The following is a 72,089-nucleotide window of genomic DNA, read 5'->3' as shown; positions in this document are numbered from 1 at the left end:
GTGGAATATAATTTGTATTATCTTCTTGCGCGCTATGGACCGTTGCACAATCACTATTAATGGTTTCTCCGAGTAGGTTTTCGTTAATCTTTACTCTTGATAGCGCATCGGCTACATGGTTCTCCTTTCCGGGTAAATATTTTATTTTGAAGTCAAATTCGTTTAATTTGATCTTCCATCGTTGTAGCTTCATATTTGGTTCCTTGAGGTTATTCAACCAAATCAAGGGTTTGTGATCACTTAATATCTCAAACGTTCTACCAAACAGGTATGATCTGAAATACTTAGTTGCCCAAACTATAGCTAGTAATTCCTTTTCTATTGCTGAATAATTGATTTCGTGTTCGTTTAAGGTTCTACTTGCATAGCAGATTGGTTTGTGGTCTTGCGACAACACTGCTCCTAATGCAATGTTACTTGCATCGGTTGTTACCGTGAACATTCTGTTGAAATCTGGGAATGCGAGGATGGGGTCTGAGGAGTTAAGAACTTTCAATTTTTCGAAGGCCTCGACGTATTTTTCCTCTGTTGGGTCTATGACTGCTCTGCTATATTAGCGAAGTTGGGAATGAATTTCCTATAGAATCCACATAAACATATGAATGATTTTATTTTTGTGGTTGTATTGGGAATTGGGAAGTTTATTATGGCAGATATTTTCTTTGGATTAGGAACTATGCCGTTAGTTGTTACTACATGGCCTAGGAATTCAGTTTCTTTCTTCAGGAATTCACACTTATCCATTTGTAGCTTTAAGTTGGCGTCTCTCAACTTTCCAAATACTCTCTTTAGTGACAACAGGTGCTCTTCCAATGAAGTGGATGGATGATGTCGTCTAAGTATACGAGGCAATCTTTGAAGATTAACTCTTCTAGCAGATTGTTCATACATCTTTGGAAGGTAGCGGGGGCAGTGGTTAGCCCAAAGGGCATACGAGTGAACTCGTAATGTCCATGCTTCGTGGAGAAAGCTGTTTTTGGGATTGAGCTAGGTTCCATAGGAATTTGATGGAATCCCTTAGCTAAATCGATTGTTGTGAAATATTGGCACCTACCTAGTTTATTTAGTATTTCGTCCATTCTGGGTGTAGGAAATTTATCCTTGATTGTCACCTCGTTTAGACTTCTATAATCTACTACCATACGATATTTCTGCTTTCCTGAAGCATCTATTTTCTTTGGTATCATAGCGATGGGTGCCCTCCCTGTCTAATCATATCTTTGATTTGTTGAGTCACTTCTTGATCGTGTATTTGAGCATATTTATATGGTCGACGATATACAGGATCTTCGTGATGGGTTTTAATTTCGTGCTTTATAGTACTAGTGAAGGTCAAAATGTCACCTTCTTTATACTGCACGTCCTTAAATTCATAGAGAACTTTCTTTAGTTTCTCCTTTTCTTCGTTTTTTAAATGTTCCAACCTTAGCTGGTTGCATTCCCTTAATTCATTCTCTAATGCGGAAGCGAAGTATTGCTCTCCTTCAGGAGATGGGTCAAGGCACTTAGGTGTAGTTAAATCTTCCTTTGAAGATGGCTTAACACCTTTGTGTGCGGTCTTGCCGACGGCAATTGCTTCTCCACTTTGGATGATTGGGTATGATCTTTCTCCTAACGTTACCGTTTCATTTCGGTAATCGATGACGGCTTTGCTGGCCATCAAATTTTCTCTGCCTAAGAGTATGTCATAATTTTCAGAAAAATTATGAATATAAAATTTTTGTTTTGTCGGACAGTTTTTGGTTGCATTACGTGTAATGCTCTGAGTCAGACGGATGGGTCCATTGAAGGTATGGACGGTGAGGTTGTCGCTATCGACTTTGGAATCTGTATAGTTTTCTTTTATTATATTTATTGACGATCCCGAGTCCGCGATACCTCTTAATTTTTTATTATTTACGATTATTTCTATATATGGTCTTCCTCGATTTCTTCCAAGGCACTCTGCTGAAAATTTACATCCATTTCCATTTGTCCGCTTTGGCTTTCCCTAGATCGTTTGACTGGCTGATTTGGTGCACTGCTACCTGCCTGAGTCTGATTGATTTGATAGTTAGTGGGATTCTGTACTCTGCCCTGGTTTAAGGAATTTCGAAATTCGTTAAATAATCCTTTATTATTTACGGCATTATTTCCTGAATTATTTCGATTCGATCCATGATTATTTCTGGAAGTACTTGGGTTTTGATTGTTATAATCGTTACTACTATAGCGAGGGTAATAAGTTCCAACATTCCTACGATTGTTATTTCCGTTTCTTGAGTGTTCGTGATTCTTGTTATCAGTTACGAAATTTTCGTAGATTCCTAACTCTTGAGCTGATTTTTCTAGATTAGCCATAGTAGAAATGTCTTTCTTTGCTAAAATGATGAACAGTTTATTGGGTAGAGCATCTTCTATGGTATGTCTGGTGGCATTTGCCAGAGCGTTTTTAAAGATTATCTTATTTTCTGGGCTAGTCTCCAGATTTAGTTTACTTACTATAACATTTGACTTAATTTCTAGTTCCTCTACGAACTTACGAATATTCCCATTGAATTTGGTGTCGTGTAATTGTTGTAGCAGCGTTTCGTATGGAGTGTGGTTGTTGAATTTGCTGATTAGGGCTGCTTTTAGAACGGTCCATGTGTTGGGTTGAAGGCTTTGTGATAAAAGTTGTGTTCGTCCGCAAAGTTGACCCTCAGTGGCTCCGTACATGATGCTTTGTTGCCGGATGTCTTCTGTTGGGTACAATTCGGAGATGTACTCAATCCTGCTTATGAACGAGCTTAGGCGTTCTTGGCATCCGTCGTATGGTGGAATTTGCCTGATTGACTTCAAGGCTTGGTTCAGGTGGATTTCTGTTAGCGGCATGTTGATTTCTTTTTATTTATTTATTTTTTTTTAATATTAATTGAGTTTCAATCGTGTGTAGATTCTTTGGCGGATCTCTTTAGTATTAGCGTTACTTTTTCTCTGATCACTGTAGGTTATTACGCACTGTAACTGTCACTACGCCAATTGATCGTCTTAAAAAAGGGATTCACTTTTAACTGAGATCCTACCGACTGCGCCAGTTACATATGCGACACTTCAGTTTAAGTTTTAAAAAAGGTTTTATTCTTTCACTTAAACTTAGCGTACATTGGTTAGTTATTTCCCCGACGATGACTGAGGTCTGATGTCTTGAACGGAATTAACTTTGGTTGAATTCTCCGACGGTGTCGCGATTGACGTTTGTCTTGAACAGAACTGAGTTGGCTTCTTAGATGTGGACTATTTATATTATGATGCTCCGTTTGGGATTCGGATTTGGATTCGTAGGCGTTGGCTTCGACTTCGGCTTCGGAGATGGAGTACGTGACTCGATCGATATGTGGGAAAGGCGGCTTTTGATGAAAGGCTTCCGCTGCGTATGAGCGGTGTTGCATTACTTGGGGGTGGCTGAGAAAAGGGCCTCTGATTGGTCGGCTAGGATGGTGTGATTCTTGAGAATCGATTCTGATGCGGCTGGATTCTAGTGCGGCTGGATTCTAGTGCGGCATCTATTGTTTTATGTTCAACTTCCAGTTTAGGGTGTTTGTTTACATTGCCTGCAATCGGCTACGCGTGGTCCATTTCGAGCGTGAGATTGTTTATGAGGGTTCGAAGCTGAGGGTGTCGTATTGTTTATAGTATTGTGGGTGCAGGGTAATAGACATAGACAAGGGTATGCGGAGCATGGACTATAGATATGTCACTATATATAAACGAGGGGGAACGTTGTGAGTTGCTGCGGACACCGCAACTCTACAGTGTAGTGGCCAGTTGTGACTCTAAAACTCCAGAGAACAGCTTGGGAAGTACGGCCCTCGCGTTTAACATTAACTCTGCTCTTTACAAAAACAAGATAAGAGATCAATTACAAGAGAGCAGTAGTTAAAGCTTCCATTGAAGAGCTTAATGTCTTATTTAGAGAAGCAGCGTGGATTTGTGGGAGTTATGTTTTAAAGCTTTACTAGAAATCATACGATTACTCCGTTAGTCGTGGAAGCTATGTATGTGTAAGCTTTGCTTAGCATCGTACGATTACTCCGTTATCTAGGGAAGCAAGGTGTATGCTTTGTCTAAAATCGTACGATTACCCCGTTGGTTGTGGAAGGTAAAGTTCCGATCGTAAGGGCTAATGCAAGTAATAGAACTTCTGGCTAGATCATTGCTATAGTGAAGCTGTGCGAATTCGGATGTGTCTTTTTATACAAATATATATATACAAGTGAATTTGAAAACGTTGTGCAATCAAACACGTGCCAAGTAAATTGAAGTTCTGGTGGACTACATTATTCCTTTTGGATTAAGAAAAATAAAAGGTATTTGGACCTTACAATAGTGAAACAGCTTTAACAGTCTCGTATCATAGGGCTGGAAATCTTACTACGTTCGACACCTCCAAGAACGAGGTCGTCAAAGGCCATCGATTTCTTAGTAGATCTGGGAAAGACCTCGGATTTCCTAGGAACCAGAATCTACATAAACCAACGATAACTACAACCAAATAAACCAGAAAGAGCCGTTCAAAGATATACTAGAGTGAAACCCGAAGTTATGTGGGTGCATACTTGAGGTGAAGTACATTTTTGGAGTAAGACGAGAAGAATAGTTTTCTTGCGAATTCGGAGAAACTAATATGCCGCACTCGTCACCCTTCTCGCTTATGAATTAAGCGCGCGGCTAAGGCTTTCGCATGTAGTTCTTCGCAATGTGTGGAGTGGCTCTCAAACTGTGAAAATAAAACATTATTCTGCGGCGATCCACACTGCCGTTTAATAGTCGTCGTGTGAAAATATACCAAAGTATTAGTTTTGAGTCTCGTCATGAGATTTTCCATTTATTAAAGATTAGGCTACGCACTAACTATTTTTGTATTGTCTAGATTTAAAAAGAAAAAAAAAACCAATAATGTATATAATTACCCATAATTAGAAATTAGCGCAAATGAAAACCACATTTTTTTAAGATCCGCCGTTTAGTGGCAAATCGTCGTCGTACGGGTATGGAAATGGAAAGGAAATCGGTGTTTCATCCGAATTAGAAGTGAAGACCTGTATATTCATAATTTTTCTCCCTTCCTCAGAATATGTTCCTACGTCGCCCCTTGAGCTCAACGGACACGCCGGATAATTCGTATAAAGTATGAGTGAGTTACGAACTTCCTTAAACGGAATTCTCGAGTATTTTCGAAATATATATCTGTCTGATAAAACTTCTATTCCGGTATATAAAACAACCATATCCGTGCCATAATTTAAAGCGGATCGGCTACTAACTTTACTTTCACGTTTGCCTTCTAGTTATATAATTATCATATTTTTCTCTTCTTTCCAATTTAATTTCTTTTACGCCATATTCTCTACACATAAGTCCTATATACATATACACATATAACTAGGTATAACTTGCTACTATTTCCTCCTTCTTTATTTAATTACTTTATGCTAAGTTTATACTTATCTGGAAAACCATGAAGTCCAAACCCTTAAATTTTGAATTATTAAATAATAATTAGTAGATAATAATGGAACATTAAACCTTTCGTGTTTGTCCTGAGTAGAGCCTGAGGAAGTCCGATGATCAAATAGAGATGCGCTCGATTAGGGTTATGCTGTCGATTAAACGGCATACAAAGGTAGGGAGGGTAGAGAAGGGGTCAAAGTCATCTGAGTTCCCCAAGAGCGACGGAATATAGCCTGACTATTTGTCGGTAGTCGGTTAAACAGTTAGTTAAAATTCACATTCTTTTCTTTTTGATTTCTTTTGTAGAGTTCCTTTTGAACATTAAATCAAGTGTACCTAAAACATCTTTGCGAATGTGTTCGTATAGCAGATAGGAGAGTAGGAAAGATCCCACGACATTCCGGCGAGCTAGTTAGAGCATAGCTAGAGGTACACGTTCCGAAATCCTGCTATACTATTGGTGTCTGACCGTCAAAAAAAGTATGTGCAACCTCCATCCGTATATACAATCTCACACCTCTACGAATATGAATTTCTGGCACATTACATAGATTGGCGCCCAACGTGGGGCCAGAGTACGAGTTACTACTGGTTAAAACCCCCAAAAACTTTGCTCGTTGCAATTTTAAATTCCACATTAAAATTAATACTTCCCGTCCAACTACTGTAACGGAGGATATTGATGGAATTTTGGGTTTAAGATTCTGAGTTTCGGAATACCTAACCAAATAGAATCCGCCAGGTAGCAAGGGATGGAAACTGATATTTTTTTTGTTACCAGAATTAATTTGCGAATATACGACAGCTATTCACAAAGGCGGATAGGTCGGCCAAATTATAATAGGATAACCCCAAAAGAGTTTATGAGGGAAGATATCGATGGCTTTCGGAAGTCTAATTTTCTAGATATAGATTTGGAAATTAGCCATTGCCAAGGTTACTGACCACATAAACATACCATAGACCAATTTAGATTTCATTGAGGTTATATTCCAGCGACAAGAGAAAGCGTATATCGGACGGACTCAAGCTCGAAAAGGACAAATATTGGGTATTTAGGAAAATTTTGTAGAATTTATTGAAGCTTTGGTCCTATAATTAGGGATTTCCACATTTAGTGATCAGAACTCGTATTACTGGGTTACCTTAACATGTCACCAGTACAACGTACCCCAGGGGGCAAGGCGTCTGTGGTATATGTCAAGAAGCCATAAGAAGAAGGCAACTAATATGTACTGCGTCTTGTGGGCACCGGTATCATGATACTTGCATGAAAGAATTCGTGAAAAATAACAGAAATTGCCCCGTATGTAGGGCGGAGTTGAATCCGGAGGAACTTTCGTTTGATGAGAATACTCTAGCAGCCGAATTACCACCCGACATGGGTTCGGGTATAGTGCCGTTAGAAGGGGGATCCAACCCGGAGTCAAACGCTTCAGAGAGAGGACTTCAAAAGTCAAGAGGGGCTAGGCCTAAACAGGGACGGGGAACTACATCGCGCAGAGGGATGCATACTAGGTTGCAGTCTCAACAATTTCGGAATAATTCTTTGGGCAGTATCAGCCATAGGTCGGGCGAAGGAGATATGCCGGAAAGAACCCTTGGGGTTATACAAGCCCTGATAAAAGGTGAGCAGAAAGATATGATGGTGGAGCTAAGTTCATTCGTTAAGAATTTGATCGAAGAAAATCTACGCGGACAATTAGGTAGGATGACTATAGCTTCAGATAGCACGCCTGTGCAAGCGACAAGGCAAAATCACGAGCCTAATATAACAGGAAACTCGTTGTCTTCAGAAAATGGAAGGGAAAGGGGATTACCACATCCAAATGTCTCTAACAGGGCAATAGCTCCTGGGAAGGCCGCTAATATCTTAGCCAGTTGGCGACTAAAGTTTGACGGATCCAAAGACGCTATGCACGTCGACGAATTCCTGTACAGGGTTCGTTCACTTACATCCTCCACTTTAAATAACGATTACGAATTACTCTGTGACAATATGCATCTGCTTTTCTCGTCTAAAGCCAGCGATTGGTTTTGGAACTTCCATAGAAAGAACCCACAGTTTTCTTGGCAAACTTTTTCTGCCTCATTTAGACAACGATTCGATGATGCTAAAGATGATTTCGACTTGTGGGAGTTGATTAGAAAACGCCGTCAGAGAGAGGGTGAATCGTTTGACGATTACCAGACGGCCGTCGAAGAATTAGTGTCCAGGCTCTCACACGAGGTTAGCGAAAATAAGTTAGTAGACATTTTAAAACGTAACGCAAAAACGGCCCTCAGATATGAAATCTTGCATCTCAAAATCAGCGATCGAACTGGCCTGAGAGAAGAAGTTCGCAAGCATGAAAACTTCTGTAAAGACAACCATAACCCTTTTCCACGAGGTAAATTCAGCAAACCGAATGTAGCAGAAATACTTACGGACAATGAAGATATGGAGGAAGAAGACGTTTCGCAGATTTATCGTAAGAAACTAGTATGCTGGAACTGCGACCAGGAAGGGCATCGTTTTGATGATTGTTTAGGAGAAAGGCGAATTTTCTGCTATGGGTGTGGTGCTAAAGATATTTATAAACCTCGATGCGTCAAATGTAACCCATCGACAAACTTGAAACGGGATGTACCGACCGGAGCCCAGTCAGTACATCCGACCAAGAACAGTAACTAAACGAAAGTAAACCAACTACCTTAAGAGGGCTTTCCGAAGGGGTAGTTGACGTAAAACCGGATATGATACTACACCAAATTTGTACAGGTATAGATGTAGCGACTCAAACGATGGAGAGCAAAGAGTTAGATTCAGAAAATGTGAATACGTGGTTTAAATTGATAGTTAAGCCCAAACGATCGACGGTCCGGAGACGAGCGTTCTGGAAAAAGGTCCAATCTGTTCGAAAACGTTTAGTCTCAGCAGTTATTCTGAGTTCAGATAACCGATTGTACACGGAGGTAATGATCGAAGGGCAAACTTATAAGGCTTTGCTGGATTCAGGAGCAACCATTAGTTGTTTGGGTGGGAGAGCAGCAACCTTTTTAGCACATCACCCACAGTCTCAGAAGTGTTTGGGAACCATACGCACTGCCAGCAACGAAGCTTGTACCGTAGTGTCCAAATTGGTGGTCCCGATTGAATTCCGTAAAATAGTTAAGAAAGTAGAGTTCTTTATCATACCAGATTTAAAGCAAGATGTTTATTTAGGAGTTGACTTTTGGAAAGACTTCGGTCTTCTATCCCAATTATTGACCCGAGAAGGAACTGTGAGCTGTTTGGAGAATAGAGACGACACGATTATGAAGGAAACGCCTAAAATGCATTCCCTAAATGAAGAACAAAGGAACCAATTATAGGCGGTAATAAGAACCTTCCCGTCATATGAATGCGACGGACTAGGTCGTACACACCTAATACAACATTCTATGGTAATCAATGCCGAAGTACCCGTCAAACAACGACATTGGCCCATTTCCCCCGCGAAAGAGAAAGTGATGTTCGAAGAAGTAGAGAAGATGATTAAGCTGGGCGTGATAGAACCTTCAAATAGTCCATGGAGTAGCAATTGCGTCCTAGTAAAGAAAGGGAACAAGAATAGGTTATGCCTTGATTCTCGAGAGATCAACAAATATACCCGAAAAGATGCATACACCCTTCCCCATATACTCAGTCGATTGCCACCTGCCAAATACATAACGGGACTCTATATGAAGCATGCTTATTGGCAAATTCCCCTAGAGGAGTCTTCACGCCAATACACCGCGTTTACCATACCTAACCGACCGCTGTATCAATACAAAGTTATGCCTTTTGGTCTAACCAATGCCTCACAAACCCTCTGTCGTTTAATGGATAAGGTAATACCTGCTAACTTGCGTACGAGAGTGTTTGTTTACCTCGATGACTTACTAATTTTATCAGACGATTTCGAATCCCATTTAATGTTACTGGGAGAAGTTGCAGTACACTTACGAAAGGCTAATCTTACGATAAACATTGCCAAGTCGCACTTTTGCATGCGTGAGATTAAGTATCTGGGGTTCATCATTGGATACGGACAGGTAAAGACGGATCCGAGTAAAATTGAAGCTATTAAAGAATTCCCCGTTCCCAAGACGGTGAAACAATTGCGACGATTCCTTGGTCTTGCTGGGTGGTACCGTCGTTTCGTCGACAATTATGCAACGGTAAGTTGCGCCCTCACAGAACTATTAAAGAAACCGAAAGCGTATGCGTGGAACCCTTTGGCCAATCAGGCATTTGAAAAACTTAAACAGTGCTTGACGTCAGCTCCCATTTTGTCTACTCCTGATTTCTCAAAACCCTTTTTGCTGTTATGTGATGCTAGTACTGTAGGAATTGGTTGTGTGTTAGCTCAGAAAAACGAAGAAGGAGAAGAATTACCCGTAGCATTCATGTCCGAGAAGCTATCTAAAGCTCAGAAAAACTACTCAGTCACGGAATTAGAATGTTTAGCGGTGATAAAGGGAATTAAAAAGTTTCGTGCTTATGTAGAAGGTCAGGCATTCGAGGTGATAACCGATCATGCCTCATTACAATGGCTTATGCGTCAGAAGGAGTTGTGTGGTAGATTAGCTCGATGGGCCATAAAACTACAGGGATTCTCTTTTGAGATAACGAACCGGAAGGGCTCACTAAACGTGGTAGCGGATGCCCTATCGCGTAAAGAGGAAATTACTGTTTCTGAAATGGAAGAGCAGGGTCCGATAGTTGATCTATCTGCCGCAGAATTTAAATCACCAGAATATATGACCTTAATTGATAATATTCGCGCTAAGCAAGACAAATTACCAGACTTGAAGATTCTCAATGATTTTGTCTACAAAAGAACCGAACCTGATCAGGGAAATAATGGTGTAGATAATCTATCTTGGAAATTGTGGATTCCTAGGGAACTCACCCAAGGTGTAATCTCGCGGGCTCATGATCCGCCCAATGCCGCTCACAGTGGAGTAGGGAAAACCATCGAAAAGATTAAAAGATATTTGTTTTGGCCAAAAATGAACAAGCAAATACGTGAGTATGTAACTCATTGTGAAGTGTGTCGTCACACCAAACACCCGAAAACCGTGTTGAAACCACCCATGGGAAAACCAATGGTGTCTGATCGTCCGTTTCAAAAGCTTTATATGGATTTCCTGGGTCCATATCCCCGATCCAAGAAAGGGCATATTGGTTTACTTATTATCGTAGATCACTTCACAAAATTTCATTTCCTATGCCCCCTTAGGGTGTTTACTTCCAATCGGGTGTGCGATTACCTCGAAAATTATTTGTTCTGTACATTTGGAGTCCCCGAGGTGATATTAACAGATAACGGATCTCAATTCGTTTCTGGAGCCTTTCAGGCTTTTCTAACCCTCTTTGGGATACAACATATTCGTACGGCGATATATTCACCACAGGCGAATGCCAGTGAGAGACTAAATAGATCGGTGTTAGCAGCTATAAGAGCTTACATAAGCCGGGATCATTCCACTTGGGATACCAAATTACCGGAAATCAGTGCTGCTCTCAGATCCAACATTCACCAAGGCACCGGGTACTCGCCCTATTTCCTAACCTTTGGACAAAATATGATTCTGAATGGCAAAGACTATGAGTTGCTTCGCCGCTTAAGACTCTTATCGGAGGATAGCCGCATTAGTTATCCGGAAGCACTACAAATTATTCGCGAATCGGCAAAGAAAAAGGTGAAAGAGTCACATGAACAAAATGCTAGGCGATATAATCTACGCTGTCGGAAAGTAGAGTTTAAGGTTGGAGAGCCAGTACTTGCCGCAATTTCTGCCAAAGCAATGCTATTAAAAAGTTCAATGCAAAGTTAGCGCCGGTTTTTATTTCAGCCGTGGTATCTAGACGAGTTGGCTCATCCTATTATCAACTGAAGAACGAACAGGGTAAAAACTTAGGAATATTTCACCTCAAAGACATACAAGTGAAACACTAGGCAACTGTCCCTTTTCCGTTTAGGCTTCGCCAGTTAAAACTAGCGCTTCCTCAACTGTGGTGTAGTGGCCAGTTGTGACTCTAGAACTCCAGAGAACAGCTTGGGAAGTACGGCCCTCGCGTTTAACATTAACTCTTCTCTTTACAAAAAACAAGATAAGAGATCAATTACAAGAGAGCAGTAGTTAAAGCTTCCATTGAAGAGCTTAATGTCTAATTTAGAGAAGCAGCGTGGATTTGTGGGAGTTATGTTTTAAAGCTTTACTAGAAATCATACGATTACTCCGTTAGTCGTGGAAGCTATGTGTAAGCTTTGCTTAGCATCGTACGATTACTCCGTTATCTAGGGAAGCAAGGTGTAAGCTTTGTCTAAAATCGTACGATTACCCCGTTGGTTGTGGAAGGTAAAGTTCCGATCGTAAGGGCTAATGAAAGTAATATAACTTCTGGCTAGATCATTGCTATAGTGAAGCTGTGCGAATTCGGATGTGTCTTTTTATACAAATATATATATACAAGTGAATTTGAAAACGTTGTGCAATCAAACACGTGCCAAGTAAATTGAAGTTCTGGTGGACTACATTATTCCTTTTGGATTAAGAAAAATAAAAGGTATTTGGACCTTACAATAGTGAAACAGCTTTAACAGTCTCGTATCATAGGGCTGGAAATCTTACTACGTTGGACACCTCCAAGAACGAGGTCGTCAAAGTCCATCGATTTCTTAGTAGATCTGGGAAAGACCTCGGATTTCCCAGGAACCAGAATCTACATAAACCAACGATAACTACAACCAAATAAACCAGAAAGAGCCGTTCAAAGATATACTAGAGTGAAACCCGAAGTTATGTGGGTGCATACTTCAGCTGAAGTACATTTTTGGAGTAAGACGAGAAGAATAGTTTTCTTGCGAATTCGGAGAAACTAATATGCCGCACTCGTCACCCTTCTCGCTTATGAATTAAGCGCGCGGCTAAGGCTTTCGCATGTAGTTCTTCGCAATGTGTGGAGTGGCTCTCAAACTGTGAAAATAAAACATTATTCTGCGGCGATCCACACTGCCGTTTAATAGTCGTCGTGTGAAAATATACCAAAGTATTAGTTTTGAGTCTCGTCATGAGATTTTCCATTTATTAAAGATTAGGCTACGCACTAACTATTTTTGTATTGTCTAGATTTAAAAAGAAAAAAAAAACCAATAATGTATATAATTACCCATAATTAAAAATTAGCGCAAATGAAAACCACATTTTTTTAAGATCCGCCGTTGAGTGGCAAATCGTCGTCGTACGGGTATGGAAATGGAAAGGAAATCGGTGTTTCATCCGAATTAGAAGTGAAGACCTGTATATTCATAATTTTTCTCCCTTCCTCAGAATATGTTCCTACGTCGCCCCTTGAGCTCAACGGACACGCCGGATAATTCGTATAAAGTATGAGTGAGTTACGAACTTCCTTAAACGGAATTCTCGAGTATTTTCGAAATATATATCTGTCTGATAAAACTTCTATTCCGGTATATAAAACAACCATATCCGTGCCATAATTTAAAGCGGATCGGCTACTAACTTTACTTTCACGTTTGCCTTCTAGTTATATAATTATCATATTTTTCTCTTCTTTCCAATTTAATTTCTTTTACGCCATATTCTCTACACATAAGTCCTATATACATATACACATATAACTAGGTATAACTTGCTACTATTTCCTCCTTCTTTATTTAATTACTTTATGCTAAGTTTATACTTATCTGGAAAACCATGAAGTCCAAACCCTTAAATTTTGAATTATTAAATAATAATTAGTAGATAACAATGGAACATTAAACCTTTCGTGTTCGTCCTGAGTAGAGCCTGAGGAAGTCCGATGATCAAGTAGAGATGCGCTCGATTAGGGTTATGCTGTCGATTAAACGGCATACAAAGGTAGGGAGGGTAGAGAAGGGGTCAAAGTCATCTGAGTTCCCCAAGAGCGACGGAATATAGCCTGACTATTTGTCGGTAGTCGGTTAAACAGTTAGTTAAAATTCACATTCTTTTCTTTTTGATTTCTTTTGTAGAGTTCCTTTTGAACATTAAATCAAGTGTACCTAAAACATCTTTGCGAATGTGTTCGTATAGCAGATAGGAGAGTAGGAAAGATCCCACGACATTCCGGCGAGCTAGTTAGAGCATAGCTAGAGGTACACGTTCCTAAATCCTGCTATACTATTGGTGTCTGACCGTCAAAAAAAGTATGTACAACCTCCATCCGTACATACAATCTCACACCTCTACGAATATGAATTTCTGGCACATTACAACAGTTATACCCGATACTTAGTCAGTATGGCTCTCCTCCGGCAGACTCCGCTAATATTAAACGACACGACAAAGAGTGCGTGCGAGAGAGACAGAAAATCAGTCTGAGCGTGACGTCGGGCGCTGCGTAGCCAGTGCAAATTGATTTGTCCCTTTTGGGTATAAAAATGATCCGATCTGATCCAGATTCAGCAGTCTGATAGATATGGTCATTATCTATGATTCTGCGTTTTTAGTTTTCTCGAATGTGCAATATTGTGGATGCAACAGATTTTCGTTCTTTGTGGGGTCGGAAGGGGGTGGGGCGAAATTCTGAGATATACATTTTATAGAGAGGATCTAACAGAAGTGCGGATACCAAATTTGGTTACTCTAGCCTTTATAGTCTCTGAGATTTGTGGATGCCCCAGATTTTCGTCCTTTGCGTGGGCGGAAGGGGGTCTGGCGTTATTTGGACACGAAACGGTCAAGGTCCGATATCACAGGAGTGTGAATACCAAATTTGGTTGCTCTGGCTCTTATAGGTTCTGAGATCCTTGAACTCATATTTTGCAATTGGCAAAGCCGACCATGAAACCTGTGTGTTAGAGAGAGACAGAGCGAGAAAGAATGAAATTGTTTTCTTGGTTCTGGCTATAAAAACTATACGATCTGGTTGAGTTTTTGCACTCTAGAACATATAGTCATCCTCTACCATTCTGCGTTTTTGGTTTTATCGTATCTTTAAAAATGTGGATGCCACAGATTTTCGTCCTTTGTGGGGGCGGAAGTGGGCAGGGCGAAGTTTTGAAATATTTTTGTAGTAGTGACGTATCACAGAAATCTGGATCCAAAACATCGTTGCTCTAGCTCTTATAGTCTTTGAGCACTAGGCGCTGAAGGGGACGGACAGACGAACAGACGGACGGACGGACAGACAGACATGGATCGACTCGGCTATTGATGCTGATCAAGAATATATATACTTTATGGGGTCGGAAACGATTCCTTCTGGACGTTACACACATCCACTTTTACCACAAATCTAATATACCCCAATACTCATTTTGAGTATCGGGTATAAAAACGAGGGGGAAAGTTGTGAGTTGCTGCGGATACCGCAACTCTACATTTATACCCGATACTTAGTCAGTATGGCTCTCCTCCGGCAGACGCCGCTAATATTAAACGACACGACAAAGAGTGCGTGCGAGAGAGACAGAAAATCAGTCTGAGCGTGACGTCGGGCGCTGCGCGGCCACTGCAAATTGATTTCTTGCTTTTGGCTACAAAAATGATCCGATCTAATCCAGATTCAGCAATCTGATAGATATAGTCATTATCTATGATTCTGCGTTTTTATTTTTCTCGAATGTGCAATATTGTGGATGCCCCAGATTTTCGTCCTTTGCGGGGGCGGAAGGGGGTGTGGCGAAATTTGGACACGAAACGGTCAAGGTCCGATATCACAGGAGTGTGGATACCAAATTTGGTTGCTCTGGCTCTTATGGGTTCTGAGATCCTTGAACTCATATTTTGCAATTGGCAAAACCGACCATGAAACCTGTGTGTTAGAGAGAGACAGAGCGAGAAAGAATGAAATTGTTTTCTTGATTCTGGCTATAATAATTATACGATCTGGTTGAGATTTTACAGTCTAGAAAATATAGTCGTCCTCTACGAATCTGCGTTTTTGGTTTTATCGTATCTTTAAAAATGTGGATGCCACAGATTTTCGTTCTTTGTGGGGGCGGAAGTGGGCGGGGCGAAGTTTTGAAATATTTTTGTAGCAGTGACATATCACAGAAGTCTGGATCCAAAACATCGTTGCTCCAGCTCTTATAGTCTTTGAGCACTAGGCGCTGAAGGGGACGGACAGACGGACGGACGGACGGACGGTCGGACAGACGGACAGACAGACAGGGCTCAATCGACTGCTCTCAGATCCAACATTCACCAAGGCACCGGGTACTCGCCCTATTTCCTAACCTTTGGACAAAATATGATTCTGAATGGCAAAGACTATGAGTTGCTTCGCCGCTTAAGACTCTTATCGGAGGATAGCCGCATTAGTTATCCGGAAGCACTACAAATTATTCGCGAATCGGCAAAGAAAAAGGTGAAAGAGTCACATGAACAAAATGCTAGGCGATATAATCTACGCTGTCGGAAAGTAGAGTTTAAGGTTGGAGAGCCAGTACTTGCCGCAATTTCTGCCAAAGCAATGCTATTAAAAAGTTCAATGCAAAGTTAGCGCCGGTTTTTATTTCAGCCGTGGTATCTAGACGAGTTGGCTCATCCTATTATCAACTGAAGAACGAACAGGGTAAAAACTTAGGAATATTTCACCTCAAAGACATACAAGTGAAACACTAGGCAACTGTCCCTTTTCCGTTTAGGCTTCGCCAGTTAAAACTAGCGCTTCCTCAACAGTGGTGTAGTGGCCAGTTGTGACTCTAGAACTCCAGAGAACAGCTTGGGAAGTACGGCCCTCGCGTTTAACATTAACTCTTCTCTTTACAAAAAACAAGATAAGAGATCAATTACAAGAGAGCAGTAGTTAAAGCTTCCATTGAAGAGCTTAATGTCTAATTTAGAGAAGCAGCGTGGATTTGTGGGAGTTATGTTTTAAAGCTTTACTAGAAATCATACGATTACTCCGTTAGTCGTGGAAGCTATGTGTAAGCTTTGCTTAGCATCGTACGATTACTCCGTTATCTAGGGAAGCAAGGTGTAAGCTTTGTCTAAAATCGTACGATTACCCCGTTGGTTGTGGAAGGTAAAGTTCCGATCGTAAGGGCTAATGAAAGTAATATAACTTCTGGCTAGATCATTGCTATAGTGAAGCTGTGCGAATTCGGATGTGTCTTTTTATACAAATATATATATACAAGTGAATTTGAAAACGTTGTGCAATCAAACACGTGCCAAGTAAATTGAAGTTCTGGTGGACTACATTATTCCTTTTGGATTAAGAAAAATAAAAGGTATTTGGACCTTACAATAGTGAAACAGCTTTAACAGTCTCGTATCATAGGGCTGGAAATCTTACTACGTTCGACACCTCCAAGAACGAGGTCGTCAAAGTCCATCGATTTCTTAGTAGATCTGGGAAAGACCTCGGATTTCCCAGGAACCAGAATCTACATAAACCAACGATAACTACAACCAAATAAACCAGAAAGAGCCGTTCAAAGATATACTAGAGTGAAACCCGAAGTTATGTGGGTGCATACTTCAGCTGAAGTACATTTTTGGAGTAAGACGAGAAGAATAGTTTTCTTGCGAATTCGGAGAAACTAATATGCCGCACTCGTCACCCTTCTCGCTTATGAATTAAGCGCGCGGCTAAGGCTTTCGCATGTAGTTCTTCGCAATGTGTGGAGTGGCTCTCAAACTGTGAAAATAAAACATTATTCTGCGGCGATCCACACTGCCGTTTAATAGTCGTCGTGTGAAAATATACCAAAGTATTAGTTTTGAGTCTCGTCATGAGATTTTCCATTTATTAAAGATTAGGCTACGCACTAACTATTTTTGTATTGTCTAGATTTAAAAAGAAAAAAAAAACCAATAATGTATATAATTACCCATAATTAGAAATTAGCGCAAATGAAAACCACATTTTTTTAAGATCCGCCGTTGAGTGGCAAATCGTCGTCGTACGGGTATGGAAATGGAAAGGAAATCGGTGTTTCATCCGAATTAGAAGTGAAGACCTGTATATTCATAATTTTTCTCCCTTCCTCAGAATATGTTCCTACGTCGCCCCTTGAGCTCAACGGACACGCCGGATAATTCGTATAAAGTATGAGTGAGTTACGAACTTCCTTAAACGGAATTCTCGAGTATTTTCGAAATATATATCTGTCTGATAAAACTTCTATTCCGGTATATAAAACAACCATATCCGTGCCATAATTTAAAGCGGATCGGCTACTAACTTTACTTTCACGTTTGCCTTCTAGTTATATAATTATCATATTTTTCTCTTCTTTCCAATTTAATTTCTTTTACGCCATATTCTCTACACATAAGTCCTATATACATATACACATATAACTAGGTATAACTTGCTACTATTTCCTCCTTCTTTATTTAATTACTTTATGCTAAGTTTATACTTATCTGGAAAACCATGAAGTCCAAACCCTTAAATTTTGAATTATTAAATAATAATTAGTAGATAACAATGGAACATTAAACCTTTCGTGTTTGTCCTGAGTAGAGCCTGAGGAAGTCCGATGATCAAATAGAGATGCGCTCGATTAGGGTTATGCTGTCGATTAAACGGCATACAAAGGTAGGGAGGGTAGAGAAGGGGTCAAAGTCATCTGAGTTCCCCAAGAGCGACGGAATATAGCCTGACTATTTGTCGGTAGTCGGTTAAACAGTTAGTTAAAATTCACATTCTTTTCTTTTTGATTTCTTTTGTAGAGTTCCTTTTGAACATTAAATCAAGTGTACCTAAAACATCTTTGCGAATGTGTTCGTATAGCAGATAGGAGAGTAGGAAAGATCCCACGACATTCCGGCGAGCTAGTTAGAGCATAGCAAGAGGTACACGTTCCTAAATCCTGCTATACTATTGGTGTCTGACCGTCAAAAAAAGTATGTACAACCTCCATCCGTACATACAATCTCACACCTCTACGAATATGAATTTCTGGCACATTACAACAGTTATACCCGATACTTAGTCAGTATGGCTCTCCTCCGGCAGACTCCGCTAATATTAAACGACACGACAAAGAGTGCGTGCGAGAGAGACAGAAAATCAGTCTGAGCGTGACGTCGGGCGCTGCGTAGCCAGTGCAAATTGATTTGTCCCTTTTGGGTATAAAAATGATCCGATCTGATCCAGATTCAGCAGTCTGATAGATATGGTCATTATCTATGATTCTGCGTTTTTAGTTTTCTCGAATGTGCAATATTGTGGATGCAACAGATTTTCGTTCTTTGTGGGGTCGGTAGGGGGTGGGGCGAAATTCTGAGATATACATTTTATAGAGAGGATCTAACAGAAGTGCGGATACCAAATTTGGTTACTCTAGCCTTTATAGTCTCTGAGATTTGTGGATGCCCCAGATTTTCGTCCTTTGCGTGGGCGGAAGGGGGTCTGGCGTTATTTGGACACGAAACGGTCAAGGTCCGATATCACAGGAGTGTGAATACCAAATTTGGTTGCTCTGGCTCTTATAGGTTCTGAGATCCTTGAACTCATATTTTGCAATTGGCAAAGCCGACCATGAAACCTGTGTGTTAGAGAGAGACAGAGCGAGAAAGAATGAAATTGTTTTCTTGGTTCTGGCTATAAAAACTATACGATCTGGTTGAGGTTTTTCACTCTAGAACATATAGTCATCCTCTACCATTCTGCGTTTTTGGTTTTATCGTATCTTTAAAAATGTGGATGCCACAGATTTTCGTCCTTTGTAGGGGCGGAAGTGGGCAGGGCGAAGTTTTGAAATATTTTTGTAGTAGTGACGTATCACAGAAATCTGGATCCAAAACATCGTTGCTCTAGCTCTTATAGTCTTTGAGCACTAGGCGCTGAAGGGGACGGACAGACGAACAGACGGTCGGACGGACAGACAGACATGGATCGACTCGGCTATTGATGCTGATCAAGAATATATATACTTTATGGGGTCGGAAACGATTCCTTCTGGACGTTACACACATCCACTTTTACCACAAATCTAATATACCCCAATACTCATTTTGAGTATCGGGTATAAAAACGAGGGGGAAAGTTGTGAGTTGCTGCGGATACCGCAACTCTACATTTATACCCGATACTTAGTCAGTATGGCTCTCCTCCGGCAGACGCCGCTAATATTAAACGACACGACAAAGAGTGCGTGCGAGAGAGACAGAAAATCAGTCTGAGCGTGACGTCGGGCGCTGCGCGGCCACTGCAAATTGATTTCTTGCTTTTGGCTACAAAAATGATCCGATCTAATCCAGATTCAGCAATCTGATAGATATAGTCATTATCTATGATTCTGCGTTTTTAGTTTTCTCGAATGTGCAATATTGTGGATGCCCCAGATTTTCGTCCTTTGCGGGGGCGGAAGGGGGTGTGGCGAAATTTGGACACGAAACGGTCAAGGTCCGATATCACAGGAGTGTGGATACCAAATTTGGTTGCTCTGGCTCTTATGGGTTCTGAGATCCTTGAACTCATATTTTGCAATTGGCAAAACCGACCATGAAACCTGTGTGTTAGAGAGAGACAGAGCGAGAAAGAATGAAATTGTTTTCTTGATTCTGGCTATAATAATTATACGATCTGGTTGAGATTTTACAGTCTAGAAAATATAGTCGTCCTCTACGAATCTGCGTTTTTGGTTTTATCGTATCTTTAAAAATGGGGATGCCACAGATTTTCGTTCTTTGTGGGGGCGGAAGTGGGCGGGGCGAAGTTTTGAAATATTTTTGTAGCAGTGACATATCACAGAAGTCTGGATCCAAAACATCGTTGCTCCAGCTCTTATAGTCTTTGAGCACTAGGCGCTGAAGGGGACGGACAGACGGACGGACGGACGGACGGACGGACGGTCGGACAGACGGACAGACAGACAGGGCTCAATCGACTCGGCTATTGATGCTGATTAAGACTATATATACTCTATGGGGTCGGAAACGATTCCTTCTGGACGTTACACACATCGACTTTTACCACAAATCTAATATACCCCAATACTCATTTTGGTTTATTTCATATATTGATAAAATTTTAAAGAGTATAGAAAAAACGAGGGGGAACGTTGTGAGTTGCTGCGGACACCGCAACTCTACGGTTATACCCGATACTAAGTCAGTAAGGCTTTCCTCCGGCAGACGCCGCTAATATTAGACGACACGACAAAGAGTGCGTGCGAGAGAGACAGAAAATCAGTCTGAGCGTGACGTCGGGCGCTGCGTAGCCACTGCAAATTGATTTTTTCCTATTGGCTATAAAAATGATCTGATATGATCCAGATTCAGCAATCTGATAGATATGGTCATTATCTATGATTCTGCGTTTTTAGTTTTCTCGAATGTGCAATATTGTGGATGCAACAGATTTTCGTCCTTTGTGTGGGCCGAAGGGGGTGGGGCTAAGTTTTGAAATATTTTTGTAGCAGTGACATATCACAGATGTCTGGATCCAAAACATCGTTGCTCTAGCTCTTATAGTCTTTGAGCACTAGGCGCTGAAGGGGACGGACAGACGGACAGACGGACAGACGGACAGACAGACAGACAGACAGGGCCCAATCGACTCGGCTATTGATGCTGATCAAGAATATATATACTTTATGGGGTCGGAAACGATTCCTTCTGGACGTTACACACATCCACTTTTACCACAAATCTAATATACCCCAATACTTATTTTGAGTATCGGGTATAAAAAGAAAGGGTATATAGATATGTACACACTTGATCATAATAATAGGTACACGTTGAAGCTTTTCATTAATAATTAATTTTGTTGTACCTTAAGAGTTGAAAACAAAATTTTTTTTGGTATGTTTTATTTGTCAATGTATTGCAGTTCCGTGACAAAAAAATGAAACAGGGAAACCGCCGAATAACAGAGTTTTAAGCAAAATTGCGAGATGACATCACATTTTGGCTGATCAAAATAATAGGTACAGTGTCAGTAAATTTTGAATATCAAGTGAATAATTTGGAAATTCTTGGCTTTTTGGAAATTAAACATCCATTTCATTTAACTACAGTCTAAATATAAACAAATAAATTTTTTTTCCAACAAGAATAGGCCGAAAGTCTTATTGTACAGCCCAATTGGCTCTTAGTCTGAAAAAAGAAGGCCAATCTCTTCGGGCCATTGCCAAATTAATGAAAAGGTCTCATAATTTTGTTGAAATGCTTTAAAAAATAAAACCTAGTCAGGAAACTCGCGGAAAGCCACAGAAAACAACCATAACTCTTGACCACTACATACTTTTCTTTGAGGAGTAAGGACCCATGTATATTTAAAAAAAAAAAAAAAAAAAATTTGTAATAATTTTTTTATTATTGAAAAGAATAAACGAAAAGCAGATAATTAAAAAAAAAAAACCACCCAACATTGTAGAAACCAATTTTTGAGAGAAAATCATCACCATGGGTTGTTTCGGTTCTGACGATAGTCAGACCAAAGACAATACGTCCAATGTGGACCACAGGGATGATCTCAATGCACTCTGGTTATTACTTCTGATTTTAACCATTGTCAGTGTTTACAATTCCTTTTAACATTGTATGTAAAACATAATAAGATAATTAAAAAGAGATATATGAGTAGGGCAAACAATTTAGATAGAGTCTAAAAAAATTGGTCTCAACGACCCCTAGGAGCATAATAGAGCTCGAATACATGTACATGGGTACATTTCAGGTAGAGCTCCCGCCTTTAATATACTGTTACAAAGCCAAAATAAAATATCTTGTAGAACAGCAGCAGCCATTAGGGCTACCCACGATAAAAATGAAAATTTCGAATATACAGCTAAAGCAATCTTAGCCGTATTACCCAATCCAATTAGCATATACGAGTTCGAATACTCATATATGAACGAATATAATTTACCTTTTTCACCACTAATTCATTGTGATGCCACACAAAAGGGTATCGTATTATTAACCATACCCGGCATCCTCGTAAACAGCCAAATAATAGAAAAAGAATTTCTAGGAAGAATTGTGGTTTCTAATGTTAGATTGTCTTCAAATCCGAATGGACAACATTAAAAAACACATATGGACTGGCTTACGATCTGCGCTAAAGTTTGCACTCTAAGAGCAGAATTCGATAAGTCATATAAATGCTTAACGCAGAACAGACCTACTCAAAATAGTACTGTCATTAAACATACAACTATTTTGGTAAACAAATATACTGAGGTCAGAGAAATTTTTCTAGAGAACAAACAAAGACTTACTGATATACATTGGTTTCAAGCTACAGACATTTTACAAACGTCTAAGGGAACGCTTAGTATTCGTTAGAGAAAAACTCAATCTAGACATACACATATCAAATCTTCTAAACACAGCTGCGACATATATACCAGCTGTAGAATCGGAATCAAGGCCAATAAGTCCCAGGCACCCGAATGTAAAAAATATTATCATCATATCGGAAGACGATTCTCGATCAAATAGATCGAACCATCCCGTAAACGACGACAAACCGTCCACTAGTTCAGCAAACAGCGTGGTTGGGCAAGAACCAACCACAATGGCAGACGAAACAATTGCCCAAAGGGCATATATCAAAGATATTTCGCACGCCATTCCGGAATTTAATGGACAAAAACTCCATTTACAAAGATTCATTACGGCAGTCAAATTGGTCAATCTAACGAAAGGACCATACGAAAATTTAGCTATAGAAGTAATTAAATCAAAAGTAATAGGAACTACATTATATAAAATACAAGATGAAACCACCGTTAACGCAATAATAAAGAAATTTCAAGACACTATTGTCGGTGAGTCATCAGATGTTATAAAGGCTAAAATGGCAAAAGTATGCCAAAAAGGCAAAACAGCCGCCCAATTCACAAAAGAGATTGATGATATGAGAAAACTTCTAGAAGCATCAATGTATGAGATGAGGGTCTGCCAGCGGAACACGCTGATAAGTTCAGCTGCAAAGAGGCCATTAGTACAATGGTTAAAAATTGAGAGCACGGCAGACTAAAAACAATACTAGAAGCAGGCACATTCCCAACAATGAATGATGCCGTAACAAAATATATACAGTGTAGTACAGAGATGACTGGTAGTGCAAGTTCAATATTGTACACCAGACAAGGACAAGTCTACCGCGGTAGTAACTTTCGAGGTAACTATCGTGGTAGAGGAAATGGTCGTGGTTACAACCACAACCATATTTACAACAACAATTAATTATAATAACAATAGAGATCGTGGTGGCTATAGGGGAAATAACCGTAATAACGGTGGAACCTATAACAACCAAAGATACAATAGCAATGGAAACACACGACAGAACAATGTTCGTGTTACCCAGACAGCTTCGGGAAACTCCCAAGATCCTTTAGATACACAAAATTAAAAAATCCAGCGGTTCACACAATCAACCTCAATCTCAATATATTCGTGGCATTCCTCAATTCTAAAACAGGAAAACAACTTACATTCCTTATAGATACAGGTGCCAATAGATCACTATTAAAAGAAAATTCAGATGTCTTTAACGACATTCAAGATATACAAGGAATAGGGGAAGGTATAATAAAATCGCAAGGCCTTGCCCTAAAAGAGCTACAGACAGATAAGTACATAATTCCACACAATTTCCATTTAGTTAATCAGCATTTTGCAATTCCGTGTGATGAAATAATAGGCATTGATTTCATAAAAGAATTAAACTTCCTAATAGACTTAAAACCTTCAGAGGATTGGTTAATAATACGACCAAATAATATAAAAATTAAAATTTATGTTCCAATAACATACAGTTCTGGTAATAATACAATTCTTCTACCAGCAAGATCACAAGTTGTCAGAAAAATAGAATTAACGTCCGATATAGAAACCATATTAATCCCAAGCCAGGAAATTCAACCTGGTATTTATGTAGCAAATACAATAACTTCAAAAAAAAATTTTCCGATTGCTGAATACAACCAGTACCAACCAATTAGTACATATAAATAACATACAATATGAATCACTTTCAAATTACAAGGTAATTCAAACAACTCAAAAAATCCGAGAAAAAACTGTCATAGCTGAATTAAGCAAACATTTCCCAGTACAATTCAAGAAGCAATTAACTAAACTATGCACCAATTTTAGTGACGTATTCGGGCTTGAAACCGAATCAATCACAACAAATAATTTTTATAAACAGAAATTGAGATTGAGGGATGATGAACCTATATATATAAAGAACTATCGAAGCCCGCATTGCCAAGTTGAGGAAATTAAAAAACAAATAGGAAAATTAATAAACGACAATATTGTCGAACCATCCGTATCAGAATACAACAGCCCACTTCTACTTGTCCCAAAGAAAGCCCTTCCGGGTTCAGAACAAAAGAAATGGCGATTAGTAGTTGACTATCGTCAAATAAACAAAAAACTCCAGGCCGACAAATTTCCACTACCTAGAATGGATGACATTTTGGATCAACTAGGTAGAGCAAAGTATTTCTCATGCCTTGACTTAATGTCAGGTTTTCATAAAATCGAACTAGAAGAAAGTTCGCGAAATATAACGTCTTTTTCAACGAGCAATGGCTCATATCGCTTCACGCGACTACCATTTGGTTTAAAAATAGCGCCGAATTCATTTCAAAGAATGATGACTATAGCATTCTCTGGACTTGAAGCTTCGCAAGCCTTCCTGTATATGGACGATCTAATAGTCATGGGTTGTTCCGAAAAACATATGCTTAAAAACAACAGATATTTTTGAGATATGTAGGAAACACAACCAAAAATTACATCCACAAAAATGTTAATTTTTTATGCATGAAGTGACCTTTCTTGGTCATAAATGCACAGATAAAGGAATCTTGCCAGATGACAAAAAATATGACGTCATCAAAAAATATCCAGTCCCACATGATGCGGACAGCGCTAGACGATTTATTGCATTTTGCAATTATTATAGACGTTTTATTAAAAACATCGCCGACTATTCCCGGCACATAACTAGATTATGTAAAAAGAATGTCCCCTTTGAGTGGTCAACTGAATGTCAAAATGCATTCCAATATTTAAAAGATAAACTTATGGAACCCACTCTGTTACAGTACCCAGATTTTCAGAAAGAATTTTGCATAATCACCGATGCTAGTAAACAAGCATGTGGAGTATTAACTCAAAACCATAACGGACTCCAACTCCCATTAGCATATGCATCACGTTCATTCACAAAAGGTGAAAGTAACAAAAGTACTACAGAACAGGAATTAGCAGCAATTCATTGGGCAATTACCCATTTTCGACCATATATCTATGGTAAACACTTTTCAATGGTCAATCCTAGCTCAAAACTCACACGCATGCGGCTCGAATTAGAAGAATACGACTTTACAGTCGAGTATCTAAAGGGTAAAGACAATCATATAGCAGATGCGTTATCAAGAATAACCATCACAGACCTGAAAAACATAAAACCAACGAATAAAGTCCTGAAAGTCACTACCAGGCAACAGAGTAGACAGAAATCCTACGCAGGAAAAGAACAAATAGAATTGCCTAGGCAATCTCTAACAAAAGCTTCAAAGTCCAACGTATATGAAGTCATCAACAATGACGAAGTACGTAAAGTAGTGACCTTGCATGTAAATAATAATTTATGTTTTTTCAAACATGGAAAAAAAATCACTGCAAGATATGATGTTAGCGATTTTTATACTAATGGAACCCTTGACTTAGGTCAGTTTTTCCAAAGGCTTGAAACGCAAGCCAGTAAACAAAAAACGAGGGGGAACGTTGTGAGTTGCTGCGGAGACCGCAACTTTACATTTATACCCGATACTTAGTCAGTATGGCTCTCCTCCGGCAGACGCCGCTAATATTAAACGACACGACAAAAAATGCGTGCGAGAGAGACAGAAAATCAGTCTGAGCATGACGTCGGGCGCTGCGTAGCCACTGCAAATTGATTTGTTCCTTTTGGCTACAAAAATGATCCGATCTGATCCAGATTCAGCAATCTGATAGATATGGTCATGATTCTGCGTTTTTAGTTTTCTCGAATGTGCAATATTGTGGATGGAACAGATTTTCGTCCTTTGTGGGGGCGGAAGGGGGTGGGGCGAAATTCTGAGATATACGTTTTATAGTGAGATCTAACAGAAATGCGGATACCAAATTTGGTTACTCTAGCCTTAATAGTTTCTGAGATTTGTGGATGCCCCAGATTTTCGTCCTTTGCGTGGGCGGAAGGGGGTCTGGCGTTATTTGGACACGAAACGGTCAAGGTCCAATATCACAGGAGTGTGGATACCAAATTTGGTTGCTCTGGCTCTTATAGGTTCTGAGATCCTTGAACTCATATTTTGCAATTGTCAAAACCGACCATGAAACATGTGTGTTAGAGAGAGACAGAGCGAGAAAGAATGAAATTGTTTTCTTGATTCTGGCTATATTAATTATATGATCTGGTTGAGATTTTACACTCTAGAACATACAGTCATCCTCTACGATTCTGCGTTTTTGGTTTTTTCGTATCTTTAAAATTGTGGATGCCACAGATTTTCGTCCTTTGTGGGGGCGGAAGTGGGCGGGGCGAAGTTTTGAAATATTTTTGTAGCAGTGACATATCACAGAAGTCTGGATCCAAAACATCGTTGCTCTAGCTCTTATAGTCTTTGAGCACTATGCGCTGAAGGGGACGGACGGACGGACGGACGGACAGACGGACAGACAGACAGGGCCCAATCGACTCGGCTATTGATGCTGATCAAGAATATATATACTTTATGGGGTCGGAAACGATTCCTTCTGGACGTTACACACATCCACTTTTACCACAAATCTAATAGACCCCAATACTCATTTTGAGTATCGGGTATAAAAAGAAGCAATACTGTCTACATTACATGATGATCCCATACAAGGAGGACATACAGGCATAACAAAAACCTTGGCCAAGGTCAAAAGACATTATTTTTGGAAAGGTATGACTAAAGAAATAACCAATTACATACGAAAATGTCCAAAATGGCAAAAAGCTAAAGTAACCAAGCACACAATAACTCCATTGACTATTACAGAAACACCATACATGGCTTTTGATAGGGTAATAGTGGATGCGATCGGTCCACTTCCTAAATCAGCTAGTTTTCGGTAAGACTTCAAACTTACCAGTTCAATTTAATACTATAGATAAAAAAGCACCTCTATATAACATAGATGATTACTCTAAAGAGAGTAAATATAGATTAGGAATAGCATATAAACGAGCAAGGATTATGCTCGAGTAGCATAAAAGTAAAAATAAACAGCTATATGATTTAAAGTTAAAAGATTTAAATTTAGCTGTAGGAGATAAAGTTTTATTGAAAAATGAAACAGGTCATAAGCTAGATTTTAAATATATAGGACCATATAGAGTAGAAAGTATCGGAGAAAGAGATAACGTCATAATCTCCGATAATAAAAACAAAACTCAGAAAGTCCATAAGGATAGGTTAAAGATTTGCAATTCTTAATCATTTTTAGTATGGCCATACATAAATATAAACTATAAAAATATATTATTCTGCATTTATATTCAAATAACTTTTAAATTTTATCAATATTAATTCAAGTTCAATACTCTAATAATTAACTTCAAAAAAGTTGTTCAACACTGGTATGGCGCGTACCTAAAATTGTTTGCGGAAGGAAAAAATTAACATATTTCAAGACGTTCGCTGATAGTTTTAATCAAAAAGACATTTTCCGAAGCTTCTGGAGGTGCCTCTTACGCCTACGAAGACGGCGCGAAGAAATTCCCAAAGCTTCATCAATTAAGTCGAAACCCCTGGAATTTACTGCATGGCGTTCCGGAATAACTCTTAAAACGGCTCTTGGAACTCCGTCTGGACCCTGAGAAGCATGGCAAGCATAGGAAAGACAAGGATGGCCACGGAGAAGGCGACGGGAGTTAAAATTCGCATGGAAACGCTGAAAAAAAGGGAAGGAGAAGCTAAATCCGCCATGCAGGTAGGAGTAAAGATGGCGGCAAAAACGGCTCCGCAGCTTTTGGCTTCTAAACTGCTGTGCAAGAAACCAAACTTGTCGACGAACGTGTCGACAAACATGTCCACGAACACGACAACAAGCATGACATCAAACATTTCTTAGACGAAAGAGAGAGAGAAGACTGACGCGGTTTGTGTGGCTTCCGTGAGTACGAAAAACGGAAGTAACCGCAAAATCATCGTTAACAAGTATTATGAGGGGCATAAAGGCCCATACATTGTTTGTATCGACAAAATGAGTGCGAATAATGCCAGAATTGCTATAAACCAGTTTGATCTATCCGATCTGCTGCTGAAACAGGGCATTAGCGATATCGAGGAGGTTGCTAGAATGGGCTATGGCAGGTGCAAGATTGTGTGCGGGTCGGCGGAGTGTGCAAACGGGCTAGTGGAAAACAGTGTTTTCGCTGCTCAAGGGTACTCAACCCGAATCTTTAGGCACTTCGTCCAAAAAGCAGGGTTAATTTTTGGGATCCCCGGGCACTACTCGGAGGAACAGCTAGCGGAGCTTGTAACCTCGGATATCCCAATTGAGGAGATAGTTCGGATTACGCGAAGGGATAGAGCATGGGGGGAACGTGTACCTACTGGCAGGGTGAAACTCTGGCTCAGAGGAGAGCAGTTACCAACCAAAATCAATTTTCTATATTCTAAAGTAGAAGTGAAACCTTTTGTTCAGCTTATTCAATGTTTCAGGTGTTTTAGGTTTGGCCATCTGGCGCAACATTGCAAGAGTGGAGCGAAATGTTTCAAAAGCGGACAAGATCACAGCAAAGATATTATCTGCTCAGGGCTGGTCTGTGCTAACTGCAAGGGGGAACATGCTGCCACCCACCCGCAGTGTGAGGCCAGGAAAAAAGCGTACGCCATTCAAAAGTTTATGACACTGGAAAACCTAACTAGAGCTGAGGTCAAGGCTAGATATCCGATCCTTTTTGATAGAACTTCCCCCAACCTAAGGGATCAAGGGGAATTTCCTAGACCCAGTTGGCAATCTAACCGCTCCCCTGAATTCTTAAATAACAGCTTAGAGTCCGCCAGGGAAATTCATTCTGTCACCTCTTTCGCGGAAGTGACCAAATCCAATAGGGTTGCCGCCCGGAACGCAGAGGCGGCCAAGGCAGCAGCCAACATGGCAGAGTGGAAGAACTCAATAAACTCAGACTACGTCCAAATGAGCGAGAAATTTGTTAGATCTTCATCCGTGGCATCTTCTCTGGCCCAGGATAAGCTAAACGCACTAGGAGCCAAACTCACAGCGTTCCTGATTGATCCAAACAACATCATTAAAGGGGGATTCTTTAGCGAATAAATTTATTAAGGAAATTAGAGAATTTGTCAATTCTTCCAACGCAGAACTAGATAGGCGTCAGATTGCCCAAGGGATGGCAGCTGGTTCTCAAAACATCCAACAATGAAGATTCTTCAGCTAAATATTCAAAGTCTGACACACAACAACAACAAACAGCTCCTCTCAATGTTCCTAGACAAGAACGCAATAGATATTGCCATCCTCTCAGAGATTTGGGTGTTGAACAACGCGGACTGCAGCATTTTAGACTATAACTTTTTCTGCAGGCCCAGAAAGGACGGCTACGGCGGGGTTGGCATCTACGTCAGGAAAAACATTCAATTCAATTGAAATTTTAGGAATAAAAACATTAAACCTCAAGAGCAATTTCAATATTTTTAGCATATATGCACCGCCATCAACAACAGTTTCACAGTTTAAATCGGGCACAAAAAAGTTTTTCGAATTAGCGGCTTCGCTTGACATACCCTCAATAGTGGGCGGGGACTTCAACGCTAGGTCTTCTATCTGGGGAAGTCCGATCTGTGATCGCAAGAGTCGCAGCATTGAGAATTCCACCCGGGAGGCCGGATTTATCTGCCTAAACGACGGTTCGCCAACCTTCTCCAGGAGCCCATCTCAATTCTCCGTTCTTGACCTTTCTTTTTCGAACTACAGAAATGGAACTATTAACTGGCAAGTCCTCAAAACAAAAATTACGAACAGCAACCACTTCCCAATTGTATTATCAGTGCAAGGCCTAAATGCCCCCCTCCAAGGCAAAAAGATCCTTCACAACAGAATAGCCCGGATTCTGGGTGCAAGTGATTTCTCAAATCTGGAGGAGCTCAATGAAAGCCCCTGACCTTAAAAAACACGGTCACATTCCCAAGCAAGAACAAGAACGTTGCTAAGAAATGGTGGAACGAGGAAACGGAAAAACTTTTTCGCGTGAGAAACGCTTGCAGGCAAAAATTCTACCTCACCAAAAAATTGGCTGATGCCAGAGCAACCTTAGAAGCTGACAAAAATCTACAAAATCACGTCAAAAATCTTAGAAAGCGCAACTTTTCCAAGTTTATAGAAGAGGTCTCCTCATCGCCCTCTATGTGGAGCAGGGTGAAGAACATCAAAAAATACGGTCAAATCAAAAATGTAGGGAACAAATGGACGAGCGAAGATGACAAAAACGTTCTCAATATGGTTAAAGTAACCCCATCCACGTCAAACAGTAGGCCCCCTAAGAAAATTCCTGCCCCTTTGTTAGGACCAGACGACCCGGAACCCCTGGAACTGGAAGAATTCCTGGCCTTCCTAAAAACCAGGAACCCCAATTCGGCTAGAGGCCCTGATGGCATCTCGTTCAGGATGCTTCAAAAGCTACCAAGTGGGAAAAAACAAGACATTTTTGAAATTATAAATAAAGTATGGCTGAGTGGCGTCATCCCTGAAGTGTGGCGCAGGATAAAAGTGGTACCCATCCCCAAGAAGAATGCAGACCCTACTTCCTTCCAAAACCATAGGCCGATTTGTTTGATTAACACGCTGTTTAAATCCATAGAGGGGTTGATAAAGTTGAAGTTGGACGAGCACATAGCAAACTGTGACCTGCTGCCGGTCAGGTCCTATGCCTTCAGGAGAAACAGGTCCACGGCTCTTTGCATCAACGACCTTATCAACAAAGTTCTGGCGCTGAAGGCGAGGGGTTGTCAGGTTGTCGCAGCTTGCCTAGATTTACAAAGAGCGTTCGACTGCGTAAGAGTGGACACACTCGAGCACAGGATGAGGGATATGCGGTTCAATACAAGCCTCACGGCTTGGATCTCCAGCTTCCCTAACAGACGAATTCTCACAAAGGGCAAAAGCGAGGTAGAGGTGAACAGAGGTGTTAGCCAGGGTAGCTGTCTCAGCCCAACCCTTTTTAACCTTTACACAGCCGAACTACATGATATTAACAGTCATAACTGCTTACTGTTTCAGTATGCTGATGACTTTTTCATAGTTTGTTTTCATAAAGACGTATCCATTGCGAAAGGTGTGCTGGAAGAGAGTATAGATAAGTTCGAAGAAAAATGCTAAACCTGTCATTCAATCCGGTGAAGTCTAAAGTGATTTACTTCAACAATCGTAGAGCTGCGCTAAATATCTCGCATCAAGGAGTTGAAATCAGACAAGTAGAGCAGATCAAATACCTAGGCAGGACTATCTCAGCAAACAACTCAGCCTCTGGTCACATTGATCTGGCCATCTCGGAATCGAACAGAAACTGTGCGTTTCTCAGATTACTCAGTGGGTGTCACTATGGTATTAGCCCCAAAAGAGGGCTTATATTTTACAAGGCATTTGTACGCGTGTTCATCATTCTGCAACCTGTCCAAATCTGGCTTGGCCAAAATCAAATCCCACTGCAACCATCACCTCAGAAAGTCGCTGGGTCTGATAATCTGCACTCCCGTTCCTATCATATATCACATGGCAGGAGAACTTCCCCCGGACTACAGGATGAGATTCCTGGCGGCGAAAGAGTTGGTTAAGGTGTTTGCATTTAATCTCCCAGCAAGTGAAACAGTGTCAGCAAATAGGGATTTAAACACGGGCTACGCTAAGGCAAATCGGGAGTTTGGCAGCATAATAGATAGAGTTGAGGTTTTCGAGAACACAGCTTCATTTTGCACTAAAATTAGCTCCGACTTAGAATTTTTCAAGGGTTCTGCACCCAACAAGCACGCTATAGACCAGGCAGGTATCATGCTGCTCCAAGGGGAAAAGAAGGATCAGCTGCCAAGGGTGGTTTTGAAATCTATTACACGGATGGGTCAGTCGCAGATGGGCATTCCAGCACCGCTTTCCTGCACGATAGGACAGGTTTTTTAGATAGCTATTACACGCACAAAACCCTTTCCCCGTTGTCCGCCGAGCTCCTTGCTATCGAGAAGGCTTTAGACCATGCTATTTTGTACAATTTTCGTCGTGTCGCGCTCCTGACAGACAGCAGAAACGGGGCCCTCATTCTGGCGAAGAACATTCAGGATAACTCTATCGCCTACAAAATCAGAGAAAAGATCCAACAAAATCCACATCTAAGAACTGTAGAGGTTCACTACATTCCCGGACACGCTAACATCCCTCAGAACACTTCAGTTGACGCAGCAGCCAAAGAAGCCCACAGACGAGGAAAATACACAGTGGTTAAATGGAACCATAAAGACGCTATGTGCGAAATACACAGAATCTTAAAAGCAGAATGGGAGAGAGAATACGCCGAGTTTGCTACTATCAAGCACCGAGGTTACTGCTCGCTTTTCCCCTCAACATCATCCAAACCGTGGTTCCTAAATAAAACTAAGCTTAAAGCCATTGACGCTAAAAGAATCAACAGACTGCTTAGTGGTAACGCATTCGATAGGCACACTCTCGCCAAAATGCATGTAGTTTCTAGTAACATATGTGATACATGCGATAGTATCCATAACGCCTCGCATTTAATTTTCAATTGTACAAAGTACAACACAACAAGGCAAAACTTCCCATCTGTTAAAGTTATTTTATTTGTAAGACAGCAGAAGATCAGTATACAGAATTATATGTGCTTCCGAGTAACATACGCAAGAGACAGACGCCGAAAGAAGAATATCGATATGAGAACATCGATATGAGAACATCGATATGCAGCAGGGCACATGCGCAGTGCTGTTAGAGATCAATATCTAATTATCATGGCGGTCACTTTGAACACAACGCATGTTTACAAACTTTAAATATACTTAACTAATATTCAATAACATGTCAAGCACTTATAAACGATCTTTTAAACCAAATGCGAATACAAATTTATGGTGCTTAACCTTGGCTAAGTTCTTTGTGAGGACATCTGCTATCATCTCATCGGTTGGCAGATACGCAATGTTGACTTCACCTCTCTTGAGAACCTCTCGAATATGATGTATCTTGACTTGGCTGCCGCTTCATGCTCGGAATGAGGATCCTTGTTACGTTGTGCTAATTTGTTCACCGAATGCGCAATGTCCGGACGAGTCATAACAGCAAGATAAGATAACTCTCCAATTAGCTTTTGGAACGATGTGATGTCGACCCTGCGGCAGTCCTCTTTGTTGCATGCCACCTGGTAACCAGCTTCAAGAGGCGTGGACGTCTGTCGACAATCTTTCAAATTGTACTGTTCGAGCAACTCTCTAATATACTTCCGTTGGCTGATTGAAATCGCACCCGTACTGCCTTCACGTTTCACCTCAATACCTAAAAAGTATTGCATAGGCCTGATGTCAACCACATCAAATTCTGCTGCGATCTTTATCTTGATATCAGATATATCATCTAGGTCCTTACACGCCAAAATAATGTCATCTACGTAGACAGCTATTAGACACATATTTTTACCTGGCTTCAAATACAGACAGGGTTCGTTGACAGTCGGTATAAAACCAATGCGTCTCAGCGTTGCATCCAACGTACAGTTATACACTCTTCCTGATTGTTTTAGGCCATATATTCTTTTGTGAAGCCTCAAAACGTGATTTGGGTGAACTTCGCTGATGAAGCCGTCAGGTTGTCTCATAAAAACCTCATCTTCCAATTCGCCGTTGAGATACGCCGTGACAACATCCATTTGATGTAGGTGGAGACCATGTTCGACTGCAAGTGCAATTATCAACCTGATAGTTGCGTGGCGTACAACTGGTGCAAATGTTTCCTTGTAGTCGATCCCGTAGCGTTGGCTACAACCTTTCGCCACCAGACGTGATTTGAGCCTGTTCACGCTTCCATCCGGATTGGACTTAACTGCGTAAACCCATCTGCATCCAATGGACTTTTTCCCGCTAGGCAATTTAGTAAGCGACCACGTGCCGTTCTTCACGGGAGATTCGTACTCGTCCTTCATTGATGCTTTCCATATCTCGCCTTCAGTAGACCGTTCAGCTTGTGCGTAGTTTTGTGGAACTTGTACGTCTGCTGCCAGTATCGCATTGAGCATATGATACTGCTTCCTTGGTCGTCCTGGTTTGCCCGTCCGTACTATGGTTGGGCGTCCTGGTCCTCTTATTGGTTCTGGAATTACAAGAATGTCATTACTAGACCTAATCTCCTCCTGATTTTCTGGCTCATTTTCTGGATCTTTAAATTGCTCGCAATCCATTTCTGGTTCAGAGTCCTGGTTTTGTTGAACCTCAATTGATGCCATGTCATTGGAACATGATGCATCTAGTTTGCCCCCTTCAGGTTCTACAAAAATGACAACCCTACTCTCTACGAGTTTCCTGGTTTCTTTACTGACCAAACGGTATGCTTTGGCTGTATCCGAGTAGCCCACCATTATATACTCTAAGCGAACTTTGATTTCTTTGTTTTATCTAGAGCTATCGCTACTGAGCCAAAAACTCTTAAATGCGATATCACTGGCTTTCTACCTGTCCATATTTCAAAAGGTGTCACCCCGCTCAAGCAGCTGCTTGCCACTCTATTTCGCAAATACGTGGCAGTTCGAATCGCTTCTGACCAATAGCATTCACTTAACCCAGCATGCAGCAGCATACTTCTTGCCATTTCTACCAATGTTCTGTTTGCCCTTTCTGCAACTCCGTTTTGTTGAGGTGTATATGGCACTGTTAAGTTTCGCTTTATTCCATTTTGGTTTAGGTAATTATCAAAAACCTTTGATATGTATTCTCGGCCATTGCCGCTTCGTAAAACCTTGACTTTTCTCCCAGTTTGGCACTCAACTTGACTTTTAAATTCTTTAAAAGCCTCGAAACCCTGATCTTTGGTTTTTAGGAAACTTACTGATATATATCTTGAACAATCATCAATAAATGTGGCGAAATATCGATTGCCTCCCATTGACTGCTGAAATTTTAGAATAGTTTTTCTAAATAACGATACCGAAACAACTTGGGTGACTGCAATTTTGTATTTTAATACGACGAAAAAAAAGGAGTGCGTGCGTTCGATTTCATGGATTTTTCTCGACTTTTTTTCATATATTAAAACAATTTCTTCTGTGCCTACCTTACCTACGGTGGCAAAGCGGGGCGAGTTCGCCAAGAGCGAGAGAGCGAGCTTTTATTGCGCTCCCGCTTTGCCCTAGCCTAACTTACACTAGACTTCATGAAATACTATCCTAATAACAATTATTATTTTCCAAATGGCGCTACACCGGACCCGTTGAAGGCCTGGAAGGCTTCAAACCATTGGCAGAAGCGCCAATTTGTGGATTGGCCTCCTGAACGTGGCTCCGCTGCTCGTCCTTAGGTCGACCACTCTGACCCTTCCGTCCTGCCCGGCGGTTGTTCCGACCACCCTTCCGAGGAGCCACTGTTGAGGGGGCAGGTTGTCCTCGGCGACGATTACGAGGTCGCCTTCCATTATGTTTGGCTCCTCCTGGTGCCACTTGCATCTTATTTGCAATCCCAGCACATACTCCCGGGACCATCGCTGCCAGAACATTTGCCTGGCTGACGAGACAAGCCGCCATCGCTTTAAGCAGCTCAGACCCTCCTGGTCCGGGGTCCTGGGTGCTGGGGGTGCGATGAGCGGCCCGCCTGTCAGCAGGTGCCCGGGAGTCAGCGCGTCTCCGTCGCTTGGGTCTGGGCTTAGGGGTCCTAGCGGGCGCGAGTTGAGTACCGCCTCGATCCCGACCAGCACGGTCTCCAGCTCCGCTGCGGTGAGGAGAGCGCTTCCGACTGCCCGTAGGAGTAGGCCCTTGGCAGACTTCACACCGGCCTCCCAAAGTCCGCCCATGTGCGGTGCTCGAGGCGGTATGAATGCAAACTCGCACCCGCTTCTTGACGCAAATTCGCGTATCGCGTCCGCTTCCGCCTCTATCTTCCTCCGCAGTTCGCTGAAGTGGCGACTTGCTCCGACGAAATTTGTCGCGTTGTCGCAGTTCACGCGTTGCGGACATCCTCGACGACCGACGAACCTTTGGAATGCCAACAAGAAGGAATTAGTCGTCAAATCGGAGACAATTTCTAAATGAACCGCCTTGGACGCAAAACAGACAAATAACGCTATGTAGGACTTATAAGGGGGCCTTCCACGAATTTTCAGAGTCGTATAGACTGGGCCACAAAAATCAACGCCACATACTGAAAATGGGCGGAGAGCACGGAGCCGGTCTGCGGGTAAGTTGCCCATCATTTGGGTCTGGAGTAGCGGCTTGCATTTAAAGCACCGAATCCACGACCTAACTGTCGCCCTGCAGACCGCCTGAGAATTCACTATCCAAATGCGCTGTCTAAGGATACTCACGAGTGCTCGTGGGCCGGCATGAAAATTCGTTTGATGCAGATAGCGAACGTGTGTCTGCACAAACTGCGAGCGTTTTGTCAATAACAAGTGAAACTTGGCATTATATGACATAGGAGCGTTAACTAGTCGCCCCCCAACTCGCAACAACGAAAAAGAGCACCATGTCCCAGCCTCTTCATGGATGAAGGGATTCAAGCGCTGAAGACTGGGGCCTAACTTGGTGCCTTTACGAACCCTTTCAATATCTTCTTGAGACTAATTTTTTTGTCTTATTTCGACTATTTTTAGAAACGCCTCGTCGTATTCTACGGATGACGGAATTTTTCCAAAGTTAAGACTTTTGTCTTTGCATTTTCGGATGAAGCGGAACACGAAAACGAACACTCTTAGCAGTTTGAGGTGTGACGAGTATCCCTCGATTACATTCACTAAGTAATTTGGCTTGGCCGCGACGGTCAGTCCGACCGATTTCTTCCGACTTTCCATCTGTATCTCTTCTTCGGAAAGCTCGAAGTGTGGATTTCTGGGCCAGCTCTCTTCTTCAAACTTTAAGAACTCTGGTCCACCAAACCAGATCGACTGCACGATTTCCTCTACGTCACAACCTCTCAAAACTATGTCTGCTGGGTTCTGTTTTGTTGGCACATGCCGCCACGTAGCTTCACTTGACCACTCTTGAATCTCCGCTACTCGGTTCGCAACGAATGTTGACAACGACGAAGAGTGGGATCTGATCCAATGAAGAGTAACTTCTGAATCTGACCAGAATATCATTTTATCAATTGGAACCTTGAGCAGTGATTTGATTCGGTGACAAAGGTCTGCTAGAAGGTGAGCGGCACATAACTCAAGCCTTGGGAGCGTTTTCGTCTTGAGTGGCGCTATTTTCGACTTTGCAGTCAACAAGGAGACCTTGAAACCTTCTGCAGTCTTTCTACGGATATAGACGCAGGCTCCATAAGCTCTCATGGATGCGTCGGCAAAGGCATGTACTTGAATCGGTGACATGGGATCAGTATGCACAAATCGAGGTATGGTAATCTTCTCCAACTGACCCAAGGATTCTTTTAATAAGTTCCATGCTGTTTCCAAGTTCATTGGAATTGACTCATCCCAATCTAGCTTGTTGAGCCAAAGCTCCTGCAGTAGGATCTTTCCCTTAATTACTAAAGGACTTAACAAGCCAAGGGGGTCAAACAGCTTTGATGTCACCGATAATATGTTCCGTTTTGTCGCTCGGAGACCCATAACTGACGTGTCAATTTGGAACTTAAAGACGTCTTCGTGTGGCAGCCACGATATTCCTAACGCCTTAGTTGACTCTGAGTCCGAGATCGTTATCGGTTTAACTGTGCCTCGGATGCGGTGACCTCAGGTGAGTTCGAAAACCATTTAGTCAATTCAAACCCAGCGGTTTGAAGAACCTGAGCCACATCATACTTAATTGTCTTTAACTCCTCTACGCAACCAGCACCAGTCAACATGTCATCGACATAGAAGTCGGAGTCAATAACTTCAGCAGCTTTAGGGAGCGAGAGTTTTGCAGACTCACTCAACCTCTTCAAACACCGAATAGCCAAAAATGGGGCTGGTCCAGTCCCATATGTTACGGTGTTGAGCTGGTATATTCTCAAGGACTCAGACGGGTCTCTTCTCCACACTATGAGCTGGAATTGTCTATCCGCATCAGCGACCAAGACTTAGCGATACATCTTTTTGACATCGGCTGTCAAGGCGTACCTGTGTAGTCTGAATCGGAGCAATGTCGAATACAGCTCATCCTGTATCGTAGGACCGACCATCAATATGTCGTTCAAGGCCACCTGAGAGGACGTTTTACAAGACGCATCGAAAACGACGCGGAGCTTGGTCGACGTGCTTTGAGGCCTCAACACACACTGATGTGGAATGAAATAATGTGGAGTTTTGGGGATTGTGTTGTCTGTGGTAGACATGTGACCCAAGGAGAGGTACTCTTCCATGAACTCCAAGTACATTTTCTTCAACTCGGGTTCACGAGACAATCTTTTTTCAAGCGATAAAAACCGCCGTTTAGCCACTTCAAAGGAGTTGCCTAAGATACTGGGATCTGATTTGAACGGCAGTCTTACTTCAAACCGACCTGAAGGCACGACCTGAGTAGTCCTTCTATAATGCTTTTCACATAACTTGTGTTCAGGAGATAAAGACTTTTTAGAAGACGGCAATTCTTCCAGTGACCAAAACTTTTGTAATGTATTTTCGATGTGGATCACTGACTCTTCTCGACAACTCAAACAATTCCTAGCTTCTTGGGTGGCAGTCACCTTTGGAGTGTATCTGCCCGACACAATCCAGCCGAGAAGCGTTTTGTGCAGAGTTGGATAGTCAGGACCTTGTCGAATCTGACCAACAGATAAAAGTTCGAAAAATGTTTCTGCACCTATCAACATATCTATCTTCTGTGGCTTGAAGAAATATGGGTCTGCAAGTGGTAAGTTCTTCGGGATTTTCCAGTCATTCACGTTAAGTGTCTGATCAGGGTGATACCCCGAAATGGACTTTAGAATCCAGAAATCAACCGAAAACTCACTACCAGTAATTCGCGACTTCACCACCGTGTGTATCTTTTTCTTGACTTGTGACACGACACGACTACACGACTCCTCCCTACGGATCTGTAAGCGCTGTGCTAAGTCCTCAGTTATAAAATTGGTTTGAGACCCCGAGTCAAGCAGAGCTCGGGCCAAAACATGTTCACCATTATTTGTTCGGACGCTTACGATCGACGTAGCCAGAATAACTCTATCCATAGCTGTCGCATGGAGAGCATGCGAAGTGGAAGGTTGATTCTGATTGGGAGGAGGAGAAGAATTCTCTGGGGGTGATGGTAACGCTAGACTTTTATTCGCCACTGTGTATCTATGCAATAAGGTATGGTGTGAGCAGCCACACACTCGACACTTCTTAGCTTTGCATCGTACTACAGAGTGGCCTGGCTGCAGACAATTGATGCACAAGGATGCAGTTTTTGCGAATTCGAACCTTTGCATTACTGCCAGCCGACCAAATGGACTGCAATCTGTCAACAAATGGCCTTTCGCATTGCAGTAGCTGCATTGTTGGTTTTTGGTATTCGCGGTGGAACACGCGAATGAGCTCCGATTATGCGGCTTGCTTGGCACAGCTTTCTGCTCCTGCTTTGGTTTGTCCGAATTTTCGGCCGAAAGATGCTGATGTCTGCGATTAAGCAACTTTTCACAGTCCGTCCAAAGTGGCAGTTTGTCATAATCGAGCTGTTCTTCCCATTTCTCTTTGGTCACCGGATCGACTCTGCTCAAGACGAGATGAATAATCATCGCATTCGAGATCTTTTTATCATCGCCTATCGACAACAACGAACTATATATGGATGAGGCGGTATCGATAAGGTTTCTTAAGGACGATGCTGATTGCTGGGTCATTTTGGGAAGACTAAATAGGGCATCAATGTGATTTTCAAAGATCAGACAATCCTTATCGTAGACCCGTTTTAAGCTTGCCATTGCTTTCTCGTAGTTGGTCTCGGTTACTTGGAAAGCCCTAAATGTTCCCAACGCTTCACCGGAGAGACACGAAAGCAAATGGTTGAACTTTTCGATAATTGGAATGCTTTGGTCATTGTGAACTAGAGTCTCAAATAAACCTATGAAGTTTTTAAAGTCCGAAAAGTTGCCGCTGAACTGCGGCAGAGCTAACTTCGGAAGGCGAGCACGAGTTGGGCCACCATAAGCTGGTACTGCCGGTATTGTCTCATCAGCTGTCTTTAATGCGCAAATGAGAGACATTAATTTTGCCTTTGTGACAATTGAGTTCTTCCAACTCGACTCCAAATTCATCGTCAATGTCTATATCTTCAATCTTCTCTTGAAGTTCGCGTGCCGTGTCAATGCTACGCATCAGCGTTTCGAGTCTGCACTCGAGCTCCGTCAATACCAGCGGAATATCACCCGCTTCTAAACGGTCCGCTAATAAACGAATGCCTTTGACACGGCAACTGCGCTTTTTCTTCAGCTCTTCAAGGGCAATATTGTTGGCTTTTGAGGTCATATTGATTCTCAATACAAGCAACTGAAGGCGAAAGATCGTTTCTAATAATCGTATTTAATGCCGAGGCACTCAATGAAATAATGGGTAATTGTACCCACACGAGGTGAAAAACCAATATACCCGAAAAATTTAGGGTAGAGCGTCGCTTGGCTGGCGTGTACACGAAAACCACACAAGAATAGCAACGAACTGCACTGGTGACAAGCGAAAACGAAAAATTTCACCGCTGCAGTTCTGAAGAATGGATGTTGTGTATATGTACGTATGCACCGACAACGATCGACGCTAAATTGATTTGCGAGGCACGACTTTGTCTTAATTGATAGTTGGATCCTACTGACACCAAACGAATATACCCGACGAAAACAGGGTAGCGCGTCACTTGGTGTTTGGTTTGGATCAAGCGCGCCAAACAAAAGAACAACGATAAGCAACGGTGAAGAGCGAAAGCGAGACGAAAAAATTCACCGCTGCAGCTGCGTATTGGTATGCGTGCTTGGCCAACGACCCAACTATACATATATTTGACACAACGAAAACGAGAAAGGGGTGACAGCGATTGCAGTTAAAATGAGTTATGTGTAGTTATTGCGTCCAAGAGGGTTAGATTTACATATGTATATATAATTTTTTTTTTTTTTTTCCATGGATACGCCACGGCGGGTGAGAATCTCTAAGAGACGCGACCGGCCCGTACCAGTCAACGAACTGGACTACCCCTTCGGGGCTTCCCAGCTAAACTCACCACCACGCACAGCTGCACACCTCATTCCCCGCGGGATCACCGCAAAGTATTACTTCGCGGGGATGGGTTGCCTACGTTAGGCACTCTCCTCTACGCGTCGCTCCCTTTCGCATCTTCTCAGATCGCTCTGGATGGCTATTAGGGTGTTGCTAACGCGCTGCCAGTTCTCGTCGGACTCCGTCATGAACGCCATTAGCTCCTCTGGTCGTGGGAAATACTCTGCACTTGAGCGGTACCTCGTGCAGTGGTAGATCACATGCTCCGGATCCTCGCTCTCATTCGAACACTCAGGACACTCGGGAGTATCCTCGTGTTTGAACCTATGTAGATACTTCCTGTATCCTCCGTGACCCGTCAGGAATTGGGTGAGGTGGTAGTTCATCTCTCCGCTTCTCCGCCCTATTCATGACTCAATGTCCGGGATTAGTCTATGGGTCCACCGTCCATTTGTGGCCGTGTCCCATCTTGCCTGCCATTTTTCTATCCACGCCCGCCTTTCCGACGCACGGATGGTCTCTAGCGATGCATTAGTTCGCATCCCTGCGCGCGCTTCATATACATGCGTCATCTCGAGCGCTAGTATATCCACCGGTATCATGGCCGCGAGGACCAGGGCTGCGTTATCCGACACCGTCCTATATCCAGACACTACTCGAAGAGCGCAGAGCCGATATGGCACTGACATCTTTCTTCTTAGACTCATGTTGCCGGATAGGGTTGAAGACCACACCGGCGCAGCGTACAGTAGAATCGAGGCCACTACTCTCGCCAGGAGTAAGCGTCCACCTGCCTTGGGTCCACCAATATTCGGGAGCATCCTTGCGAGTGCTGCCTGCATCCGGGAGGCTTTTTGACTCACGTACTCGATGTGGGCCCGGTAGTTCAATCGGTTATCCAGCATCACGCCTAGGTACCGGATTGACTCCTGCGACTTGATAGTCGCATTACGCACGCGAAACGTCGCGTACTCCACCTTCTTCCGACTCGTGATGAGTACAGCCTCCGTTTTGTGGCCAGCCAGGTCCAATCCCGCGTTTTCCATCCAGTTGGATACGATCCGGATTGCCTCGTTGGCCGTCGCCTCGACATCTCGGAGCTCTTTGGCTACCACGACCAGGGCGAGATCGTCAGCGAAACCGACAAGCGTGCATCCCTGCGGGAGCTGGAGTCTCAGGACGTCGTCGTACATTATGTTCCACAGTAGAGGTCCTAAGACTGATCCCTGTGGAACTCCGGCTGTCACCCTGTAGAGCTTTGGTCCCTCCTCCGTCATATGTATATATGTATTAATATATATATGCTCAACTCTAACTACAGCATGAAATCTAGCTCTACTATGTCATACGTATGTGCCAAGAATTGAAAGCGAGGTGCAATTGTTTCAGCACAAGACAATAATTGCGATTTTTTTAATCTTTTCGTCTTCACTCGGCTTTCAATTTTTTGCACAAATACCTCTTGAGAAGATTGGAAATTCCAGATGCTGTACTCTCCTCTTCTTATACTGGATGCTCCACTTGGATCTTCTTGGGTAGATGGTATATGTGTATCTCCTTTTGTATATAGCTGCAGAGAGGGTATTGCACGACCGACGCGGTGATTTTTTATACCCGATACTCAAAATGAGTATTGGGGTATATTAGATTTGTGGTAAAAGTGGATGTGTGTAACGTCCAGAAGGAATCGTTTCCGACCCCATAAAGTATATATATTCTTGATCAGCATCAATAGCCGAGTCGATTGAGCCCTGTCTGTCTGTCCGTCCGTCCGTCTGTCCGTCTGTCCGTCCCCTTCAGCGCGTAGTGTTCAAAGACTATAAGAGCTAGAGCAACGATGTTTTGGATCCAGACTTCTGTGATATGTCACTGCTACAAAAATATTTCAAAACTTCGCACCGCCCACTTCCGCCCCCACAAAGGACGAAAATCTGTGGCATCCACAATTTTAAAGATATGAGAAAACCAAAAACGTAGAGCTGTGGAGATATGGATCCTTAAGACTGCATTGGATCGTATTATTATTATGGCCAGCATCAAGAAAACAATTTCATTTTTTCTCGCCCTGTCTCTCTCTAACACACACGTAGCATAAGCGGCTTTGCTTAGAGTAAAACATTAGCGCCTAGATCTCAGAGACTACAAAAGCTAGAGCAACCAAATTTGGTATCCACACTCCTAATATATCGGACCGAGACGAGTTTGTTTCAAAATTTCGCCACACCCCCTTCCGCCCCCGCAAAGGACGAAAATCTGGGGATATTCAAAAATCTCAGAGACTTTTAAGGCTAGAGTAACCAAATTTGGTATCCGCACTCCTGTTAGATCTTACTATAAAACGTGTATCTCCAAATTTCGCCCCACCCCCTTCCGCCCCCACAAAGGACGAAAATCTGTTGCATCCACAATATTGCACATTCGAGAAAACTAAAGACGCAAAATCATAGATAATGACCATATCTATCAGATTGCTGAATCTGGATCAGATCGGATTATTTTTGTAGCCAAAAGCAAGAAATCAATTTGCAGTGGCTACGCAGCGCCCGACGTCACGCTCAGACTGATTTTCTGTCTCTCTCGCACGCACTCTTTGTCGTGTCGTTTAATATTAGCGGCGTCTGCCGAAGGAGAGCCATACTGACTTAGTATCGGGTATAACCGTAGAGTTGCGGTGTCCGCAGCAACTCACAACGTTCCCCCTCGTTTTTAGTTTTGTTTGTTGAATTATTTGCACACACGTCGCGGTCAATTTGGCAATTTAGCTGCAGCACATATGCATGTACATGTAGGTATAATAGATTTTGGCTATTTATCTTTTCTCCACTGTGTCACTGTCACTTTTGCCTTCCACTTGAATTAATACGTTTAAATTGCAAGTCCACCCGGGGGCGCCATGAAATTTTAGAATAGTTTTTCTAAATAACGATACCGAAACAACTTGGGTGACTGCAATTTTGTATTTTAATACGACGAAAAAAAAGGAGTGCGTGCGTTCGATTTCATGGATTTTGTTCGGGCCAGCCGCTGAAGAATAACCGTAACTTTAACATTATTATTGTATGAGCAGAGAGAGCCGCCTATGTTGTAAAACGTTGACGTTCTGCAGAGCAGCTGCGCTCTCCCGCTAAAGGGGCCCTCTGCCGCCGCCACTTCGGCAACTACTTTGATCTGCTGCAGCCACTTCGGCAATCACTTTGATCTAACGCCGTCGTCTATAGTTTAGTTCTATGCTAACCCCTCTGCGCATTGGTTGCATATCGATCTCGCATAAAGTTTATCTGGCAATAGCAAGCAATCGGCTTCCGCTAAGCCACCAAGATTAAATACGAATTATAAGATTTAACCCAAAATCTCTTTTCATTTTTGAAACACATAGGTGCCAAAAAAGCTTGGCATCTCAAACATTGGTGAACCCCGACGTGATATAAAACCATTGCTTAAACACTTATTATTTATACAATATTTTGCTGTTGGGTAGTTTAACTACCAACAAATACATTTGGGTGCACGTTGAAAAACAGTTTAAAGTGCAAATTCAGTGAGAGTGCGGCTGGAATATTTATAGACAAATTCCGGTACTTTAAGCGTCGAATCTCTCATTCTCTGCGCAGCTGCAGCCGCGGTTCTTGACTTTTCGTGTCTTGCATTCTCGCTCTCTCGTCTATATCGTCGCTTAAGCGGTATTTCATTTTCCGTTGTTGTGTCGAATTGCACAACGGTTAACATGGACAACGATCCGAATACAGGCGCGGGCGGAAATATTGTGGTGGCTGATTCCAGACTGAATCTGTATAAGCGTAAAAGTCAGTCATTATATGATCGATTGCACAGGCTTGGCGAATCCTTCGCGGGGAATAAAATCGATAAGCTGACCGCCGCGGAAGTCGAGGTGCGCCTTGATATGTTGGCAGAAATTCGAGAGGAATTTAATAAGGCCCATAATGAGTTGGTGGCTCTCGATTAAAACGAGATTGGGAGTGAGCTGCGCGAAATCTTCGATACTCTTTTCATATCGTTGAAAGCTGAGTTGCTGGCTGCTGTTGAAGTAAGCCAGTCACACGCCGCTGCCCATTCTACGACTCTGCCAAGCCATTCCGGACATAGTACCATCATCATGGCTCACAAGCAGCGACTTCCTGAGCTGAAGGTGCCTAAATTTTCTGGTGGATACGTCGAGCTCTCGGATTTTATGGCAATGTTCAAATCGGTGATTGAAGCGGATGCGGATCTCAGTGACATCGAGAAATTCCAGCACCTTCGCTCTTGCCTCGCTGATGCGGCTTTGGATTCGGTTCGATCGTTAGAGCTCTCCAGTGCCAATTATCGTGCGGCTCTGGATATACTTAATAAACGCTTTAATAACAAAAGACTTGTTTTCCAGGCACACATCAAGAAGATTCTTGGGCTAAAGAGGGTACACTCGCCTTCTGCTAAAAGGCTTCGGGAGTTTTCGGATGCAGTCAATTTACACATGCGAGCGTTGCAGACATTGGGAACTGCTGAGGAGATTTCAGGATTCATGGTCATCAACATGCTGCTGCAGAAGTTGGATTCGAAGACGCAAACCAAATGGGAGGAGCACACATCGTAGGATGCTATACCTACCGCAGAGGAATTCTTCAAATTCTTGCAGCAACGCTGCCAGAAAATGGAGCGGTTGGAATATGCTACAGCGACACACGCTAGTAGCGATCAGGTGGGAAAAAACCATTCCTATACGCAGGTTAAGATGTCGTGTCACAAGTCAAGAAAAAGATACACACGGTGGTGAAGTCGCGAATTACTGGTAGTGAGTTTTCGGTTGATTTCTGGATTCTAAAGTCCATTTCGGGGTATCACCCTGATCAGACACTTAACGTGAATGACTGGAAAATCCCGAAGAACTTACCACTTGCAGACCCATATTTCTTCAAGCCACAGAAGATAGATATGTTGATAGGTGCAGAAACATTTTTCGAACTTTTATCTGTTGGTCAGATTCGACAAGGTCCTGACTATCCAACTCTGCACAAAACGCTTCTCGGCTGGATTGTGTCGGGCAGATACACTCCAAAGGTGACTGCCACCCAAGAAGCTAGGAATTGTTTGAGTTGTCGAGAAGAGTCAGTGATCCACATCAAAAATACATTACAAAAGTTTTGGTCACTGGAAGAATTGCCGTCTTCTAAAAAGTCTTTATCTCCTGAACACAAGTTATGTGAAAAGCATTATAGAAGGACTACTCAGGTCGTGCCTTCAGGTCGGTTTGAAGTAAGACTGCCGTTCAAATCAGATCCCAGTATCTTAGGCAACTCCTTTGAAGTGGCTAAGCGGCGGTTTTTATCGCTTGAAAAAAGATTGTCTCGTGACCCCGAGTTGAAGAAAATGTACTTGGAGTTCATGGAAGAGTACCTCTCCTTGGGTCACATGTCTACCACAGACAACACAATCCCCAAAACTCCACATTATTTCATTCCACATCAGTGTGTGTTGAGGACTCAAAGCACGTCGACCAAGCTCCGCGTCGTTTTCGATGCGTCTTGTAAAACGTCCTCTCAGGTGGCCTTGAACGACATATTGATGGTCGGTCCTACGATACAGGATGAGCTGTATTCGACATTGCTCCGATTCAGACTACACAGGTACGCCTTGACAGCCGATGTCAAAAAGATGTATCGCTAAGTCTTGGTCGCTGATGCGGATAGACAATTCCAGCTCATAGTGTGGAGAAGAGACCCGTCTGAGTCCTTGAGAATATACCAGCTCAACACCGTAACATATGGGACTGGACCAGCCCCATTTTTGGCTATTCGGTGTTTGAAGAGGTTGAGTGAGTCTGCAAAACTCTCACTCCCTAAAGCTGCTGAAGTTATTGACTCCGACTTCTATGTCGATGACATGTTGACTGGTGCTGGTTGCGTAGAGGAGTTAAAGACAATTAAGTCTGATGTGGCTCAGGTTCTTCAAACCGCTGGGTTTGAATTGACTAAATGGTTTTCGAACTCACCTGAGGTCACCGCATCCGAGGCACAGTTAAACCGATAACGATCTCGGACTCAGAGTCAACTAAGGCGTTAGGAATATCGTGGCTGCCACACGAAGACGTCTTTAAGTTCCAAATTGACACGTCAGTTATGGGTCTCCGAGCGACAAAACGGAACATATTATCGGTGACATCAAAGCTGTTTGACCCCCTTGGCTTGTTAAGTCCTTTAGTAATTAAGGGAAAGATCCTACTGCAGGAGCTTTGGCTCAACAAGCTAGATTGGGATGAGTCAATTCCAATGAACTTGGAAACAGCATGGAACTTATTAAAAGAATCCTTGTGTCAGTTGGAGAAGATTACCATACCTCGATTTGTGCATACTGATCCCATGTCACCGATTCAAGTACATGCCTTTGCCGACGCATCCATGAGAGCTTATGGAGCCTGCGTCTATATCCGTAGAAAGACTGCAGAAGGTTTCAAGGTCTCCTTGTTGACTGCAAAGTCGAAAGTAGCGCCACTCAAGACGAAAACGCTCCCAAGGCTTGAGTTATGTGCCGCTCACCTTCTAGCAGACCTTTGTCACCGAATCAAATCACTGCTCAAGGTTCCAATTGATAAAATAATATTCTGGTCAGATTCAGAAGTTACTCTTCATTGGATCAGATCCCACCCTTCGTCGTTGTCAACATTCGTTGCGAACCGAGTAGCGGAGATTCAAGAGTGGTCAAGTGAAGCTACGTGGCGACATGTGCCAACAAAACAGAACCCAGCAGACATAGTTTTGAGAGGTTGTGACGTAGAGGAAATCGTGCAGTCGATCTGGTTTGGTGGACCAGAGTTCTTAAAGTTTGAAGAAGAGAGCTGGCCCAGAAATCCACACTTCGAGCTTTCCGAAGAAGAGATACAGATGGAAAGTCGGAAGAAATCGGTCGGACTGACCGTCGCGGCCAAGCCAAATTACTTAGTGAATGTAATCGAGGGATACTCGTCACACCTCAAACTGCTAAGAGTGTTCGTTTTCGTGTTCCGCTTCATCCGAAAATGCAAAGACAAAAGTCTTAACTTTGGAAAAATTCCGTCATCCGTAGAATACGACGAGGCGTTTCTAAAAATAGTCGAAATAAGACAAAAAAATTAGTCTCAAGAAGATATTGAAAGGGTTCGTAAAGGCACCAAGTTAGGCCCCAGTCTTCAGCGCTTGAATCCCTTCATCCATGAAGAGGCTGGGACATGGTGCTCTTTTTCGTTGTTGCGAGTTGGGGGGCGACTAGTTAACGCTCCTATGTCATATAATGCCAAGTTTCACTTGTTATTGACAAAACGCTCGCAGTTTGTGCAGACATACGTTCGCTATCTGCATCAAACGAATTTTCATGCCGGCCCACGAGCACTCGTGAGTATCCTTAGACAGCGCATTTGGATAGTGAATTCTCAGGCGGTCTGCAGGGCGACAGTTAGGTCGTGTATTCGTTGCTTTAAATGCAAGCCTCTACTCCAGACCCAAATGATGAGCAACTTACCCGCAGACCGGCTCCGTGCTCTCCGCCCATTTTCAGTATGTGGCGTTGATTTTTGTGGCCCAGTCTATACGACTCTGAAAATTCGTGGAAGGCCCCCTTATAAGTGTGTTACATTCACTAAGTAATTTGGCTTGGCCGCGACGGTCAGTCCGACCGATTTCTTCCGACTTTCCATCTGTATCTCTTCTTCGGAAAGCTCGAAGTGTGGATTTCTGGGCCAGCTCTCTTCTTCAAACTTTAAGAACTCTGGTCCACCAAACCAGATCGACTGCACGATTTCCTCTACGTCACAACCTCTCAAAACTATGTCTGCTGGGTTCTGTTTTGTTGGCACATGCCGCCACGTAGCTTCACTTGACCTCTCTTGAATCTCCGCTACTCGGTTCGCAACGAATGTTGACAACGACGAAGGGTGGGATCTGATCCAATGAAGAGTAACTTCTGAATCTGACCAGAATATCATTTTATCAATTGGAACCTTGAGCAGTGATTTGATTCGGTGACAAAGGTCTGCTAGCCACAGACCACATCAGACTTAATTGTCTTTAGCTCCTCTACGCAACCAGCACCAGTCAACATGTCATCGACATAGAAGTCGGAGTCAATAACTTCAGCAGCTTTAGGGAGTGAGAGTTTTGCAGACTCACTCAACCTCTTCAAACACCGAATAGCCAAAAATGGGGCTGGTCCAGTCCCATATGTTACGGTGTTGAGCTGGTATATTCTCAAGGACTCAGACGGGTCTCTTCCCCACACTATGAGCTGGAATTGTCTATCCGCATCAGCGACCAAGACTTAGCGATACATCTTTTTGACATCGGCTGTCAAGGCGTACCTGTGTAGTCTGAATCGGAGCAATGTCGAATACAGCTCATCCTGTATCGTAGGACCGACCATCAATATGTCGTTCAAGGCCACCTGAGAGGACGTTTTACAAGACGCATCGAAAACGACGCGGAGCTTGGTCGACGTGCTTTGAGGCCTCAACACACACTGATGTGGAATGAAATAATGTGGAGTTTTGGGGATTGTGTTGTCTGTGGTAGACATGTGACCCAAGGAGAGGTACTCTTCCATGAACTCCAAGTACATTTTCTTCAACTCGGGGTCACGAGACAATCTTTTTTCAAGCGATAAAAACCGCCGTTTAGCCACTTCAAAGGAGTTGCCTAAGATACTGGGATCTGATTTGAACGGCAGTCTTACTTCAAACCGACCTGAAGGCACGACCTGAGTAGTCCTTCTATAATGCTTTTCACATAACTTGTGTTCAGGAGATAAAGACTTTTTAGAAGACGGCAATTCTTCCAGTGACCAAAACTTTTGTAATGTATTTTCGATGTGGATCACTGACTCTTCTCGACAACTCAAACAATTCCTAGCTTCTTGGGTGGCAGTCACCTTTGGAGTGTATCTGCCCGACACAATCCAGCCGAGAAGCGTTTTGTGCAGAGTTGGATAGTCAGGACCTTGTCGAATCTGACCAACAGATAAAAGTTCGAAAAATGTTTCTGCACCTATCAACATATCTATCTTCTGTGGCTTGAAGAAATATGGGTCTGCAAGTGGTAAGTTCTTCGGGATTTTCCAGTCATTCACGTTAAGTGTCTGATCAGGGTGATACCCCGAAATGGACTTTAGAATCCAGAAATCAACCGAAAACTCACTACCAGTAATTCGCGTCTTCCCCACCGTGTGTATTTTTTTCTTGACTTGTGACACGACACGACTACACGACTCCTCCCTACGGATCTGTAAGCGCTGTGCTAAGTCCTCAGTTATAAAATTGGTTTGAGACCCCGAGTCAAGCAGAGCTCGGGCCAAAACATGTTCACCATTATTTGTTCGGACGCTTACGATCGACGTAGCCAGAATAACTCTATCCATAGCTGTCGCATGGAGAGCATGCGAAGTGGAAGGTTGATTCTGATTGGGAGGAGGAGAAGAATTCTCTGGGGGTGATGGTAACGCTAGACTTTTATTCGCCACTGTGTATCTATGCAATAAGGTATGGTGTGAGCAGCCACACACTCGACACTTCTTAGCTTTGCATCGTACTACAGAGTGGCCTGGCTGCAGACAATTGATGCACAAGGATGCAGTTTTTGCGAATTCGAACCTTTGCATTACTGCCAGCCGACCAAATGGACTGCAATCTGTCAACAAATGGCCTTTCGCATTGCAGTAGCTGCATTGTTGGTTTTTGGTATTCGCGGTGGAACACGCGAATGAGCTCCGATTATGCGGCTTGCTTGGCACAGCTTTCTGCTCCTGCTTTGGTTTGTCCGAATTTTCGGCCGAAAGATGCTGATGTCTGCGATTAAGCAACTTTTCACAGTCCGTCCAAAGTGGCAGTTTGTCATAATCGAGCTGTTCTTCCCATTTCTCTTTGGTCACCGGATCGACTCTGCTCAAGACGAGATGAATAATCATCGCATTCGAGATCTTTTTATCATCGCCTATCGACAACAACGAACCATATATGGATGAGGCGGTATCGATAAGGTTTCTTAAGGACGATGCTGATTGCTGGGTCATTTTGGGAAGACTAAATAGGGCATCAATGTGATTTTTAAAGATCAGACAATCATTATCGTAGACCCGTTTTAAGCTAGCCATTGCTTTCTCGTAGTTGGTCTCGGTTACTTGGAAAGCCCTAAATGTTCCCAACGCTTCACCGGAGAGACACGAAAGCAAATGGTTGAACTTTTCGATAATTGGAATGCTTTGGTCATTGTGAACTAGAGTCTCAAATAAACCTATGAAGTTTTTAAAGTCCGAAAAGTTGCCGCTGAACTGCGGCAGAGCTAACTTCGGAAGGCGAGCACGAGTTGGGCCACCATAAGCTGGTACTGCCGGTATTGTCTCATCAGCTGTCTTTAATGCGCAAATGAGAGACATTAATTTTGCCTTTGTGACAATTGAGTTCTTCCAACTCGACTCCAAATTCATCGTCAATGTCTATATCTTCAATCTTCTCTTGAAGTTCGCGTGCCGTGTCAATGCTACGCATCAGCGTTTCGAGTCTGCACTCGAGCTCCGTCAATACCAGCGGAATATCCCCCGCTTCTAAACGGTCCGCTAATAAACGAATGCCTTTGACACGGCAACTGCGCTTTTTCTTCAGCTCTTCAAGGGCAATATTGTTGGCTTTTGAGGTCATATTGATTCTCAATACAAGCAACTGAAGGCGAAAGATCGTTTCTAATAATCGTATTTAATGCCGAGGCACTCAATGAAATAATGGGTAATTGTACCCACACGAGGTGAAAAACCAATATACCCGAAAAATTTAGGGTAGAGCGTCGCTTGGCTGGCGTGTACACGAAAACCACACAAGAATAGCAACGAACTGCACTGGTGACAAGCGAAAACGAAAAATTTCACCGCTGCAGTTCTGAAGAATGGATGTTGTGTATATGTACGTATGCACCGACAACGATCGACGCTAAATTGATTTGCGAGGCACGACTTTGTCTTAATTGATAGTTGGATCCTACTGACACCAAACGAATATACCCGACGAAAACAGGGTAGCGCGTCACTTGGTGTTTGGTTTGGATCAAGCGCGCCAAACAAAAGCACAACGATAAGCAACGGTGAAGAGCGAAAGCGAGACGAAAAAATTCACCGCTGCAGCTGCGTATTGGTATGCGTGCTTGGCCAACGACCCAACTATACATATATTTGACACAACGAAAACGAGAAAGGGGTGACAGCGATTGCAGTTAAAATGAGTTATGTGTAGTTATTGCGTCCAAGAGGGTTAGATGTACATATGTATATATGTTTTTTTTTCCATGGATACGCCACGGCGGGTGAGAATCTCTAAGAGACGCGACCGGCCCGTACCAGTCAACGAACTGGACTACCCCTTCGGGGCTTCCCAGCTAAACTCACCACCACGCACAGCTGCACACCTCATTCCCCGCGGGATCACCGCAAAGTATTACTTCGCGGGGATGGGTTGCCTACGTTAGGCACTCTCCTCTACGCGTCGCTCCCTTTCGCATCTTCTCAGATCGCTCTGGATGGCTATTAGGGTGTTGCTAACGCGCTGCCAGTTCTCGTCGGACTCCGTCATGAACGCCATTAGCTCCTCTGGTCGTGGGAAATACTCTGCACTTGAGCGGCACCTCGTGCAGTGGTAGATCACATGCTCCGGATCCTCGCTCTCATTCGAACACTCAGGACACTCGGGAGTATCCTCGTGTTTGAACCTATGTAGATACTTCCTGTATCCTCCGTGACCCGTCAGGAATTGGGTGAGGTGGTAGTTCATCTCTCCGCTTCTCCGCCCTATCCATGACTCAATGTCCGGGATTAGTCTATGGGTCCACCGTCCATTTGTGGCCGTGTCCCATCTTGCCTGCCATTTTTCTATCGACGCCCGCCTTTCCGACGCACGGATGGTCTCTAGCGATGCATTAGTTCGCATCCCTGCGCGCGCTTCATATACATGCGTCATCTCGAGCGCTAGTATATCCACCGGTATCATGGCCGCGAGGACCAGGGCTGCGTTATCCGACACCGTCCTATATCCAGACACTACTCGAAGAGCGCAGAGCCGATATGGCACTGACATCTTTCTTCTTAGACTCATGTTGCCGGATAGGGTTGAAGACCACACCGGCGCAGCGTACAGTAGAATCGAGGCCACTACTCTCGCCAGGAGTAAGCGTCCACCTGCCTTGGGTCCACCAATATTCGGGAGCATCCTTGCGAGTGCTGCCTGCATCCGGGAGGCTTTTTGACTCACGTACTCGATGTGGGCCCGGTAGTTCAATCGGTTATCCAGCATCACGCCTAGGTACCGGATTGACTCCTGCGACTTGATAGTCGCATTACCCACGCGAAACGTCGCGTACTCCACCTTCTTCCGACTCGTGATGAGTACAGCCTCCGTTTTTTGGCCAGCCAGGTCCAATCCCGCGTTTTCCATCCAGTTGGATACGATCCGGATTGCCTCGTTGGCCGTCGCCTCGACATCTCGGAGCTCTTTGGCTACCACGACCAGGGCGAGATCGTCAGCGAAACCGACAAGCGTGCATCCCTGCGGGAGCTGGAGTCTCAGGACGTCGTCGTACATTATGTTCCACAGTAGAGGTCCTAAGACTGATCCCTGTGGAACTCCGGCTGTCACCCTGTAGAGCTTTGGTCCCTCCTCCGTCATATGTATATATGTATTAATATATATATGCTCAACTCTAACTACAGCATGCAATCTAGCTCTACTATGTCATACGTATGTGCCAAGAATTGAAAGCGAGGTGCAATTGTTTCAGCACAAGACAATAATTGCGAGTTTTTTAATCTTTTCGTCTTCACTCGGCTTTCAATTTTTTGCACAAATACCTCTTGAGAAGATTGGAAATTCCAGGTGCTGTACTCTCCTCTTCTTATACTGGATGCTCCACTTGGATCTTCTTGGGTAGATGGTATATGTGTATCTCCTTTTGTATATAGCTGCAGAGAGGGTATTGCACGACCGACGCGGTGATTTTTTATACCCGATACTCAAAATGAGTATTGGGGTATATTAGATTTGTGGTAAAAGTGGATGTGTGTAACGTCCAGAAGGAATCGTTTCCGACCCCATAAAGTATATATATTCTTGATCAGCATCAATAGCCGAGTCGATTGAGCCCTGTCTGTCTGTCCGTCCGTCCGTCTGTCCGTCTGTCCGTCTGTCCGTCCCCTTCAGCGCCTAGTGCTCAAAGACTATAAGAGCTAGAGCAACGATGTTTTGGATCCAGACTTCTGTGATATGTCACTGCTACAAAAATATTTCAAAACTTCGCCCCGCCCACTTCCGCCCCACAAAGGACGAAAATCTGTGGCATCCACAATTTTAAAGATATGAGAAAACCAAAAACGTAGAGTTGTGGAGATATGGATCCTTAAGACTGCATTGGATCGTATTATTATTATGGCCAGCGGCAAGAAAACAATTTCATTTTTTCTCGCCCTGTCTCTCTCTAACACACACGTAGCATAAGCGGCTTTGCTTAGAGTAAAACATTAGCGCCTAGATCTCAGAGACTACAAAAGCTAGAGCAACCAAATTTGGTATCCACACTCCTAATATATCGGACCGAGACGAGTTTGTTTCAAAATTTCGCCACACCCCCTTCCGCCCCCGCAAAGGACGAAAATCTGGGGATATTCAAAAATCTCAGAGACTTTTAAGGCTAGAGTAACCAAATTTGGTATCCGCACTCCTGTTAGATCTTACTATAAAACGTGTATCTCCAAATTTCGCCCCACCCCCTTCCGCCCCCACAAAGGACGAAAATCTGTTGCATCCACAATATTGCACATTCGAGAAAACTAAAGACGCAAAATCATAGATAATGACCATATCTATCAGATTGCTGAATCAGGATCAGATCGGATTATTTTTGTAGTCAAAAGCAAGAAATCAATTTGCAGTGGCTACGCAGCGCCCGACGTCACGCTCAGACTGATTTTCTGTCTCTCTCGCACGCACTCTTTGTCGTGTCGTTTAATATTAGCGGGGTCTGCCGGAGGAGAGCCATACTGACTTAGTATCGGGTATAACCGTAGAGTTGCGGTGTCCGCAGCAACTCACAACGTTCCCCCTCGTTTTTAGTTTTGTTTGTTGAATTATTTGCACACACGTCGCGGTCAATTTGGCAATTTAGCTGCAGCACATATGCATGTACATGTAGGTATAATAGATTTTGGCTATTTATCTTTTCTCCACTGTGTCACTGTCACTTTTGCCTTCCACTTGAATTAATACGTTTAAATTGCAAGTCCACCCGGGGGCGCCATGAAATTTTAGAATAGTTTTTCTAAATAACGATACCGAAACAACTTGGGTGACTGCAATTTTGTATTTTAATACGACGAAAAAAAAGGAGTGCGTGCGTTCGATTTCATGGATTTTGTTCGGGCCAGCCGCTGAAGAATAACCGTAACTTTAACATTATTATTGTATGAGCAGAGAGAGCCGCCTATGTTGTAAAACGTTGACGTTCTGCAAAGCTGCTGCGCTCTCCCGCTAAAGGGGCCCTCTGCCGCCGCCACTTCGGCAACTACTTTGATCTGCTGCCGCCACTTCGGCAATCACTTTGATCTAACGCCGTCGTCTATAGTTTAGTTCTATGCTAACCCCTCTGCGCATTGGTTGCATATCGATCTCGCATAAAGTTTATCTGGCAATAGCAAGCAATCGGCTTCCGGGAAGCCACCAAGATTAAATACGAATTATAAATTTTAACCCAAAATCTCTTTTCATTTTTGAAACACATAGGTCCTTTCCATACATTCGTCGAAGACGGACGTGTCGCGCATTGAAGTTTTTAAATAATCGCAAAGAGCATTCTGTGTGCTTATCTCGCACGAGAATCTATTTTTAGACACTGCGTAGCGTTGTCGGTAACACGAGAACAACAAAGAACAGTAAGCGAAGTAAGCTGTCGTACAGCGGGCAAGCTTTTGCCCTCGCCCTGCGCGCAGCCGCAAACGAAGGGCAACAAAAGCTCAACTTTTCTTAGTAGCAAGAATTCTTGATGCTAGGCAATCACAAATTTGTAACAAGCAAATTTCGTGAAGTGCCAAAAAATGGACGTAGACTCACCTGATCATTCCCAGCTTAGTGATAAGCTTTCAGCGACTGATAAGATGAGGAAAATAGCTGGTGCACCTGCAGAATTCCGTGCCAGCTTGGCTAAAGACCTATATAAGGCAATTGGAACGCCTAACTACAATAGTAGCTTGATCGCAACGACTACAAGCACTATTACCACGAGCACACTATCTTTTTCAACAGGGAAATGTCCAGCGAATTACTCAATGGCAAATACCGTAACTGGCAGCATATGTTCAGTACCGAGCACCTCGAGAGCTGAGGCGTCTACTTCTAGCTTAGCCAAAAAAGTATCCCAAGGAAAAGATTGTAGCTTTCAGATGCCGATGGTCTCTATTAGTAAAAAGCAAAAAAGAGCTGATAAAGTCTCAAAAACAATTAAAAAAACTACACACCCAGCTATTCCAAAAAATCACCCATTCAAGGGCCGCCAAAATTTTACACCTGTTACTACCCCTTCAGTAGCACTTCTAAATAATCGCTATGCAGCGCTATCTGAAGAAGCTGAATCTGTCATGGAACTGGACGAAGAAGAGCAACATGGGCTAGTAGCAAACGAAGCTAGCAATGAGCAGCAGCCAAGCATAGTGCCTAAGCCTCCAGCTATTTGCGTGCCGCAAGTGAATAAAATGGACAAACTCGAAGACGCCCTCAATTCTGTAATTCCAGCTGATGAGTATGACATTCGCACATCCAGATTTGGAGTTTCGCGTATATATGCAAAAAATTCCCAAGCTTTTCGAACAGTTATTGATATGCTGACGAAGCAAAACTGTGAATTCTGGCACCATCAGTTGAGAGAGGATACGCCGTACAGATTGATTATTCGAGATATCCATCCAAATGTACCAAAACACTTAATTGAGCACACTTTCACCGACAAGGGTTTCACAGTCATGAACATCTACTGCCCCAGGAAGCCAAACTGGCGTAATATTGAAATAAATGAAGAGGATGATCATGAAATAAATAACTTAAAAACAAGACAGAGTATGTTCTACGTGAACCTAAAGAAAACACCAAATATTGCAGAGGCACTTAAGATTACTCAAATTGGAAGGCACAGAGTAACAGTAATTAAGGCAAAGCACAGTAAAGAATTGGTGCAGTGCTTTAGATGCCAAGATTTTGGACATACGCGAAACTACTGCCTTAAAAAGCCAGTCTGTGGAAAATGCTCTGGCGACCACTATACTGGATCAAAATCGTGCGAACTAAGTCTTAGTAACAAATCCATTTGTGCAAACTGCGGCGAAGATCACCTATCTAGCTATAAAAGTTGTTCAGTCCGAATTGAACTCAGCAAGAAGCTTAAGCCGACAGCCAGACTACCAGAAGATGGAATGCCTGCCAGTAGCAAAAATAAAAATCACCCAGTCGGATCGCAAGTCATCTCAAATGCCAATGTGAGGAGTGGGTTCTCCTATGCAGACATAACAAGACCGCGTGCAGAGAAAAATATTAACGTGAACACATTACATGACAGCTCCCGGTTGTTTAATGGTGCTGAAGATCAACATTTTAGTAGCAAATTCAAAATATTAGAAAAAGCTATAAACGACCTTAATAGTAGAATGGATCAAATGTTCAAACTAATACAGGATACGATGGAGGCAAACAAAGCCTTCCGCGACCTGGTACAGAAGCTTATTTCAAAATGAACAAGCTTCAATTAAAAATCGGATTATGGAATGCACGAGGGCTAGTCAAGAACATTGAAGAACTTAGACTTTTCCTTAATGCTAATAAAATCCATGTAATGTTGATAACAGAGACACATATGCGCCCTGGTCGGAGAGCATTCGTACCAGGATACGATCAATATTACGCTGATCATCCCAGCGGAACATCGAAAAGTGGCTCTGCTCTGTTCATACGATCGTCCATTGCCCATACTCAGAACGAACCTATGTCCAGGATAAACATACAAGTTGCCAGCGTGAGTGTGCCGACTAATGTTGGATGCATCAAGATCTCCTCAATATACCTGCCACCCAACCAACCTTGGAGTACAACTGATTTTGAGCAACTTTTTCTTAGCCTGGGGAACAGATTCATCGCAGGCGGTGACTTTAACGCAAAGCACCCATGGTGGGGTAACGTCAGATCATGCTGTCGAGGGAAGCGATTGCAAGAGGCCATCGTCAGTAGCACATGCGAAATCCTTGCCACTGGCGAGGCAACTTTCTTCTCATACAACACTCGCCTTACACCTTCTGCTCTCGACTTTTTCATTGTCAACGGGATTGCGCAAAACAAGCTGTCAGTCGAAACTAAATATGAACTCTCCTCGGATCACCTGCCAATTGTAGCATCAGTGCATCATTCTCCTCAAATCAAAACTATGAAGCAACAAATTCTCCCTCGAGGCTCTTGCGTTGAAGTATTTCAAGCCGAACTAGATAGTAGAATCAACCTCAACACGGAAATAAAAAGTCCCGATGATATAGAAGATGCAATCTCGATATTTATGAGAAACGTAATATTGGCTGCATCTTCTGCTGCGCCTGTAAACCAATGTTCACCAAGCCAACGACGACAAGATACTCTTCCCCCAAGTGCCGTAGCTCTCCTGCGCCTGAAAAGAAGAGTAAGAAGAGAGTATGCGAGAACGGGTGATACTCGAGTTCATCAAATCTACTTGAGACTATCAAACCGTTTGCAAAAGGTACTTGCAAAAGTCAAGCAGACGAGCATTGATAACATTTTAGAAAAAGCTGGCCCCGATGCATCTTTCAACTATCCTCTCGGGAAGCTTACAAGCCGATTTAAAAGAGTAGTCATGCCTAAATCGCCAATTAAAAAGGCTGATATCTTCGCAGACAGTTTAGAGCAAAGATTTAAGCCATTTAATCTTACGTCTGCTGTTACACGAAGGGCCGTCGAGCTACAATTGGAAATGCCATTTCAAATGTCCTTGCCAGCAAGCCCAGTCACATTTCAAGAGGTGGTGCAGCAAATTAAGAAGCTGAAGGCCAAAAAATCCCCTAGTGAGGACCTGCTGGACAACAGGACTTTAAAACTTCTGCCTAAAAAAGCGCTGCTATTTATAGTGCTGCTCCTCAACAGCATTCTTAGGATAGGACACTTTCCTACCTGCTGGAAGATGGCGCTAATCTCCATGGTACCTAAGCCAGAAAAACAACACACAGAAGTCGATGGCTACAGACCAATTAGCCTGCTCTCAGCGCTAGGGAAGATGGCGGAAAGAATGATACTGAACCGCATCATGCAGCTTGAACCTGTAAAGAAAAGAATTCCAAAGTGGCAGTTTGGATTTAGACAAGGTCACGGCACGCCAGAACAACTTCATCGAGTGGTCAACTTCGCGCTTGATGCAATGGAGCAAAAAATGTATTCGGTAGCTGTGTTTATGGACATTCAACAAGCGTTTGACAGGGTGTGGCATGATGGCCTCCTCTTTAAGCTGAGAAACATATTGCCGCCGCAGCTATTCCAGCTGGTGAGTAGCTTTCTAATGGACAGAAGTTTTAGAGTTGTTGTAAATGGAGCAAAATCATCGAAGCGCCCAATCTGTGCAGGCGTCCCACAAGGCAGCGTTCTTGGACCAACGTTATATACGCTATATACAGCCGATATGCCTTCCTCAAGGGTAATAACTGGGTTGGACGAGGACGATGTGTTGATAGCAACCTACGCGGATGACACTGCAGTGCTGACCAGAAGTCCAAGCATAAATCTAGCTACGGAAGCTCTGCAACAATATGTGAGCAGCTTTGAGGTCTGGGCTCAGAAATGGAACATAGGCATCAACAGCAGCAAATGTGCTAATGTTACTTTTGCTACGAGAACACTTTCTTGCGGAGGCATTAATATGCTGGGCTCCACACTTACGCACAAGAGCTCGTACAAATACCTGGGTGTTGTACTCGACAGGTCACTAAATTTCAAAACCCATACTACCATGGTTCGACAGTCTGTGATGGCGAAAGCGGGAAAGATGGCGTGGCTACTTGCACCAAGAAATAAGCTATCGCTGTACAGCAAAGTCAAGATATACAAGTCCATCCTCAGCCCCATATGGAAATACGCACTTCAAGTTTACGGCATCGCGTCAAAAACCAACTTAAATAAAATTAGAGTTGCTCAGTCAAAAATTCTACGACGAATATGCAATGCTCCATGGTACATACGAAACAGCGACATCGAGAGGGACCTAAAAGGTTCCCAAAGTGGGCGATGTTATACAATTACATGCAGCAAGGTACTTGCAACGACTTGGTGGTCACCCTAATGCGCTAGCCAGACGTCTAATTAACCCGCCAAGGAAAAGAAGACTCAAAAGGAGTCATCCACTGGATCTCCCTACTAGATCCCTCCTATAACATCTCATTAACTTTTTGTAAATATTCTAAATAATGTATGTACCTACTCCATAGATGCAACATTAAGTTTAAGTATGTATCTCCTGTGATCAATTGTTTTTCCCCTTAAATGTAAAACTAGATTAAGTTGCCACGAAAGGTAGCAGTAAACTTGTTTACAATAAAATACAAATTTTCCACATGAAAAAAAAAAAAAAAAAAAGAAACACATAGGTGCCAAAAAAGCTTGGCATCTCAAACATTGGTGACCCCCCGACGTGATATAAAACCATTGCTTAATCGCGTTCCGTTAAAACACTTATTATTTATACAATATTTTGCTGTTGGGTAGTTTAACTACCAACAAATACATTTGGGTGCACGTTGAAAAACAGTTTAAAGTGCAAATTCAGTGAGAGTGCGGCTGGAATATTTATAGACAAATTCCGGTACTTTAAGCGTCGAATCTCTCATTCTCTGCGCAGCTGCAGCCGCGGTTCTTGACTTTTCGTGTCTTGCATTCTCGCTCTCTCGTCTATATCGTCGCTTAAGCGGTATTTCATTTTCCGTTGTTGTGTCGAATTGCACAACGGTTAACATGGACAACGATCCGAATACAGGCGCGGGCGGAAATATTGTGGTGGCTGATTCCAGACTGAGTCTGTATAAGCGTAAAAGTCAGTCATTATATGATCGATTGCACAGGCTTGGCGACTCCTTCGCGGGGAATAAAATCGATAAGCTGACCGCCGCGGAAGTCGAGGTGTGCCTTGATATGTTGGCAGAAATTCGAGAGGAATTTAATAAGGCCCATAATGAGTTGGAGGCTCTCGATTAAAACGAGATTGGGAGTGAGCTGCGCGAAATCTTCGATACTCTTTTCATATCGTTGAAAGCTGAGTTGCTGGCTGCTGTTGAAGTAAGCCAGTCACACGCCGCTGCCCATTCTACGACTCTGCCAAGCCATTCCGGACATAGTACCATCATCATGGCTCACAAGCAGCGACTTCCTGAGCTGAAGGTGCCTAAATTTTCTGGTGGATACGTCGAGCTCTCGGATTTTATGGCAATGTTCAAATCGGTGATTGAAGCGGATGCGGATCTCAGTGACATCGAGAAATTCCAGCACCTTCGCTCTTGCCTCGCTAATGCGGCTTTGGATTCGGTTCGATCGTTAGAGCTCTCCCAGTGCCAATTATCGTGCGGCTCTGGATATACTTAATAAACGCTTTAATAACAAAAGACTTGTTTTCCAGGCACACATCAAGAAGATTCTTGGGCTAAAGAGGGTAGACTCGCCTTCTGCTAAAAGGCTTCGGGAGTTTTCGGATGCAGTCAATTTACACATGCGAGCGTTGCAGACATTGGGAACTGCTGAGGAGATTTCAGGATTCATGGTCATCAACATGCTGCTGCAGAAGTTGGATTCGAAGACGCAAACCAAATGGGAGGAGCACACATCGTCGGATGCTATACCTACCGCAGAGGAATTCTTCAAATTCTTGCAGCAACGCTGCCAGAAAATGGAGCGGTTGGAATATGCTACAGCGACACACGCTAGTAGCGATCAGGTGGGAAAAAACCATTCCTATACGCAGGTTAAGAAAACGTTTGTAGCTTCCAACTCTTCCGCCGACCCGTCTGTATGCGTCTTTTGCCACTCAGCGGGCCATGGAATATACTCGTGCAAGATATTCGGAAATCTCTCACCGTTGCTGCGCCACAAAGAAGTGAAGAAGCTTTCCCTATGCTTCAATTGCCTAAAGCCGGGGCACCGGACCCGCGCATGCAATAGTGGAAAATGTCGAGTATGCGGCGGTAGGCATCATAGTTTGTTGCACTTCGATAGTATACAGCCCAAAATACAAGGCTGCCCAGGTATTACTCCACCCGATCTGGCCGTTCAACCGGACACTCTTTCCGTTGCTCAAAATTCTGCTAGCAGCTCGTCTCTACCTTCGTCTACCTCTCTTGCTGCCCAAGGTCTTCACTCTGATGTCGTGCTTCTGGCTACAGCCGTGGTTCTCGTAAAGAATCGGTCTGGCGTTTTAGTTCCTTGTCGTGCCATCTTAGATTCAGGATCGCAGCTGCATCTCGTCACATCCAGGTTCGCCCAGCAGCTTCAGCTTAGGAGAACTCAATCGTCTGCACTTGTGTCTGGGCTGGGCGATACCAGCGTTTCTACTGAGGGATCCACCATAAGCATTTGTATGCATTCTCGCACCTCTGCTTACACAACTACACTTACTGCTCTCATCGCCCCCACGATTACCGATTCTCAACCAAGTATGACAGTAAATGTATCCGATTGGCGTATTCCATCTAACATTCAGCTCGCTGATCCTGCATTTTTCAATCCTCAACGGGTTGATCTTCTCATTGGTGCGAGCGTTTTTTATGATCTCCTCTGCGTAGGGCAAATCAAACTCACCGATGGACTGCCTCTTCTGCAGAAGACCCGGCTTGGGTGGATCGTATCTGGCGGTGGACAGAAGGTATCAAGCTCGGCGCTTTTGGCTACGCACAATTGTCCAGATTCGATAGCTGAGATGGAAGCAAGGTTGGATAAAACTCTTCGTATGTTTTGGGAAGTCGAGAATTGTGTGGAGGCTGGGTTGAATACCAAAGAAGAAGACGATTGTGAAGCACATTTCGTAAGCCACCTTTCACGGTTGCCATCCGGGGAGTATGCAGTTCGTCTGCCGCTAAATAACAATACTGATCGTTTAGGAGAATCTTATGCTCAGGCTTATCGACGGTTCATCAGTCTGGAGCGAAAACTGGAGCGTAATCCTACACTCAAGGAGCGGTATTCCGCCTTTATGAGGGAGTACATTGATTTGCATCATATGCACCAAGTCAACCCTGATTCCCGTAGTCTCTGCAAATATTTCTTGCCTCATCACTGTGTCCTAAAGGAGGACAGTACGACGACAAAACTCCGTGTCGTTTTCGACGGATCCGCAGCTACATCAACTGGATATTCTCTAAATGATGTGATGATGACAGTCCCTGTTATTCAGCCTGCATTGTTTAACATATTGATTCGCTTTCGAACATATCCAGTCGCTCTCACTGGGGACATTTGTAAAATGTACGGCTGCGTACGAGTGTCTCCCCCCGACAATTTGTATCAGTGCATCCTATGGCGAGATTCCATCGAGTCCGAGGTTCAAGTCTACACATTAGACACCGTCACATACGGGACGAGGGCTGCATCATTTTTAGCGGTCCGCGCAATGCACCAGCTGGCCATCGACGAGGGTGAGTCCTACCCTCTTGGCTCAGCTGCTCTGCGGCAGGAGTTTTACGTGGATGACCTTATTTCGGGCGGTAATTCGGTCGCACAGGTCATGGACAAGATGCACCAAACATCAGCTTTACTGTCCCGTGGTAATTTTAGACTTAGGAAATGGTGCTCCAGTCACCAGGAAGTACTTGAGGGAATCCCTGAAGATGACATAGAGAAGTTCCTAAAGTTTAATGATGGAAGCGACATTGCCAAAACTCTCGGCTTAGCGTGGGACCCTGCTTCGGATCAGCTGCTTTTTGCCTTGTCCGCACTGGACACAAACTCAAAGCCATCACAGCGGTCGGTTTTATCTACGATTGCGCGGTTCTACGACCCTCCTGGATTGATAAATCCAGTCATTGTCAGGTGCAAAATCTTCCTTCAGCAGCTTTGGAGAGAAAATTTGGATTGGGATGAAAGCCTACCCTCAGCGTTGCATTCAACTTGGATGGACTTGAGAAATAGTTTGGCAAGCATTTCTCGGATCTCATTTCCTCGCTTGGTTCTTCGTTCTAGTGTGGCTACAGAAGTTCACGGATTCTGTAATGCCAGCTTAGAAGCATATGGCGCTTGCGTGTATGTCGTGTCCAGGGAAGCCCAGTCTTTGAGCCACGTTTTGTGCTCAAAGTCGCGAGTGGCGCCGCTAAAGACTATATCGATTCCTAAGCTGGAATTAAGTGGAGCCCATTTGCTTGCGAAAATCATGCAGAATGTAAAGGACATGGGAATCTTTACAGGTCGGTTCTATTGCTGGTCGGATTCGTCAACAGCATTATCTTGGATTAGGGACGAGCCAGCTAAATTTCAAGTTTTCGTGGCAAATCGAGTGGCATCAATTCAGGAGTTGACGGCAGCCATGGAATGGCGCTATGTTCCCACATCGTTAAATCCTGCTGATATTCTCTCGAGAGGCTCGCTTCCCAACCATCTTATCCAGTCAGAGCTATGGTTTCACGGCCCATCCTTTTTGCTAGGCTCCAAGGATAAGTGGCCTGTATCTCCATCTAACAACATAGCAACTTTGGAGCTTCGCAAGAGAGGATTGCTAATCACGTCTCCACATGTCGATCTCACGTCCGGATGCAAATTTGCGAATTCATTCCTTCGCATGCAGCGCACATTCGCCTACATGCATAAATTTATACATCGTCTTAGGCATCCAGGACTCACCGTTTCTGATATTCGGCAAGGAACGCATCTTCTAATTCGACACATTCAGCTGGCAAATTTGTGGATGGACATAAAGGAGATTCGGCGCAATGGTCAAGTCATGAAATCCAGTTCTATTAGTTTGCTCAACCCGTTCATCGATCATTCTGGACTACTTAGAGTTGGAGGTCGTCTTGGCAACTCATCGCTAAGATTTGACGCTCAGCACCCGCTCATTTTGCCAAAGGGACATTCCATTACCTTTGCGCTGATAAGATATTATCATGAAAGAAACCTCCATGCCGGACCTCGCGCCTTGCTATCCAAAATTCGGCTGGAATATTGGCCCATTGGAGGTGTTAAGGCAGTGTCAAGGATCGTCAGCAGATGTGTGAGATGCGACAAACTTCGTTGGGGCCAAGAACGAGCTTCTGGAGCTAAAGAAGCTTTGTCTGAGCGAACCGCATATGAAGGAGGTCCACGAATCCTGCTTGGCTGACTCGATCGACTGGCGTTTCATCCCCCCTCGCTCTCCGCATTTTGGCGGGTTGTGGGAAGCGGCCGTGAAGACCGTAAAATATCACCTGTACCGCTCAGTTGGACCATCTGTGCATAGCTTCGACGAGCTGCGCACTCTGATCTGTCTGATCACTGCAATTGTTAGCTCTCGCCCTTTGCTCTCGCTTTCAGAAAATCCTGATGATTTAGACGTTTTGACTCCTGCTTATCTGCTTTTAGGCGGCCCCCATGAGCAAATCCTCGAGCCCGACCTAACGAAGCTGAACTACAATCGTCTGGATGGCTGGCAGCGGGTCACCCAACTACAGCAAATATTTTGGAGCCATTGGCGCGAAGAGTATCTCACTCTTTTGCAAGAGCGCGCGAAGTGGCGTACCCCCGCGCAAAACATCTGCAAGAACGACCTCGTTCTGGTGAATGACGAAAATCTTCCTCCAATGCCTTGGCCACTGGCTAGAGTGGTCGATGTCGTTTTGGGCAAGGACGGAGTGTGTCGCGTCGCTGACCTGAAGACATCCTCAGGAAACATCAGGAGGGCCGTCACTCGGCTATGTTTGCTGCCCCTTAAGGAATCTGTTGAGAGATTAGCTCCCAACGGGGGGAGTATGTTCGGGCCAGCCGCTGAAGAATAACCGAAAGTTTAACATTATTATTGTATGAGCAGAGAGAGCCGCCTATGTTGTAAAACGTTGACGTTCTGCAGAGCTGCTGCGCTCTGCCGCTAAAGGGGCTCTCTGCCGCCGCCACTTCGGCAACTACTTTGATCTGCTGCCGCCACTTCGGCAATCACTTTGATCTAACGCTGTCGTCTATAGTTTAGTTCTATGCTAACCCCTCTGTGCATTGGTTGCATATCGATCTCGCATAAAGTTTATCTGGCAATAGCAAGCAATCGGCTTCCGCTGAGCCACCAAGATTAAATACGAATTATAAATTTTAACCCAAAATCTCTTTTCATTTTTGAAACACATAGGTGCCAAAAAAGCTTGGCATCTCAAACAGATTTTTCTCGACTTTTTTTCATATATTAAAACAATTTCTTCTGTGCCTACCTTACCTACGGTGGCAAAGCGGGGCGAGTTCGCCAAGAGCGAGAGAGCGAGCTTTTATTGCGCTCCCGCTTTGCCCTAGCCTAACTTACACTAGACTTCATGAAATACTATCCTAATAACAATTATTATTTTCCAAATGGCGCTACAACTGCTTTTGCATTGGACCGCATACATCAGTATGTATTAAGTCTAGAACGCCCTTGACCTGTTTGTGCTCGATTGAAATGGTTGCACGCAAATTTTACTTTTTGCGCATGTTGCACACACTTGTTTTGGCTTGTATATGCCCTTGAGACCTATTACCATCTCCTTGTTAACCATTTCCTTTAATGCGTCAAAATGTACGTGGCCGAACCTATTGTGCCATTTGAATGCAAATTAAATAACTGCGGTAGCGGATTGTGTTTTTAAAAAGTTTTTATTTTACTTCTAACTTCACTGATTTAGATTTAAGTAGAGGGTCACAAAGGATTCCGGACAAAGGGTTTGCGCGATCTTAATTTTTAGCTCGACTTTGCGGTGTCGCTTCTGGATCAAGACTGACTTGAACTTTCTGATCTTTGCATCGTTGATCCCTTTCGGGAATAGTTTTTCTATAAACATTTCAATTGATTTCGCCATCCCGAGTATTGGATTTCGTCATCCAAAGAGAGAACTGTAAAATGCCTAAAGTGCAGGATCTGCAGAAAGCCGGGAGTGAGATTGTTTATGAGAAGCCGGGTGTGGGCAAACATTGGTTTTCCATTTAGGCGAGTGTCAAAGATTGGGATTGCGGCGGGAGCCCTTGAGATTGTACATCTTAGAAATCAATTAGGCGGAGGCCCAAGATTGAAATTGTTTTCGTTTTGGGAAGCCAAAGATTGTTTACAACTCGTATAAGAACTCAATAGAATTGGGTACGTTAAGTCCCCCCATTCTTAAATGTTTCGTCCCGATACATTTTGAAGTTCTGATAGAGCTCTAATTTCTTCTGACAGTATTTGAATGTTGCTTTCCACTATTTCTTCTGACGGTATTCTTATTGATTTAATAAGTACAAATTTGGTTAATTTATAGCCGAAGTAAAATAACATTATCAATATCAAAATGATTAAGAATAATGTTGTTAATGGTAAGGCCGTATTACCTAATTTTATAAGGGGATTTAAAATATTAACATTATCAAAAGAAAATTGTTTTTATCATTCGATTGTATATAATCAACTAATTCAAAATCGCTATATCTATGATGCGATATATATCTTAGAATTTTACCCTTATCATTTATGTGGGTTATATTATTTATTACAATTGTGTTGTTGAATATAAGGAGATACGATCCTAACAAAGTAGTATTGTCTACGATATTTTTGCCTGAAACTAATATGGCACCATCCTGAATGATGTCTATTTCTTTGTTTTTTTTTCCCTTTTTTTAGTGCAGTTGGCTTTAAAGCCATTAAGTAAATTGGTGAAACAGGTCTTCTTTAAATTTATTTGTGCGTAATTGTTAAAAGTTTCACTTTTAAAATTATTCATTAAATAGTATTACTCCTTACATTCACAAACTTTTTTACTTATAACTAACATTCCATCATTTTGTGAGATGGCTCTTGCATGGTAAAACTTGCAAATATCTTTAATTTGAGGATATTTTATGTGAATGATTATTAAATCAGCATTTCGAATTATTTTAACCGTTGCAATGTCCAGCAGATCAGACAGTTCAACAGGATGTTTTTCATGCTTATAAATGTCCTCTATTTCGTTTTTATTTAAAATTTTTGTATTGAAAATGTTTACTTTTAAGATGGTTCTGGTATCAACTAAATTTTAGTAGGTCAAAAGTTATTAATTTTAAGCGATGCTTTCTCAATATCGTTTCTTCATTGAAGATGACATTTTTTAATGAATTTGATAGCAATTCAATTTCTTTGAAAAATTTGGAATTTATTACAAATTGTTTATTATTATTTTCAGTTAATTCATATACTTTATTTTGTATTTTCAAAAAGTCGTCATGATCAGGGCTGCCTGCTATCCATTTCCAAATGGTACCAAATTTTAATAGACTTAAGTCCATTGATATTTCCCACTCATCGTCTGAATTAATTGATTTGTTGACATATTTGGATTCTTTATCAATTATCTCTCTATAAAAACTCAAATTAGTAATATGGAAAAGTTCAGCGTATGTTTCATAAGTGCAAACGTCTCTGTCGTCTTTGAGCAATAGATAGTCACTATGCGTATAGTCAATTACTTCCGAAGTCGTCAATATAACAAAAGTCAGTATTAGTATATTCGCATACATTTTCTGGAAAAAAAATATTTAATATTTGATGTTATCTTTATGTATAATTCTGTTTCTATTGTTGATTATAATTTTATTCGGTCGATTTTCCTTAACTACCTGCTTTTTGTATCGGGATTGAAGTTTATTTCTTTCCCCGAATTTCTTTTCATAAACTACTTCTCCTATTTTATAATCTTTTTCTCTTCTATCTTTGTTATGTAGCTTAAGCATTTTGGTCTGAGCTTCCTTAAGTAATATTGGATTATGCTTGTGTTCTATTTTGTTATACAATATGTCATATGGCATTTGATTGGTCGTTGAATGTATCGTCAGGTTATATTTCAGTGCCGCCCTTATTATTATTTCTGAATAATCTGTTAGATTTAGTTCATCCTTGATGCACCGCGCTATTTCTGTTAGTGTGGAATGTACCCTTTCTACCTGACCATTTGAGGTGCTGTGTCTGGGATCAGCATAATAAATAGTTAAGTTACTTCTTTGTGTGAATGATCTAAATTGTGCTGAAGTAAAGCTTGGTTCGTTGTCAGTCATTAAAGATGTTGCTAACGGAAAGTGTTGCAAAATTTCCATTACCTTATTTTCAATGTTTAATTTACTTTGAATTTCCTTGACCACCAAGTATTTGGAATAAGAATCTATACAAGTTATGAATGTTAGGTTTTGGGCATAGTATATGTCTAAGTGTAATTGATCTCCTTCTTTTGCTGGAATGGGAGCTTCCCCAATTGGAATTTTTACAGGGTGTCTGTGATATTTGTTTTTGTGACAGATCTCACAATTTTTTATATATTCTTTTAATTTTTTGTGCAGGTTTGGCCAATAATACAGCTTAGTTATTTGTTTGTAATTTTCGTCTAGTCCTCTATGGGCTCTGCAATGTGTTTCTTCTATAATTATAGCTTTATCTTCTGGATTTACTACATCTTGGAGGAACTTTCTCGTGAAGAGAAATTTATTTATGAAGTTTTCCTTTAGCTTATTTTGGATAAGGTATAAATCTTCTAAAGTGCAGTGTATTCCTGTGGTTAAGTGAGGCTGAATAAATTCTTTTAAAATGATTAGCAGATTGTCTACCGTATCAAATTCAATAATATGTCGGGTATTTTTATAAACTCTTACTAACTCATGAACTGTTAATCTCCCTTGCGCTAATAGTAGCTGCTGTTTAAATTGGTTTAGAGGCTTGCTAGTCTCTTGAATGACGTTTTCAAAACTACTCTCTGCTGAATGCTGAGTATTTATGTCTGATTCTGAATCTGTCTGGTCGACATCACTATCTGTCATATGATTTATTTTAATCCGAGATAAAGCGTCCGCTACTACGTTAGTTGAGCCTGGCTTATAAATGATTTTTGGTGTGAAACTTTCTATGAAGTAATACCAACGTTTCATTTCAACATTTGGATTTTTTTGCGACATTGCAAAGAACAAAGGTTGGTGATCTGTATGTATTTCAATTCCACTCACTCTGTATAAATAATTTCGCAAATTTTTTAATGCCCATACAATAGCTAATAATTCCTTTTTATTAGTAGCATATAATTGCTCGGTTTTACTTAAAGTTTTAGAAATAAATGTTATGGGATTCCCATCTTGCGACAAAACTGCACCTATTGCTATGTCCGATGCATCTGTGGTTAATGTGAATTTTTTATTGTAATCTGGTTGTACTAATTCAATATGTGCTATTAAACTGTCCTTTAAATTATTGAATGCTCCCATTGCTGGTTCATCCAGCTTTATTAATGTTTTCTTGGATGCCCTTCGTGAAACTTTTCCATTTACTCCACTCAGATATTTGGTTAATGGTTTGGCAATTGTAGCATAATTTCGGACAAATTTTCTGTAATACCCTGTTAGTCCTAAGAAGCTACGTAGCTCTCTGATATTTTTAGGAATTGGATAGTTTTGTATTGTGGAGATTTTGTCTGGATCTGTTTTAATGATATTTTGGGAAACAATGTATCCCAGAAATTTGGTTTCCAATTGAAAGAATTTAGACTTTTCTAGGGAAATTTTCATGTTAGCGTTTTGCAATATCTGTATTATATGAATTAGATCTTTATAATGTTGTTCTATAGTTTTTGAAAATATTATTATGTCGTCCATATAGACGTGACAAGTTTTCCCAGCTTGTTCTCTAAGTATATCGTCCATTGACCTTTGGAAAATTCTGGGAGCGTTCGTCAATCCCATAGGCATTCTTAGAAATTCATATTTGCCGTTATTTATGGAAAAAGATGTTTTTTCAATATCAGATTCCCTCATTAAAATCTGATAGAAACCTGACTCTAAATCAATGGCCGAAAAATACTTTGCCTTACCTAAATTGGCAAGGATTACTGAAGGATCTTGCATAGGGTATCTATCCGGTATGGTGCTTTCATTAAGTTTCTTAAAGTCTATTACTAATCTATTTTTAGGAGTTCCGTCCTCATTTACTCCCTTCTTTGGTACTACTATTACCGGTGAAATATATGGGCTTTTACTAGGTCTGATTATACCTTCATCTAACATTTTACTTATTTCGTTA

This window comes from Drosophila miranda (assembly GCF_003369915.1).
Source record: "Drosophila miranda strain MSH22 chromosome Y unlocalized genomic scaffold, D.miranda_PacBio2.1 Contig_Y2_pilon, whole genome shotgun sequence".
NCBI lineage: Eukaryota > Metazoa > Arthropoda > Insecta > Diptera > Drosophilidae > Drosophila > Drosophila miranda.
Note: the sequence above shows the minus strand (reverse complement) of the source record.